General features: G+C 42.7%; 2 protein-coding genes across 4 annotated transcripts; one reads left to right on the forward strand and one right to left on the reverse strand.

Annotated features, from left to right (window-relative positions):
* The first annotated feature begins 2,858 nt into the window (after positions 1–2,858).
* Positions 2,859–7,181, forward strand: LOC147635463 (uncharacterized). Of its 3 annotated transcripts, none has more exons than XM_086802746.1 (2): positions 2,859–3,795; positions 4,749–7,181. In XM_086802746.1, exon 2 carries the CDS (start codon positions 4,942–4,944, stop codon positions 6,700–6,702), a length of 1,761 nt encoding a protein of 586 aa, XP_086658872.1. In that variant the 5' UTR covers positions 2,859–3,795; positions 4,749–4,941; the 3' UTR covers positions 6,703–7,181. The 3 variants fall into 3 exon arrangements, with proteins under 3 accessions (XP_086658872.1, XP_086658871.1, XP_086658870.1); XM_086802745.1 differs by lacking the exon at positions 2,859–3,795 and adding an exon at positions 4,016–4,156; XM_086802744.1 differs by lacking the exon at positions 2,859–3,795 and adding an exon at positions 4,163–4,443.
* A 3,955-nt stretch (positions 7,182–11,136) lies between these two features.
* Positions 11,137–59,216, reverse strand: LOC147635464 (nicotinate phosphoribosyltransferase 1-like). Its single transcript, XM_086802743.1, has 15 exons — positions 58,742–59,216; positions 57,497–57,644; positions 57,285–57,404; positions 57,035–57,169; positions 56,875–56,936; positions 54,123–54,198; positions 53,892–53,993; positions 53,569–53,685; positions 51,601–51,659; positions 45,770–45,944; positions 45,499–45,633; positions 45,314–45,412; positions 11,904–12,012; positions 11,715–11,827; positions 11,137–11,468 (listed from the first exon to the last, which is right to left on the reverse strand). The coding sequence occupies exons 1-15, from the start codon at positions 58,885–58,887 to the stop codon at positions 11,391–11,393; spliced, it is 1,674 nt and encodes a 557-aa protein (XP_086658869.1). The 5' UTR covers positions 58,888–59,216; the 3' UTR covers positions 11,137–11,390.
* Between the last annotated feature and the right edge of the window lie 5,780 nt (positions 59,217–64,996).

Consider the following 64,996-nt stretch of genomic DNA (forward strand, 5'->3'; position numbering starts at 1 on the left):
CCCAGTGTGTGTGTGTGTAGGTAAAGGGTGGATCCACATGCAAGGGGGATACTTGCTACATGATGGTGCCTCAGTGGAATTGTGCTCAGAACACATGGGTTGTGCCCATTTTCATTAAGGATTTATAGTTATGATCCACCAGGTATCAAGTGAATTCTCCCTTATCTTTACACTAGGTTAGCCAAAAATCATAAGATTATTTTCTTGGCCCACTTAGCAATTTTCCCTTCGAGATCTAATTTATGTGGGTTGCAACACTTAGCATCTGCCTACCACTTATGTTCGAAACGTTTGTGAAGGGCACCCTCAAATGTGTTCACAACCTCCATTTGGTTTACTCATAAAAGGACACCTAGGGATGGAGGGGTTTTTTATTTAAGCATCCACCCAAATATATAGTGTGCAATTTCCTCATTTTGAATTAGTCATACAATCTAGATTTCGTTCAAGAAGGCTAGCTCAAAAATGGTTCTTTGTTCAAGTGACATAAAAAATTATGTTTAAATTCAATACATAAGAAGGATTTGGAATGATATGAGGTTTGAAGATAACATTATGTTTAAAAAAGAGTTTTGAAGATAACAATGGCATACCACCTTCTCACCACCTTAAGTGCTACATAGATTTAGTACCCTTCCAACTTGGTTATGACATGAAAAGAATCATCTACCAACTTGGTTATGGCATGAAAAGAATCATCTACCAACTTGGTTATGGCATGAAAAGAATCATCTTTGTATGTGTGTGTGTGTGTGTGTGTGTGTGTGTGTGTGTGTGTGTGCACATGCATGCATATAGCTATGGCGAGGGAACATGGGACCATAGAAGCTAAAGCTGGTAGCAAGTGGAGAATGGGAGATGGGGGTGGTGTTTCAACAACAATTACAAATGTGTGCATGGCATGAGTGATGTACTAGCTATTTCAATTAACAACATATCTTTGAAAGCTTAAGTGAATATGCTCAACTTTGTAAAATGAATGTTGGCTTCTTGAAAGAATATCTTGTGTCAAGTTAATATAGTTCTGGCAAAGAGCTCCCATTTGCAAGGGGGTGATATATATAGATTGGATGGCAAATTTTTGTTGTTTCTTCCATTTTTAGATACCTTTTTTTCTTTTTCCCTTTTGGACATCCTTAATGTATGTGCAATGTCACTTGCTAAATAAGCCACATAGGGGTTGATAGACCAAAATGGGTTCTTGTGCAAAATCAAAACAAGGAACACCTTCTCCTCGACATAGAAGGGGGTCAGAATCAATGAATGATTTTTCCTCCTTGATTAGAAAGCGAACAAAGCATAGCGCATTGCTTCGCACAGCGAGTGTGTTGTTTTGAGGATTAATCTTGGGTTTGCATGTGGAATTTGAGATGGATTTTGTTTTCCTAGGCGATTTTTTCTCGCTTAAAAGCACTAGAGTTACAATGTAAACTCTCTAACTTCGTGAGGCTACAAGAGAATTTTGGTTCATAAATTTTTGGCAACTGATGGTGGTGGTGGGCCGGAAACAAGCTCGTGCGAACAACCCCATGGATGTATGGCTAGACACTTCTATCCCTTGAAAAGAGAAAGGCATACCTTGGATGTTGGGGTGTGAGCTTAATTTCAAAACTCCAAAACAAGTTTCAAAGTCTTTCTTGTATTCATGATCATGTATGTGTGTTGCTTGTCAATTCTTCATATATATATATATATATATTATGTCACAATATTTGTGCATATGCTTGTTCTGTCAAGATGGGAGCTTCCACCTTCCCAAGACTAGTTTAGTTTAGAAGCTACATCTCATATGTTGGGGCTTTGGGACAAGTGGCCAAATTACTTTCCTCGATCCTCACCTTTGTTTTTTTTTTGAAAAGACAGGAATTATATTAGAGAAATGGGAAGATTTTTACAAAAAAGCTTTTTATAAAGAAGCTTAACTTGTTTACAGCTCAACTAGCTCAAGGATAAACTGAATCGTCTTAATATCTCAGATGTTGAGTGCCATAGCTTCTTTCCTATTTGACTCTATCTCCTTGGCCACTTCGATCCTCACCTTTGTCAGATTTCAACTACCTAATGCAAAAAGGGCTTTCTTCACCTTTTAAAATTTCAACTACCTATTGCAAAAAGGGCTTTTTCACATTTAAAAAAAATCTAACTACCCTAATCTTGGGGGCAACTATCTAATTTTTTTAAATTAAAAACCCATGTAATTTGCGCTTTTTTTTTGTGGAATCTTGTGGAAGCAAAATGCATTTGGGGATGACAAAGTTGGCATGGATGATGCAGGTTGGCACGTGTGGAGGGTGCCCATTTGCATGAATGAGATGGGCCACTTCACACGTGTGGTGTGTGCTGTTGTGAGTGTGTGTGTGATGTGATGTGAAAATGCTACAATGAGAACGTTGACCAGAATAGTTTGCCAAAAAATATGCCCTATTTAATTGCTTTATTAAAGTGCTCAATCTCTAAGTTTTGGCTTAATTAATCCTCTACAAAATGTTTTGTGAATGTGCCAAAAGTATAACCAGCTTTCTTGCATTACCATACTAAGCTAGCCCACAAACCTGTTTAAATAAGATGAGATATAATTAAGATTAAGTAGAATTACTAAAATCTCTATAATTAAGATTAAGTAGAATTACTAAAATCTCTATAATTTATATTAGATTCTTAATCCTGATCAAAGTCCAATAAGACCAAAGACACAGTAAAAGCTGCTTTTTTTTTTTTTGCTTTTAATGTGCTCTGTAATGAAAGTTATTGTTTCTTTTAGCTTTCTGGCTGACAGGCCTTTGATTTGGTCCCCTGAGGGCTTGGCTCGCTCTCCACACATGAGCCAAAAATTAAAAATAGATTTTTGAGTGTACCATGATTATTGCATTTCAGCTTTCCAAGGCGAGAGAATCATGAATGATGGATTAATTTAATAAAAGCTTAATTTTTAAAAAAAATCGCTAAATAGATTTTTTTTGGGGGCAGAATTTCTACCCTTGATTTTGTGGACAAGCTTCAAGCTGCCCTGCTTAAAAAATATTTTTTAAAAAAGCTGATATACTGATTAATCTTTTTTTTTAAAAGAAGGAAAATTAACCCTAGCTGTCTTCCATCGTGTTGTAAAGGTTTTTTTCACATGATTCTGTCTGTTTCACCTGCAGCTGGTAACTTTCTATTTTATAAAAAATAGCCAATTTCGCTTGCTTTGAATTAAATTTTTGGTATAATTAAATTTTGCCTTTGGAAATAGGTGAGACTCCTACAGAGCCTTTTTTTAATTTTATTTGGATAATTTTTGCTGATATATATTTGGGCTTTAAAATTGCAAGGAGTATGTTGTAGAATTTGCCTGCATTTTTCAAAATTTAAGAGCTGCTAGAAGCAATTAAACCCTGGTTTTTTTGTTCGTACGCGCCATTAATTATGGTTGCAGAAAATCGCCAAGTTTTTTTTTTTAATGAGTTGAGAGGTGGCACTTTTTTCCCTCAAAAATGGATAATGCAGGGGGTTTTCCCCTATGATCTGAATTTAGATTTTAGGTGTGCATTTTTATTTCTTGAGTTAAACAGTGATTAGGGGTAGATGGGCAGTTTAATGTGTGCTTAGAGGGGGGATCTATCATCTCTCTCTCTCAAAATCTGACAGTATCTTCCATCAACCGTCGCCCCCTTTCCTACCATGGTCCTTGACTTGGCTTTGCTTATCCTACCATTCCCAGAACGCCCAGATCTGCTCTTTTCTGTGCTGTGTCTATATATTGAGTTTTTTTTTTTCTGCACAGTTACCAATTTGCTAGTTTCTGGGCTACCTGAGGTACTCTCCACTGTCATGTTGCACACATTGTGTGGGAGGTGGGTCTGTGTGTGTTTGTTTGGGGGGGGGGGGGGGGGGGGGGGTTTGTTTTACTACTCATTCACATTGTGTGTGTAGTGTACTAGTCCACATCGTGTGTGCTGCACCATATGTTTACATCTCGTGTGTGTGTGTGTGTGTGTCTCTCTCTCTCTCTCTCTCTCTCTCTCTGGGTGGTTGAGTGGCGTGGCTCGTGTGGGGGGGGGGGGACGTGTGTGTTTCCCTTCACCTTTCCCCATTACCTTTCTCTTTGTTCTTCCTTTTTGTTTTTGTTGTTTTTGTTGTGATTAAAGCCTGCCGTTCAGCTACAGTGTTCCTCCTTGTGAGTTCCTTTAAATTTTCTCCTCTCTTTTTTTTTTCTTTTTCCTTTTTTCTTTGGCTGCATTTAAGCCTTTTGTGGATAGCTTCAAATCTTTATTCCATCAGTGTGGGCTTTAGTAGCTCGAACATCACTTCGGCTAATCGTGGGGATTGGTGGGCGATTAGCAAATTAGGGCTTATTTAAGTGATAATTAGGGTGACAAAGCTACACCAGGGTTCTTCCAACTTGTGGTGTATTTTTTTTGGGTGCACGCAGCCCCTGCATTTTTATGGACAAATGTGTAATTGGTAATTTCTTGCTTACGGGTTTAATTGCCTATTTTGGGCACATGTCTTGTTGGTTTAATCGGAATCTGGCTGCGATGGAGATTTGATTCTAATTGCTAATTTTGGGTTTGTCTCACGTGGGTCTGATTGCCTGTTTTGGGCGCCTGTCATGTGGGTTTAATTAGGAATCTGGCCTATTTAACTGGGGATTTTTAAGCATTTTGGGTGGATAACTGTCATATTATTGCATTGTGTAGCCACATTTTTGAGTGCGTTGGTCTAATTTTTCCTCTGAGCTTACCATTGTACCTTTGTGATTTATGCAGTGAGGAAATAAAAACAAAGCAAATCGGTCTTTCAATGTATGCCCCCCACCACCATATTTGCCATCTTAGCTACTTCTCCTGGGATTTTTCCTGCTTGGTTTGCCCATAAATCTGCTCCAGATCACCACAAAACAGTTCAAAGATGCCATAATCTGGCCAAACCCCCGTCATTAATAGCTTTCACTCTGCAGCTATGGAGGTTATAGGCCCCTTTGAAGGCTTTGATGAGGGGGACTGGATCAGCCCAAGGATCTCCTTCTCTCAAGACTTCCGAATGTCAGACAGGTTCTCTCCAGAGAAAGACCTAAAAGGGTCATCAGAAGAAGAATTTTCCTTCAATTTTTGCAACTCAGTAAGCATAGATCTGCTCCCAGATGGCTCCATGCTCTCTGCAGACGAGCTTTTCTTCGACGGCAAGCTGCGCCCATTGCAGAAAACCTCCAAAAACCATCAGAAAAACACAGCATTGATGTCCTCCGATAATAGAAGTGAACAAAAAATTGATGGGTTTGAAGCAGAGAGAAGCTTGGCTACGGCGGCGGCCAGAAGCTTTGAAGATAACCCTCGCTGCTTTTCCATGACCATAGAGAATTCCCGCGGTGATGGACGCAATAGCCGGGCATTCATGAGCTTGAACAATTCACGTTGCTCATCACCGTCTAGGACCAAATCTATGCCATGCACGACGCCGACATCACCCAAAGCCTCATCATCATCATCATCATCATCAACAACAACAATGCCATCATCGTCGTCGTCGTTGTCGTCGTCAGTCAAGTACTCCAGCAAATTCAAGGATTTTTTCAAGTTAAAAAAGTCCACCATGGGCAAGGATGCTCCCCCATCATCATGGCCATCTTCATCTGCCTCTGCTGAGATTGCTAGAGAATGCCCCCACAGTTCTGTGTCTTCCAGCTGCAGGCTCCCCACAACACGGTCTTTCTGGCCCTTCTCCAGAAGCAACTCTGCAGGAGAAAGCAAGACTGCCCCAGCTGTCTCTCCCCCTCCCAGAAGAAGCAACTCTGCAGGTGAAGGCAAGACCACAAGCTCCTCCCTTCTTCCCACCAATAGCCCACCGACAGTGGTTTCTGCCAAGCAGCACAATCAGCAGGCCAAAAAAGTGGGGGTTCCTTTTCCCACAAACTCTAATGTTGGTTTGGCTTCACCATCAAACCCTAATGTGACACTGAAGAATTTTTCTCCACCTGTAAACCCTAATGTGGCTAAGAAGGGCTTGCCTCCTCTCCCAAACCCTACTGTCAAGAAAACCACCTCTTTTCTTGTTCCTGCCCATTGTGTTACTGATTCTGTGGCCCTTTCTTCACAGTCTAGTCCTCCAACTTCATCTATATTGACATGTGATTCATCACATAAAACTGCAGATGTGGCAGTGGGATCAAATTCAATTAGCAGGCAATCAGATTCTATGTTCATATCCACAGATGACTCATCACATGTATCTGCAGATGCTGCGCCAGTCACCGTAAGAGAAAACATTATGCTGCAAGATGCAAGAAACCCAAAAGGAGATCATCAGCCCATCCCTGATGTTGCCCCCATTGCACATAAGGGTAGGGGTACTGCTAGTCCTGGAAGGCCAGTGAGAAGAGGCCCCAATGGCAATCCGGCACGAAACTTCGCCAGAGGCAGTCCTGGAAGGCGCGGTGTTTGGAACAGTCCTGGTAGAGGCAATGGTGGCAGGGTTGCAATAAGGAATTTGGACAGAAGCAATGTTGCCTCTAAAGGCCATGTGAGGCCAAAGGATATGTTGAGTAGAGATGGGGCAAGTGTTAGGATCTCACCAGTGCTTAATGTGCCAGTGCCCTCCCTTAGAGGAACCAAGGCTGCATCCAAGTCCAAAATCTTCAGCTTGGGTAACCTCTTTTCCAAGAAAGAGAAGGCTTCCAGGGCATATTCTGTGCTGTCTCCTACTGATAGCCAAAGTGGAGGTTAAGCCTTGGTCATGTTATTGTTCACTACATACCAAGGAGCTGGCCAGGGGGAGCTTTGCTTTCAGGAAAGACAATATGCAAATGCCTGCATGCATGCACTTTCCAGCAACAACAGCCTATGCTCATCGAGTCTATCTATAGATGGCTTCATGGTGTCGACAATGCTCCGTTTTTCGAAGTACTCTTCTATGCATGCCACATGCTGGTATGGATTCAGGAAAAAACTTTCAGTCCACCATTTGGATGTGGCGAACACATATTTGCACAAAATGGAAGCTGATGGTGTAACTGTCACTGCCAAAAAGTGACAAATGATCAAAATTTTGGTAGTATCATGTGCCTCAACTCAGCTTGATGTGCCTTTTTTTTTCTGGCTTTCTTTTTCAGAAGCACTTGAATATATCTCTTCCTTGTTGAGGGGATCAGATGTGGATCCAACTTTCTTAGTTTTAATTTTGGATTGTTAATTTGCCATGACCTCGTGCTTTGTGGAATATGAGTTAGACTAGGTGCTCTTTTAAAAAATATGTGGTCCTTAAAGATGTTTCAGCATTCTTCTCAAGGTCTAAGATGTGATGGGGAACTTCAACCGATTTGTCGAGAAAGGACACTCTAGGAACCCTTTGAGCAAGTCCTTTCTCTTCGCTACATTCTTGAAATGCTTTTGTGTTTGTCCTTGAGCCACCCAAGTACTCATTTGAGGTGTGATACTAGGTCCCTCTGATTAGATGGGAGCTGGCAGGGGGGAGTGTACGGATATCAAATTTGCACAAGAAGACAAGATTTGAATAACATTGTTTTCATTCTTGAGTGGATTTGCAGCCAGCAGCACGTGGATTGCTCCTTCTATGAAGACTCTCTATGTCAACCACTTTCATCTTTCTTCTCAATAGATCTCTTTCATTGGTGTTCAACACTGTAATAGGCTCATGATTAAGTACAGTCTTATCATTTTCTACTTCTTTGTGAACTAACCATTTGCTTGCTTGTGCTCACCATCTTTGTACCACTATAAAGTTAATTATCTTCATTTCCACACACTAACAAGGATCAACAACAAACACATCGGAAATGAAATTTTGAAATAAAATTTGGGGTTATGATTCATTTCATAAGCATGGAGTGTAAAGTGTTATATCATTAGAGGCTGTCTTTGAAGGACATGCTTAAAATAGATGTACCTTCATGTGATATTATCTTCATTTCCACACACTAACAAGGATCAACAACAAACACATCGGAAATGAAATTTTGAAATAAAATTTGGGGTTATGATTCATTTCATAAGCATGGAGTGTGAAGTGTTATATCATTAGAGGCTGTCTTTGAAGGACATGCTTAAAATAGATGAACCTTCATGTGATACTTTCATGCTATAAGAGCGTTTACATATTCATCACACAAATTTAAGAGGAAGACAATGTGAAACAAAGCGTCTGGTAACCTTTCATGAATGGTCATCTTGGCAAGTTTACAATCCTCAAATGATTGACATGGCATGTAAAATATAGTACTAATCTTGATGATTATGTTCTCTTGAACTCTCTCAATCTTCAAAGACAATTATAATTTTGACTATGTTGTATAGCATTTTGTTGCAAATAAACACTTGTAATGCATGATGAGGAGCATGTGTTGTAAAGTAGAAAAGCATTGCAAACACTTAAATTCATCCAGGCAAAAATATTGTCATTCCAACATCCATATCACTCCAGTACATTCAAGCTTAAAGAGAGAGAGAGAGAGAGAGAGTTCAAAGGACTAAAGGGTCTATGAGACAAAAATTGTTACAATGTGTCCATGAAGAAGTGACGGAAACATGGAAAAAACATGATTAAAAAACCCAACTAGAGCTAAGAGATAAAAACAGTAGCCTTCTAAGTGCCACTATCTAGTCTGGTGTAGTGCTACAATCACACGATGTCAGGGGATCAAAGTGGGTCCTCAATCTCTATGACTGTATAGATAGAGGCTCTCCACATCCACCTCTTGTAGACGGGAGGATCTCTTAGAGATCTTATGGAGGTAGGACACGGACGGCGAAAGAAAGAAAGTTATATTACGTCTATGGAAGACCCCGAGGGCCTATAAGACCAAAAGTAATACAATGGTACCATGGATATACTGAGCCATGGAAAACTGAAAGAAAAAGTAAAATGAAAGCATCTGACAGTACATGTGATCAGCAGATGATCCTGTGCAGAGTGAGATATGATGTGATCAGCTAATGACGATACCCGCCTCGGCCAGAACCGATCTAATGGTGGAGTGAATGTCAGGCCTCTGTGATGGGAACGTGACACGTCAGTGGAGAACGTCACGAATCCATCTGTGTGGTGGAGGGTCCGATGCTCTGGGTCCGGGACGTCTAGCTCGCAGAATGGATCGAGTTCTCTCACTAAGAACTCCTCTGGGGCGTGGAGCTGGAGCGTGGGTACAGGTGGTGGGCTCTGATGTCGTAGTAGAGGAACTGTTGTGGGCAATGGATTTCGATGTGCTGTGGGCAATGGATTTCGATGTGGATGTATGTACCACAAAGAAATCTGTGATGGCTCTCTGTGAGGTGTCCTGTCGGAGCCGGGGCTGTCTCTCAGTATGTTGCCTCAACACTACATCCCTGTGTCGTCTGAGCTCCATCAAGTACTTGCCCAAGCACCTCTGATCCTCAAACTGTATCACCCGTGTGAGTGGTCCGAATCCCTCTCGGAAGAGGCAGTGGAATCTCCCCCATATCTCATAGTAAGCCGGGCATGGGCCTCATCCTCTACTGCTCCTGTGACGCATACTGTGCATGTCCTCTCCTCATGTGGGATATCCTCAGCTCTACCAGTCTCTACTCTGAGGCGGTGGGAGGATACCTTGAGCTAGCCGATCGAGAAATGAAATGTTATATTAACGTCTTCAAAAGGCCAAAGTGACCTATGAGACCAAAGTTACAACCATGTGACATCTGATACATTGTATGGAAAAGAAAAGAGATAGCCCCACAATACATCAGTAGGGGTGAAGCTAATGCTACTAGTCAAAATGGGGTACATGAGTACATGGATACCTGAATAGAGAGAGAGAGAGAGAGAGAGAGAGAGAGAGAGAGAGAGAGAGCAAACAAAGTTGTAATGCGTCCAGGAAAGTACTAATCTATGGGAAAACTGAATACTGAAGATGAAACTAGCTACCTATACTAAGAGCATGTCTCAATGATAAGTGTAGTAGAAGCAACCATGTCGCTAACATAAGGTGCCAATAGGTACGACGAGGTGTGAGAAATGCATACCTCCTCCGATAATGATAGTATCATCCTCCATACTAGAGCGCACATCTGTGATGATGTCCCCAACCGGTGGTGGGTCTCTTCAAGGCACCAAAGTGTGTCTTGGATAATTGACCAGTGGAAGGTTGGGATCCCTAGGGGTGGGGAATCTGGCTCTCAGAAGGGATCACGCCCTCTCTCGTGACTCCAACGGTGTGTGGTTCCGAAGTGTGTGTAGTCGATGACCTGTGTTATCCCTTTGTCCTGTGGGGTGATAGCCTTTGTCATACATCGGTGCAATTTAAAGATGTCTGATGGTGGTCTTAGAAGCATCTCGCTGGCTCTGACTTCTTGTGGATGTTAACTCAACATGACCTCTCGATGGCAATGAAGGTCTGGGAGGTTCTATACCGCATAACCTGTGAGAGGGGACTGAATCCATCTCGAAAAAGACAATGGAATTCCTCGCGAATCTCATTATAGAGTGGACATCTGAACTTCTCTATGCCTCTTGGAAAATGCCCTGTACTACGAAGCTTGATCAGTAAATGGTACTCTCAACTGCCTGATGGCGATCTGCATGGCATGTGACAAATGCCTGTTAAGAATCCATCCTTGGAACTCGTAGAAAGTGCTCTCCTAAGAGCTGGAGTATTGTAGGGATCTCTAGTGGGGACAACCATGTACAGCTCGTGTGAAGTCAAATCAAGACGAATAAAGTGGTTGATCTCTTCTTGAGAGAGATCCAAAAACAAAGGCACGGCAAGTATCATGGAAAAGATTGGGCCAAAAAAGGCCACTCCAAGGTAATGTAAGATAAGACGATCTCCGGCTGGGCTCTGTTGTATAAGACAAACCAACCCACTCTCATTCAATAGGAAGTGTTAAAAGATCATGATCTTGGTTTTGCCATGATTAACCGTGAGGTCTCTCTTGGCACAAAACCTGTGCAATGCATCATGTCTTGCAAGGTGCTCTAGTTGGCAAGGGCTCCCAAGCGTTGGTTGTCCCCTCGAAATATTAGCTGTCATTAGTTGAGAGCCAAACAAATCAATGAGCATAAATTTCTCTCGTGTTTGCTAAATCATGAAGGTCTCAAACTTGGTGGTTTTAATCTCTCTTCCTGAATTTGCTTTTGTTAAGATAAGGTAGTAACATCAAGCATAATGGTGGTAAGACATCTTAGTTTTTAATCCCCTTTATTCATATAGACCTCCAAACTCTTATTAGAATAAAACATTACACCCTCACATCCTTGTTAAAAGAAGTAATGTCTTAAGAGGGCTATGATTAACAAGTGCTTTATTGGACCGCTCAACATATGTTTATTTTTACACACACAGGCTCCCTGCCCTGGTTCACATGCTTATTCGTATGCATTAATGGAAATGTGAGAAATCTCATACAAAAAAGTCCTTAATAGTCATTCTTTCTTCATCATCACCGCAACTCCCCAACAGGTGCTTCATTGAGCCACAGGAAATGAATGAAGTTATACAGCTTCCCGGTTACGCTTACCTGAAAACGAAAACAAGATGTCAAAATTGTTTTCTTATTAAGTACGTATTCATTAAATAGGCACCACATGAGAGTAGGGTGGGGGTCAGTCTAAACCCCTTACCACCAGACTCCACACACGCATGCATGCGTGCATGCACACATGTATGTGTGTACATACATTGTTTATCTGTATGTGTACTAGAATTACACATAGATATATGGAAACACATTAGCAAAATTTTACACATTCAGAGCGATAAGAACCTTATAAGGTGTAGGATTCAAGCCACGAAGATGGTCGGGACGCATTGCTGCCAACTGTTCTTTGCATCGTGTCCTCAATTCTTCCAATGAAGGCAATCGCTCTCGTGGAATCCCTTCAAAACAGATGAACACTCAGGAGTATTAGAAATTATCGTATCAATTTTCCGCCACTGGCACGTCATTAATTACCTGAGTTTCCAGCCCAATAACATTTGTACAGCTTCTCCACTTTTTGAGGAACCACGTGAGCTCTTTTGGATTCACTAAAAGGGTGCCTACATAATAGTCGCTCTTCAACCTGTTCATGGACAGAACCTTGAGACAGAAATTTTTGCAACTCTCATAACGACGACCTGTAGTTTCTCTCTCTCTCTCTCTCTCTCTCTCTCTCTCTCTCTCTCTCTCACACACACACACACACACACACTTTTTTTTAGTAAAACCACTGCTTCATTAATAAAAATAATGTTCATTCATAGCTTTCCCAGAGTGGGACAGCTACAACTTAGATCAGAAACAGTGGGAAAACAAGTCGAGCTGCGGAAAAGAGAGCTCTCCAAAGAATCTCTGAGAGAGTGGTAAAGCGATCTACAGAAAAAGGAAAAAGGGTCGACATGAACAACAGAAAAATACAGCTGATTCCGGAGAGTGCCCAGAATCTCGTCCAATCCAATCCAGAAAGACTGCATAAGCTGACAATGGTGGAGAGTCAACCACAAAGCCAAAACTGCCTCCCAAAAAGTCTGCCTTTGAAATCGTGCCCGTAGATGCCCTAACAATCTGTCCAAGAGGGCTCGAGAGTGGGAGCAGTACCACAGAGGATGGGGCACAGTCTCACTTGGGTGAGAGCATCGCCTACATGAGGCTGAAGCAATGTGTCTACATGCCAAAAGAATCCCCACTGGAGCCCAACCCCCCCTCCCCCCCCCCAACACACACGTGTGTGCCAACACATGCACACCACTACTTTGTCACACGATGGTCTCCCACATGATGATTTTATTTCTATAGGTAGGTAGTTTGTTTCCTTTTTTTCATTGGAACACTTTCGATCTCTTAGACCCTCCCTTTGGTCATTTGTAGACATTAATAAAACTCTCTCTCGCGCCTGAGGGGAGTTACCTCGGACCACGCCTCCCTCCAGCATGCCCGACGCCCCCGGCCCCCGAGACGTCAGCCACAATCCCCTCATCAACTCCAGATCTAGGACATGCTCCACCGCCATTGAGCTACCTTTCCATGTGAAGTAGCTCAGGGAGACCTCTTGGCCATACTCATTAGCGCCATGGTTGATATTTTGGAGAGTGGTATACCATCCACTAAGGGCCGATGCTGCTCTCATGTTTCTATGTTCCTAGTATTCGATGATGAGTTTCCATGGATAGTTTTGTATCACCCCAGTGAGAGAACTATGTTTATGTTTTGTTTCTGTTTTATTTTCCATTCCATGATGAGATATGCCATGGACATTATTGTATCACTTTGGTCTCATAGGCCCATTGGGTCTTTAGTAGACACTTAATATATCTTTCTTTCTTTCTTCTTTTTTTCTTTACACACACCTAGGGAGTCCTCAAGAGAATGCGAGCACAATGCTCCAGACGTCCCCAGTCCGAGCGCGACCTAGACCCTCCATTCGCTCATCAGCATTTAAGTCTTCAAACCGTCTCCAATGAGCTTTCCAAAGCCTTCAACAAGTCTTCAAGACTCTTCAGCATGAACATATGCAGCCCCCACTTCAACAAGACCAGATTTCCAAACATATGTACAGCCTTCAACACGCCCCAAAGAGCTGTACAACTTTATGTAACCCGAGTTCTTCACTTACACCTGGTACCATTAATATAAAATTTTGTACCTTTGATTTGCAAGACACGTTTATCAATTTGCACGTTTACAAAAGGCTTCACATACCTTCAATATCTTCATAAGAGTCTTCAATGGGCTACCAACAAGCGCATAGCCCATTCCAGCTGTGAGGGCTTGTGACTCGGGGAGGGCAGATCCTGAGTCCAAATCTCCGTAGGGCCCCATTATTGGTAATGTGACCGCTTAGCAACCACAAGTTGTAAAACCTTCGGCCGGGGAGACCAAGACACATCTAGGCGAGTACCAAACCTTGGAACTATCTACTCATGGAAAAAATGAGTCTTCAATGGGCTTCAATGAACATCAAAGTGCTTCACTAGGCTTCAAAGAACTCTGCCAAAGCTTCAAACTACTCAAAATGTAATACGTATACTCTGGGCAGCCTCCATAACAGCAATGTAGAAGAAACTGATCAGTAGCGCGTGTGGTACAGATGGTTGTACAGCAGTGTAAAAGAAACTCAGCTGTAGCAAGTGGTACAGTACGGGATCAAGTAAACCACTGGTACAGGAGCAAAAAAAGAACCATACAGCCTTGAACACAGATGGGATAGGACACGTCGTACAGTATGGGGCTGAGAAAACAGTTGGGACAGCAGGAAAAAAAAACCATACAGCCTTGTACACCGATGAGATACCTTGAGGAAGCACCCTATATGTAACAAGCAGTGTATATCCATAATTGTACAACTTTTGGGTGGGAGACCAAGCTGCCTTCGGGTGGGCATTCAAGTTGCTATCACAAAAGAATCTACTCAAGAAAAAAAAAAGACCACACAATCACAAGACCATAAACACTGCACTAGGGGTCAAAGATGGGTTGACCCCCCCCCCCCCCCCCCCCCCCCCCCCCCCCCCCAGCGAAAGAACACGTAGCGCGGAGCACCAAGTGAAATAGAGGTGCAGCACGCAGAAGACGGCCATCAACCGGCCAGGTCCCCCCTGTTGAAATATATGATGTACAAGTGATAAAGGGTGAGAGAAAGAGGTGATGTAGGTGTGAACACACCCCAAATAAAGTGGGCATGTGGGTGGAAAAGGGATTTAGGGTTGGCCCAACCCTAGCCCTTGGTGAACCCTATATAAAGGTCAAGAGGCTTCACTTTTTGTAACACAACACGTGAGGGTGAAGGTTAAGCCAACTTTGGAGTGGCTGATATAGAAGGTAATATAGAAGCTTTCTATACATCTTGTGTTCTTGCTCTCTCTCATATATGTTGCTCTATCTTGCCATTAACTATTGCTTCCGTTGTGCATACTCCCCATTATTTTGACATGGTATCAGAGCTTTGCAAAGGCTAAGTTCCCCTTCAATCCCCTTTTCTTTCTCTCTCACTATCATAAGCCATTCACATCCTCATCAAGAAAGACGGTGGTAGAAGAAGGTGAGAAGCAAAAAGGCGTCAAGAAGGAAGGCAACAAAAGAGCTTCATCAAAGAGGAGATTTTCATCATCAAATTCAAGATCTTCAGCAAAGTGAAGGAAGCCAGCAAATCAAGAAAGTGGCAAGAGAAGAATGGAAAAAAAACGCAAGAAAAATTGGTAAATTTTTGGTTTTTTCCATCAAGATTTCCATCCATTTTTCCCGTCAATTTGGTTCTGTCCACCATCGATTCTGGCCATGAACATCCGTGGGGCTGTTGTGAGTTTTGTGTGTTAAGGGCTTGTTAACCCTTGCCGAACCTCTGCATGAGCTTGCCCTTAAGCTTCACAAGAAGTGACATCGCAAGAATAAGCAAAGAAAAAAAAAACGCAATACGTCAATTTCTGCGTTTTTTTCTGTCGGCCATCCTGCAGTTCCGTCTATCTCTAGTTTTTTCCGTCGGCCATCCAGCGTTTCCAGCGACGGCGACAAGATTGGTCTGTCCACCATCAGCAATGACTGCAGCATTCCCATCTAGTTAGCATCTGTTGGCAATGCCACAACAACTGGTTGCAGCTTCTCACTTATCAACCAGCACATCATTGGCGATCAACGCACAGCAGCAACAAAACGCAGGCACCGTCCGTCAACGTCCATTTCTGTCTATGCCGTCCAGTGGCTCCGTCGTCTGACACTGTAGCACCTTATGTTGTGGTTGCTGTAAACCTACAAGACTGGCAACACAAAGAACAAGCAAGCAACAATTCAATGAACCCAGCCGCGGTGCATCGTAGGCGCATCATCACAGCAATGACAGCAGGCGCGTTTTCAAAAAAAAAAAGGCTATTTTTCAAAGGTTACAAACCTTTGTTTTTTTTTTTTTGAAGGTCTTTCTTAAAGGAAAAAAAACCCCTTCTTCTAAAGGTTCTTTAAACCTTTTTATGAGGTTTTTTCTAAACCTTTTGCTCTAAGCAATTTTCAACGGGTTTTCTCTGAGTCCTTAGAGGTTCCACAAAGGTTTTTTTTCTTATTTCTTTCAAGCTCGAGGCAAGCGGAGGAAGAAATTATTTTTGCCATTCTCGCTTGGGAAGTACAAGGCATGCACAATTTTTGAAACCAAGCAAAATTCGGCACATCAAGCATGAAATCCAATCCCTTTTTTTTTATATGAACTCATATGCATGGAAGTCATCTACTATATTGTAATGGAGTTAGACACTGCCTTTGTGTTGATAAACAAGTGGTAAGACCTCTCCTAAATCAATGTTCACATTGGTGTATGTATTTATGCATCATGATGAAGTGGAAGGTGAAAGCAAGAAGCATATTGAGGAGCACATGCATAAGCTATTGAAACATGGGTGGCAGCCTTGTGTTAGTCTATGTGGCAGCTGGACTAAGGAAGCTAGCATGATTGGAAAGAGACATGTACGCATGAAGCGTGTCTACCATGAGAAAGGATTGGAGAAGCACGAAGATGCCAATGTAATGAAGAATGGTACATCCAAATCCCACTTGAAGATTGTCTTTTGCAAGAAGATGGTTTCATCAAAATGAAGGATCAACAAGGGTGGTGCACGAAACCACTATGGAAGAGATGGTACCAAAGATGTTACTTGGGTTGAGGGGAATTTTGGAAGTTCCTCACATGATAAGAACCTCTTCTAGTTGAGAAGTGAAGCATGTTTACTAGAATTGGGAGTGAACGACATTTCTCTATAACTCATCACTTTTGTAAAAGACTAATTTACAAAGGCTACCTACCTTGTTATCTATCCTATGGTTGAGAGGAGGTCTTTTTGTTCTTGTATGTCCAATGCTCACCTTACTCCATGTTTGGCATTGTCCCATGGTGGCATTGAGAGGGGGTGTTGAAATATATGATGTACAAGTGATAAAGGGTGAGAGAAAGAGGTCATGTAGGTGTGAAAACACCCCAAATAAAGTGGGCATGTGGGTGGAAAAGGATTTAGGGTTGGCCCAACCCTAGCCCTTGGTGAACCCTATATAAAGGGCAGGAGGCTTCACTTTTTGTAACACAACACAAGTGACACAACACTTGAGGGTGAAGTTTAAGCCAACTTTGGAGTGGCTGAAATAGAAGGTAATATAGAAGTTTTCTATAAACCTTGTGTTCTTGCTCTCTCTCTCTCATATATGTTGCTCTATCTTGCCATCAACTATTGCTTCCGTTATGCATACTCCCCATTATTTTGACACCCCCCACCCAAACATCCTATAAGACCACCAATAAAGGTAGGGGATCAAGGGAGACCAAGGGGCATTTTGCCCTATATAGAGGACCCCAACCCCCTATGTGGGATAATAGACTGCCACATGGCAGTGTGAGAAGCGATGGGCAAGAATCCATTCCAACAACCCCCCCCCCCACCCCGACCCCCGTGTGGCCCCCGCCCCCCTTCTTATGGTAAAGAGTCTCACTTGTACAAGCTTGGAATGATCCGGAGTTACCTCCACCGGCTCATTTGCATTATCAGATTACAATTGAGGGATGAAACCATTCAAAGAGTAGTGTGTCAGTGTATTGGGTCATTTGTCACACAAATGATCACACACTCATGAATGGTAAACCCACCAGTGGAGGTGAATACTCACTCTCACAAGGTAATAAGCCTTTCAAGTAGAAAGAAAGAGTACTTCCTCTCTATGTGGGGTGAAGAGAACCATGCCTTCACTCCCTTGTGAAATAGAACAACAAAATATACCATCAAAGAAGAGCGCATATGCATGAACTATAGGCATGTGCTCCTTGTATGCTTCTTTGGAACGTTTGGGAGGTACAGCAATCTCTTTCTCACTTCTCATATTTGTTCCAAGCCAAGATTTCCACAAGAAAAGCTCAAGTCGTATCCTCAATCATAAAGAAAAATTGAAGCTCCATCAATCACTTGGCAAAATACCATCAAAGAAGAGCTCATATGCATGAACTATACGCATGTGCTCCTTATATGCTGCTTTGGAACCTTTGGGAGGTATAGCAATCTCTTTCTTACTTCTCATATTTGTTACAAGCCAAGATTTCCACAAGAAAAGCTCAAGTCGTATCCTCCATCATTAAAGAAAAATTTAAGCTCCATCAACCACTTGGCAAACTTGCCTGACAGTGTAAGCTTCTTAACCATATGCATCGTAATCGATGAGCTAGTCATGAAAGTAAAATGCTTAGGAAGAAGATAATAGCGGAGTGTCCTTATAGCAAAGTTGAGAACCAAACCAAGCTTCTCCACTACCTCTTATAAGTTGGAAGCGACCAATCTAGTAAATCGGCCCACATAAATCCCTTCTCATCCTTTTGCATGAGAACCCAAGGCATCGGTGCTCACACTCAATGAAGCAAAGAATTCTGCTCCCTAATACGGTGCTTCAAGATGGGAGCCTCCATGATGGCCATCTTGGTTGCTTTGATGCTTGTCTTCCCACCAAAACACAGGTGTTTCATCAAACCTATTTCCTACATGTTTCATACCTTTCCTGGGCATTTCAAAAATGTTTAATCAAAAAGAAAGAGGGGGTTACTGGCCCCAAAAATCATATATATGGCTATAAAACATGCTGCATTTACACATAAAAACAATGTTAAGAATCAAGATTCAAGGACCAAGGTGACCACAGACTCCTAACTCTGGTCCTTGGAGCCTGCTACTCAATCCCGACTCCTACAGAGTCCTACCTACTGACTCTTGAATCTGGACTCCCAAGGTCCTAAATTCTAACAAGTTAGAAGTTACACAACCATTTACTTCTCAATGCAACATGCTCACAGGCTACAACTTAAATCATGATTCCAATATCATACATCAATTACCAACATTAAGATCCAATATTGTGTTACTCCTCAAAACTCAAGAAACAATATATAAAAGAGTCAAGAGTCCACTCAAAGTGCTCACTAATCAAAGAAGAGCCAAAAACATTGGCATACTGATACATGATACATCATATCAATATGAAAATGACCAGACTACTCAATATTGTCTATAGAATCTCGATGAATCATGAATCATGATAAGAAAAATGAAGTCTGTAATACAAAATGAAGCATGACGAAATAAAGACCCAAGGAGTGAAAACTCAATCCTCCACCAAATCCTCAACATCCTTGATGTTCTCATCACTAGCCTCCTTAGCTGACTCAACCTCACTCTCAAGAGAGAAGATACATCCAAATGATCTCCCTCACTTGCCCCACACATTGTACTACCACTTGGTGTCATTGCATGTGCTCGTGTGACACAAGCAAATGCCATCATACAACATGGCATATATGTCGCGCTCCTCCTAAGGAAACTCCTACACGTCCTTCACCTTCTCAATGTTGATTTTGTCGACACTCTCGCATAAAAGCAATCTACCTATCAAATGGCTGTTGTCCTATACACCAGCCGCTCATCCTCCAAATGTATCTGGAGGTGCACATACTGAAATACACGCTTCACAGCTTGCCAATGTGACAATCGTGGGCGGTGCATGAATCTGCTCAACTGAGATACGGCATACTGAATATCTGGCCGTGTAGTACACAAATAAATAAGGCACCCAACAGCCTAAGCATATATAGTGGCATCAAATAAAATACTGTCATCTTGTAGTGACAGTTTCATCCCAGGCTCCATAGGAGTGCTGATAGGCTTGCAATCCTGAAATTTGAACTTCTCCAGAAGTTTAGCAACATACCTAGATTGCAACAACCCAATGCCTCTGTTATCCTGCACAAACTATATGCCCAAATAGTAGTGTACAAGCCCCAAATCAGACATGGCAAATGTCTGTTTGCAGTATCTCTTTAAAAGCTGCAATTTTGTCATCATTTGATCCCATGCGCAAAAGATCATCTACATAATGACTGATGACCAGCAAATCTTTCTCTTCTTTCTTTACATACAAAATGGCTTCTGATGGACTGTTCACAAAGCCTTGAGTGAGCAGGAAAGCATCGATCTTTGCATACCAAGCTCGTGGAGCTTGTTTCAAACCATACAAGGCCTTTTTCAGCCTGCATACTTTCCCTTCATGACCATGTTCTGCAAAACCTATGGGCTGATGTACATAAACTTCCTCCTCGAGGTTCCCATGTAGGAAAGCAGTCTTGATGTCCAACTGATGAACAACCCAACCACGATGTGCAGCCAATGCAATGACACTCCTAAGTGTCGACATACGGGATGTAGGAGCAAATGTCTCCTCATAATCAATGCCCTTCTTCTGTGCATGGCCCTTTGCAAGTAGACGGGCTTTGTACCTGTCAATGGATCCATCTGCATGTCTTTTCAACTTATAGACCCACTTAGTACCAATGGCTTTCTTGCCTTTGGGCAGATCAACCAAATCCCATGTTTGATTCCTTTTAATAGAATCAAGTTCATCCTGCATGGCTTTGTTCCAATGCACATTGTCTCGTGCATCCACAAATGAATCACGCTCATCATCATCCTGTAAACTAGCTGCCATAACCATATTTAAATCCATGATGCGTGCATGCTCATTGGTCCGTGTCTCCCTACGAGTACGGCCAGCAAGAGGAGCATCTAGATGGCTGTCCTGTAATGTCCTCAAATACCATCTAGGTATATGTCTGACCTGTGGAGCCTGTTGCCCCATATTTGGCTCAACTTCTGGCTCAATCTCCTACTGAATTTCTGCACCACCTTCATGATTAGCTGGCTGCACTGCACCCTCATGGGTTGGATCACCAACTGTGGAATGAAACTCCATAGGTAGTAGGCCTTCAAACACATCATTTTCAGCCTGATTTGCATCATAACTAGCCATGGATATTTCTGATTTTTCATCAAAAATCACATCCCGACTAGTGAATATCTTCTTGGACAGTGGGTCATATAACCGGTAGCCCTTGCTCTCACGGCTATACCCAACAAAAATACATTTTGTGGCTTTATCATCCAACTTCCTCCTCAACTCTTTGGGTATGTGTGCATATGCAAGACACCCAAAAGTACGAAAGTGTGATACCGAAGGCTTGCGGCCATGCCAAGCCTCAAAAGGAGTAATGGAAACCAATGCCTTTGTGGGACATCGATTCAAAATATGACAAGCACACATAACAGCTTCCACCCAAAAGACATGTGGTAGCTTCTTTGCCTTTAACATACATCTGGCCATCTCCATGAGTGACCGATTCTTCCTTTCTACAACCCCTTACAGTAATGGCATTTGCCCTTCTTCTTGGGCTGTCCATCACCTTTCTTGGTATCCTGAGATGAACCACCATCACCTGAATTCTGATTTGAACTCTTTGGCTGAGACTTGCCTTTCCCTTTTTGACCTGTCACAAATGCTTGTTCAGCACTTGTGTTCATGTTCATGTTCTTCCTGATTTGCTCTTTCCTGTAACAAGAGAGCAACAAGTTCCTGATACTTTAGGGGCTCAATAGCATTCCTCATGCTAAGGTTCAAAGAGGTATGAAAAGCCAAGTAGGATCTTGGCAAAGAGTTTAAGATGGTGGATACAAGCTCTGTCTCAGGAATAATCTCATCCACATTGATGAGTTGCTCTCTCAAATCCTGCAGCTTGTTCAAGTGGCTAGACATATCATCTCCTTCATGCATCTTCTCGTTTTCCAGCTCTCTTTTCAAAAATGAGATTTGTGCCTCATTACGAGCAGCATACATTTGCTCCAAAGTCACCCATGCATTCCGTGAAGAGCCAGCTGAACGAATATGAGGTAAAATAGACCTCTGTACTGACAATGCAAAAGTGATAAGGCTTGTGCATCTTTGGCATCCCATGCCTTCAAGGCATTTGTTCTTTGAACAGGCTGTGGCTGAACCGGTGCCTGTGCCTGTTGTCCCCTTCCACGAGCACCCCCTTGAGGAGGAGTCTCTGGAGCCAATGGACCTGGACGTGGTTCATCACCACTAACAAAATCCCAAAGACCTTTTGCCACGAGCACATTTCTCAGCATGAAACTCCACAAGGAATAATTCATGCCATCCAGCTTGTCTTCCTTAGACAAGTACATGAACACATCACTCTGCTGTTGATTTGCCATGGCCAGTGCACAATGTTGTACCTGTGTATCAAAAAACCCAAAAACAACAACCCTGAAAGCTACTGTACTCCACTGAATACAACTGACCCAAATATGCTTGCACTCTCAATCCTCTGAATGTGCAAAACAATGCACCACTGACTGAGTAGAGCAACAAAAGTGGCTCACACAGTGCCAAAATGCCCAAAAAATGCCCAAAATTTCTGCACCCAAAGCCTTGCAAAAGCCTGTAGAGGTTTCTTTGCAAGAAAACCTCCCTGTATCTGCCAGAAAAACTTTCACAGAGAAAATGCCCAAATTTCAAAACATGTAAAGCTCTAAATTTTTGCCAATGTGATTTTGCAGGTACTGGTCGACAGTTCGACTGTAGGCTGTACGGAACAGCAGCAGGTACTCGTCGGCTGTAGGCTGTAGGGAACAACAGCAGGTACTCGTCGGCTGTAGGCTGTACGGAACAGCAGCAGGTACTCGTCTGCTGTCTGCTGTACAGAGCAGACTGGTCGGCCAGTGTACGGAGCAGTGTACAGAACAGTCGGCGCCTGTATGGACAGACAGCAGGCCTGTACGGAAAAGCTGTATGGCTGTCTGCGCAGGACTGTACGGCTGTCTGCGCTGGACTGTACGGCTGCAGCTAATGGCGACTAACTGTACGGGCAGCTGATGGCGAGTGACTGTACGGGCAGCTGGTGGCGAGGGCCTGTACGGACAGCTAGGCGAACCTGCTCTGATACCAGAATGTAGGATATGGTTGTTAGGGTTAGGGTTTTGGAAGGCACATCAACAGGAGGCGTGAGAGAGAGAGAGAGAGAGGAACACGCTTGCTCATATGATGATAATGATAAAAAGGAGTACAATAGCCACATATAAAAGATGTGACCTAAAGTGTGTTCACATGGTCCGGTCATAAATAGTGCCATGTGGACCAAACCACTTATAAACCTTTATAAGTGAAACTAAGCTAAACTGGGAGGAAAAACCTCCACTAACTGAAGTAAAAAGTGCCCCAGTAACCTACTGATGATCACTAGCACTCCCCTGGGTGCATACACAGCATAAAACCCGAATGTAGGATATGGTTGTTAGGGTTAGGGTTTTGGAAGGCACATCAACAGGAGGCGTGAGAGAGAGAGAGAGAGAGGAACACGCTTGCTCATATGATGATAATGATAAAAAGGAGTACAATAGCCACATATAAAAGATGTGACCTAAAGTGTGTTCACATGCTAGGTCATAAATAGTGCCATGTGGACCAAACCACTTATAAACCTTTATAAGGGAAACTAAGCTAAACTGGGGGAAAAAACCTCCACTAACTGAAGTAAAAAGTGCCCCAGTAACCTACTAATGATCACTAGCACTCCCCTCGGTGCATACACAGCATAAAACCCAACACCCTGCCTGCAATGCCTCGCAACTGAGGCTACATGACCTAGCTATCGCTAGGAGTTATATGCTCAACATAATCATAGGCAATTCCAACCAACCAAATGGTCCACATGCATATAACATTTCACCAAGATCTAATAAGCCCTTTCTACAACCTTACAAACTGAGGATAATCAACAAGAGCAGCAACTCACCCTAGTCAATCAATGACTACTGAAGTGTTCAAAACTTCAAGGGCTAGATCCTAGCGTCCCATACCACTAGGATATGCCCCATATACACTCTACAAATCCATCACACCAGCTTGTGGACTCCCGAATGTTCCATCGAGGTACAATGAAGTTGCTAGCAAGTCCCAACAACATCCAGCACACAAATGGTGTCACCTTGGAAGAATAAATTACCCGAGAAATCAACCAATCTCAACATCAATGATACATGTTCTGAGTATTGATCTCCAAATCCATTGGCTAACTGAATCCAGTACCACGCAGAATTGGCAAAATATAACAATTCCACCATCCTAATGAAGAAACGAACCGTTTCATCCAATCATAGTTGCAATAGCAAGCAACAACCCTCCAATCATTGGCAATCCTTAATCTATTTCTTTCCCCTTCCTTGGAGTTGATTCACAATCAACGTTTCTCACCTTTAATCAATAAACAGCCAACCCGAAGTATAGATGCATCCAGAAACCTACATGCAACATATCATTGTAACATGCGGAAGCCTCAGGGTCAAATTCGTAACTTCAATGCTCAGAATTCCGCAACCTTTCACAACCAAAATAACGCACAAAACTGAAGTAGAGAGAGAGAGAGAGAGAGAGAGAGAGAGGACACAGTATTGGGTCCCAAATACCCTCTGTAGGGCCCAGTGTATTTGCTTTATTAGAATGATGCAAATTAGAAAATAAAGACTGAACTTTGACCTATTTGGCTGAGATAAATCTCTGCCCTTGACCTTCAGCTTTCACCCTTGCGTTAGCTTCTCCCTCCGGGCCCTTGAGATGCTTCAGCACATTGTGAAATATGAGATGAGATAATCGTTTTCTTGGCTGGGTTTATATACCCTCTAAAGCTTCAAGTCAACCAACAAAAATAAGTCGACTAGCAGCAACATTCTCCACGACTTGTGAAAAAAGTCCATTTAATCAAATGCTTTCATACCAAGCCTTGCTGGCTGCTTTGCGCATACTGTCCAGGCTGCTGGGTAGCCCTTATGCACTGGCCGCCTGCAATCCTGGCTGCCCATGGGCTAGCCGATTGGCTAGGCTGGCCTTCAAAGCATGTCAGCTGGCTGGCCTAGCCGACAGGACCACAACATCCTTGGCTGGTGGGAAAAGGCCATGGACCTCTTGGGCCCCTTGGGGTGGCCTAAGGCCTACCCCTTGCCCATTCACGCGATATAATACCCCTTTTTGGAGTAGCCCTATGTTGAAATATATGATGTACAAGTGATAAAGGGTGAGAGAGAGAGATCATGTAGGTGTGAACACACCCCAAATAAAGTGGGCATGTGAGTGGAAAAGGGATCTAGGGTTGGCCCAACCCTAGCCCTTGGTGGACCCTATATAAAGGACAGGAGGCCTCACTTTTTGTAACACAAGTAACACAACACTTCAAGGTGAAGGTTAAGCCAACTTTGGAGTGGCTGAAATAGAAGGTAATATAGAAGCTTTCTATACATCTTGTGTTCTTGCTCTCTCTCATATATGTTGCTCTATCTTGCCATCAACTATTGCTTCCGTTGTGCATACTCCCCATAGTTTTGACATGGTATCAGAGCCTTGCAAAGGCTAAGTTCCCCTTCAATCCCCTTTTCTCTCTCTCACTATCATAAGGCATTTACATCCTCATCAAGAAGGACGGTGGTAGAAGAATGTGAGAAGCAAAAAGGTGTCAAGAAGGAAGGCAACAAAAGAGCTTCATCAAAGAGGAGATTCCGTCATCATCAACAAGTTTTTAAAGCTTGGAAGAAGAAGAAGAAGACGATCCTCATCATCAACGAGAAGAAGAAGATGATCCTCATCATCAACGAGAAGAAGAAGAAGAAAAAGAAGAGGAGAAAGAAGAACAAAACCGAAGCAAAATCAGTAAACTTCTGGTTTTCCGTCAAAACATTCCGTCGAATCTTTCCATCATCATCCTTCTTCAAAGATTTTAAAGGTGCATGGGAGATACTTTGGATCTTTTGAAGTGTGCCGGGTATATTCTTTTATCAATAAGCAACTTTGTCAACAACATCAACAATAGCATCGGCGAATCCAAAAAAAAAAGCAGCCCTGTTTTTTCCGTCTGCCGTCCGTCTCAGAGTTTCCGTCCGTCAGTCTGCAACGTCTGTCCCTTCCAGTTTTTCCCATCTAGTATGGTGGCTAAGCAGGTGCTTTGGCAAGCCTTGCTTATTATAACACAAGCTAAGGAAGGTGACAACAGCGCAGTCATCGAAAGCAGCAATCGGCGCATCATCGCATAGCACTTGAACGCAACAAAAACACAGGTGCATTTTTTTAGTATTAAAAAAAAAGGCAACAATCCTTCGCTTGCCACCTGGTATGGTGGTAAGCCAAGCTTGTCTGTGCTTAAACAGTTTGGCAAGCAACATCTACAGCAGCGTGTCATCACAACACAACAGCGGACAACGCGCATCAAAACGCATAACGTAGCAACGTGCGTTTTTTCAACACAAGAAAAAAAAACATTTTTTCTAAAGGTTTAAAAACCTTTGTTTTTTTCTCATCAAGTGTTTTTTTCTAAAGAAAAAAAAAAACCTTATCTAAGGTCTTTAACCTTTTCTCTAAGAGGTTCTTTAAAACCTTTATTTCCAAGGATTCTTTTAAACCTTTTCTCTAAGGTTTTTCAACCTTTGTTTCTCCAAGGCTCACAAAGCCAAAGGTGATTTTATAAATCCTTGAACCCGCTTCAAGCACATCAATCTTCAAAACTTGAATTAATTTTTACCTTGTAAATGGAGTTAGACACTGCCCTTGTTTTTTGCAAGTGGTAAGACCCCTCCTACCCCTATCAATCATGTCGAAGGAGATTGGAGCCTCGATTGAGAAGTTTGATGGGGAGTTTCCATACTTGGAAAATTCAAGAAAGATATATGCTGAAGGTCAAAGCAAAGGGTGGATCTACATCTACATCGAAAACTCAAGCCTTTGTGATGAAACATGGTACGTTCAAATCCAACTTAAAATGTATCTTTTGCAAGAAGATGGTTTTATCAAAGCGAAGGAGCAACAAGGGTGGTGCACGAAGCCACTATGGAAGAGATGGTACCAAAGATGTTACTAAGGTTGAGGGGAATTATGTAAATTCCTCAAATGTTCTAGATAAGTAACTCTTCTAGTTGAGGAGTGAAGCATGTTTGCTAGAATTGGGAGTGAACCACATTTCTTTATAACTCATCACTTTTGTAAAAGCCTAATTTATAAAGGCTACCTACCTTGTCATCTATCCTATGGTTAAGAGGGGGTCATTTTGTTCTTGTATGTCCAATGCTCACCTTGCTCCATGTTTGGCATTGTCCCATGGTGGCATTGAGAGGGGGTGTTGAAATATATGATGTGCAAGTGATAAAGGGTGAGAGAAAGAGGTCATGTAGGTGTGAACACATCCCAAATAAAGTGGGCAGGTGGGTGGAAAAGGGATCTAGGACCTTCAGCTTTCACCCTTGCATTAGCTTCTCCCTTGGCTGTCCGGGTCCCTGAGACGCCTCAGCACTTTGTGAAATATGAGATGAGATAATCATTTTCTTGGCTGGGTTTATATAGCCTCTAAAGCTTCAGGTCGGCCAGCAGAAAAATTCTCCACGACTTGTGAAAAAATCCATTTAATCAAATGCTTTCACACCAGGCCTTGCTGGCTGCTTTGCGCATACTGTCCAGGCTGCTGGGCAGCCCTTATGCCCTGGCTGCCTACAGTCCTGGCTGCCCCATGGGCTAGCCGACTGGCTGGGCTGGCCTTCAAAGCATGTCGGCTGGCTGGCCAAGTTTTTCTATGGCCTACCCCACAGGGCCACACCATCCTTGGCTGGTGGGAAAAGGCCATGGGCCTCTTGGGCCCCTTGGGGTGGCCTAAGGCCTATCCCTTGCCCATTCACAGGATATAATACCCCTTTCTAGGGTTGCCCCCTTCTACATGCAACCTACATGCTTCCTATACAGCTGCCTGGTGTCCCGCTGCAAACCAAACACTCAGAACATCTGACATCATTCCAGAGGGAGACTCACAGCACGGACTGGCACTGCTTCATGTGCAAGACAATGCACACCTGACCTCGGACGCATAGAGTGGAACCCTGGCTGACTTGTCCTAGACTCGGCTCACATGGGACCAGTTTCCACTCCAGGTCCTACACCTTTCTGTTCAGATATGTCCACGTGGCATCCAAGTGCAGGATGCACGTGATAATCATAGCCCCCCATACCACCAGCATATACTCCATAAAAGACCTCCTTTAGACCCATAAGCCCTGGACCCAGTCTTGACAAAACCAAACTGCTACTTGAATGTCAGCCACTTTCAGGCTAGACCCCACGTCAATCTGCCGAATACAGCATTCCCTACAACCTTCTCTGTCAATCATGTGGCAACCATAAGTGCATAGCACTCAAAAATGACAAACCATATCAGCACCATAAATGACATTGTGCCCGTAGCTACTCACTAGCACAAATCACAGCCACATATCGTTAGCTAGTCTCGGTGTGCCGCTACCACTACATAGGAATCTTGTGAAGAGCATCAGCACTTCCTCATTCAAATCAAAGAACACATGCACAACTATCCAAAAAACAGGAGAAGAATCCTAGGAAATCCCAAATACTACCCAAAACAGAATCATATTGCTTTTGATAAGAGACAATAAATCCCAACACAATGAAGTTCCCAATCATACTCAAAAAACTGACCATCTTTCCACTCTTTGCATCCTCCCACCACAGTATACATGCCCCATCCAAGAGATGTAAAACCCCATGATGATCAGGTCCTATCAAAAGAACCTCTTTGCATACCAAAGCCATAGCATCCCTCGTCTAGAAACACTAAGACGAGACCAAGCAAAGAATGTCCTCTGAGAAGACATACAACAAATGTATTGATCCATCAAGTGAAAGATCATCCAACATCTATTGTAGTTATCAGCATCTCCTGCATATCCATCATGAAGTCTCTAACTGCATAAATCTGAATACCCTAAAGTCGTGCCGTTACTAGGGATCTTAGGAAAACTCGACCATTGGGATGGACATCTCCCAATCAGATGGTCGCCTAGAGATCTATGCACGAAGCATATCTTCCAAAACCTAATTCACGCTCTCTGTTTGCCCATCAAACTGAGGATGATCAGCAAATTACTCCCTATCCGAGAATCATATTATCGGGTATCTTAGCACCCTCATCACGAGTAGCATCAAGACTATGTTCAAAATAGAGAACCTCTGATAAAACATATCAGGCATGTGTTCAAACCAAAACACCATTGATAAAACCCTCTAGTCTAAGCCAATATATGTCAATGCACATCCAAGCAATGACTATACACTAAGTCATCAGCCTCTTACCAAGGCTAACCGCTCCTAGAATCATACCCTCAAGTTCTAAAGTCTCAAGGAAACCGAGGCTACTAGAGCCTGTACTAAAGTTCTAAAACCTCAAGGAAACTGAGGCTGCATGACCTAGCTATCACTAGGAGTTATATGCTCAACATAATCATAGGCAATTCCAACCAACCAAATGGTCCACATGAATATAACATTTCACCAAGATCTGATACGCCCTTTCTCCTACCTGACATACTGAGGATAATCAACAACTCACCCTAGACAATCAATGACTACTGAAGTGTCCAAAACTTCAAGGGGTAGATCCTAGCGTCCCATACCACCAGGATATGCCCCATATACACTCTACAAATCCATCACACCAGTTTGTGGACTCCCGAATGTTGCGTCAAGATACAATGAAGTTGCTAGCAAGTCCCAACAACATCCGGCACACAAACGGTGTCACCTTGGAAGAATAAATTACCCAAGAAATCAACCGATCTCAACATCAATGATACATGTTCTGAGTATTGATCTCCAGATCCATTGGCTAACTAAAACAATGTGCCTATCAATTTCCTCCAATACCACTCAGAATTGGCAAAATATAACAGTTCCACCATCCTAATGAAGAAATGAACCGTTTTATCCAATTATAGATCCAATCATAGTTGCAATAACAAGCAACAACCCTCCAATCATCGGCAATCCGTAATCTATTTCTTTCCCCTTCCCTGGAGTTGATTCACAATCAACGTTTCTCGTCTTTAGTCAATAAACACCCAACCAGAAGTATAGATGCATCCAGAAACCCTACATCTCGCATATCATAGCCCCAACTAGAAGTATAGATGCATCCGGAAACCCTACATCCAGCATATCATAGCCTCCCATACCACCAGGATATACTCCATAAAAGACCTCCTTTAGACCCATAAGCCCTAGACCCAGTCTTGACAAAACCAAACTACTACTTGAATGTCGGCCACTTTCACGTTAGACCCCAAGCACATGACCACATAAGCCCTTTGTAGTAAGGACATTTCTAACTATAAAACTCCATAGGGAGTAATTCGACCCATCCAATTTATCATCTTAAGAAAGGATACCAAACAAATCATTTGGAGAGTTGTTGGCCATTCCTAACTATTGGAGAATTTGAGAAGGAAAGATGCCAAAATAAAGCTTTAACTGATGACACCAGCTGCTATTGAACTCTCTAGAAAGCCGCTAGAAATTATTAGTCACATCACCAATTGGAGTGTCCGATGGGGCGATTGGAGGCTTCGATCAAATGATTGGAGACGAAGAATCGTCGATCGCACACAAGAGAAATCGCCGATTGGAGAAGAACGATCGAACAATTGCAGAAATGAATGATTGGATAGATACGATCGGCCAATTGGAAAATCACTGATCGGACGATTGGAAAACACTGACCGAACGATTGGAAAACACTGATTGGACGATTGGAAAACATCCACCAAACAATTGGAAAACACAAATTGCATGACCAAAAAGTGCAATCGGGCGATTGACCATGACAATCGGAAAAGGATAATCATTGATTGGAAAAGTTAAATCGAACGATTGAAAAAATACAATCGCCAATTAGAAAAGTACAATCAGGGGATTAGAATGGCCGATTGAAGAAGCCGCGATTGAAAAATCACTGTGTGCAGCAATTGGAGAAGCTCGCAATTGGAGAACCTGGTGAAGCGAAAAATCGACAATTGGTGAACCAGTCAATCGGACGCTTGGAAAAACCCGCAGACGCTTGGAAAACCAATACAATCACTGATTGTAACGAGCGATTGCTCTTCAGAACAATTGCATCGGCCAACAATCGGAGATCCACACAATTGGAGAAGCGGACAAATGCATTGTTCGCGATTGCTCACTCAAGCGATCGGAGAACCGGCTAATTTAAGAACTACACGACTGCACCGTCAAGCGATTGAAGAACCACGCGATTGCACAATCGGCTGATTGGACTCATGTTATCTTCCACATGTTAGCAACTCATGAAGCGGTGGAAATGGATGGAGCTGGTTTGACAGATCTGGTCGGCCGTCCGAACGAAGGAGAAAAACATCAATTGATTGGCGTATTGCAGCATCGCTGTAGTCGTCAAATTTGCACTCGTTGACTGTACGATTGGACTGTAGCCTGGCTAGCACGATTGGACTATAGCTGCCACCTACACACAACTGGACCAACTGCAGAGCTGATGTACCCGACTGTTGTGTAGCTGCCGATTGTGTGTGTTGTTTGCACACAAGATGTTCCACACAACAGTTGAAAACTTCAAGGGGAAAAAAAAAAGCCACCTGAGCTGCACATTACAGAGAACTGGAAATCTGTAAGGGAGCAACAAGCTATGGAAAGCTTGAAAAGTTGTGAAGCTTGAAAACCAGAAAACCAAGCAATGGAGAGCTTGGCTCTGATACCACTATTAGCTTTGATGAAAGCAAAGCTGCAAACACTCACTCAATGTTCGTAGATCAAAGAGAACACAAGGGAGAGAGAGAGTGTAGAAGGCTAGTTCACCAGTAGCAAGAAAGGTACAATGAAGTACAAAATGAACAGCAACCCTAAATTGACGATGAGGTTGTTCATATACTAGTTAACCCTAAGGTACCCGTTCACACCTAGATGGCAATGTCACAAAATTCCTTACAGCTTCTATTTTTCTACTGTTCATGTGTGGCATGTGGAGCCTGACATGACATACATGTATGGCTGGTGTAGCTTGACATGGTGTGTAAGTGTAGCATATGGAGCCTGACATGACAGTACATGTATGGCTGGTGTAGCCTAACATGTGTAGCTTGTGGAGCCTGACATGGTGTACATGTATGGCTCATGGAGTCTGACATGATGTAATTCTCTGGGACTAGCTATCTTGGAGATCTTTTGTATTTATGTTCTGGGAAGGTTCTGGAAGGATCATGAGCCTTGGCCATTTTTATCGAATACAACTGAGCAGATGGGTGTTTCTTCTAGTCTAGCTGCACTCATATGCGTGCATGACTTTGATTTTATCTTTGGATGACTTGTATTGTTTGCCTGGACAATGCTTGAGATTTCTGCCTGCGTTGTCCATGGGGCCCGGAACGCCTGGGCACCCTGTGGACGTGTATGTGCACACCTGTTTGTGACTAACAGGTGGTCTACATGTGTTTTGCAAGTGGTAAGTGTACCCAAAAACCCAATTTACAGCTTTATGGTTTCATATACTAATAATTATGGGTGCAGGTTCACACACACTTATAAGTGGCTGGACAACTTATAAGGTATTCACACTGGGCAGGACTATTTTAATACATGTGGCAGCCATAACGTGGGCATAATTCTCTGTGAGAGAAGGTTGGGATTCTGAGGTAGCCCTCGTCTTATTGTCGCTCCTTAAAAGAGGTTACTTTTGGTTTAAGCGCCAGTGAGCGTGTGGAAAGACTTCGTGGCCCTCCTGTCTTTGTAGGGGCACTGTTACACCCTTGCAGTCTATTTGGTATCATACTTGGGGAACTGGTAGAGAGCGATTCCGGGGCACGGAAAATTATTTTCATTCTGAAAAGCTGGAAGATAAATTATGGCCAGCCAGCCAAATCATTCTGTGGAGGACTCTATCACCCGTACTCGGTGCATGCGGGAAGAAGATAGAGACAGGGATCATGTTGGGGTTTTGGCGGATAACGATCCACCGTTGTCTGCCAGGGCTGAGGATCAGCAAGATATTGATGCCTTGATGAATGAGCTTGAAGAGCTTTGTGCTTTGCAAAGGGATCCTGATGTACAAAGGGCCATTGAATCAAAGTCTCATGTCAAGGTTGATGTGGTCACTTTTGATGCAATTGCCCAACAAATGGGAATCGACAAACCTCAAGAGTTGGCTGTTGCTTATTTAAAAAGCCGTGGCGATGTTGTTTCCGATGATGAGGGCAAGTGGGTCTTCACACGGCAGCCTCCCAGGCTATCCAGTGAAGGGAACTTCGATGATGTTGTGAGAGGGCATGCAGCCCGCACCAGTGATGTGAGAGGGCATGCAAACCGAACCAATGATGTAAGAGGGTATGCAGCCCGAGCAGGTGATGTAAGTAGGCATGCAGCCCAAGCAAGTGTTTTTGAGGGGGCTTGCAGCCCATGCAATAGATGTGAGGGGGCATGCAGCCCGAGGAGATGATGTACATCGACATGCAGCTCGAGGGGATGATGAGGGGTTTTCAGCCGATTTGAGAGATGCAAAAGATCTTCATGCATTGTCAGTGGTGTCTCCACCTTCTAGGTATGTTCTTGCTCCTAAAGTTCCATCCAGAGTGGAAGGTGTTACATGGGAAATCAGCCCTAGATCTGGGCACCGTCGCCATCGTAGACATGACGAGGACGATGATGTATTAGAGCATCGGGATGCTCGTCATAGCAAGAAGGCCAAAGAGTTCAAGTCAGGGGACAAGGACATCAAATTCGAGAGCTATAATGGGGAAAGTTGGATACTACCAAGACACGTGCTTTCATAAGGCAATTTAAAATAGCCTTCTGCATTGAGGAATTTACCGAGAAATCTATGCTCAAGCATGTGGGTATGCATCTTAAAGAGACTGCATGTAAACCCGCCTTCAAGAAATCTGACGGGCGGTGAAACAAACACTCGCACATAAAACACTTCAACGCCATTGAGGACCTAGAAAAGGAAAACAAACAGGGGGAGCTAGAGTGCTCCTGCAAACAGTACACGGACACTGATTGGCCCCAAAACGCAGTGGCGCCCCTTGCGGTATTTCTTTAATTGATTATAAGAGCTTGGATTACAATAAGGCTGGGAACTCAACCATCATAGTAGAACTCCTGAAGCCTGCAAATACCCTGCATCATGGCTTCATATCCACTCGGCATCCACAAACAAGTCCAGCCATTGTTCACCTCAAAAAACTCTCACACATTGAGTCCTGCATACAGAAGTCTTCTCCCATGATCAGGGCTGCCACAACCATCCATAGCCTCTCACCCTATGAACAGCATCACACCCTGACACATCCAGTGCTTCTGCATCACAACACAGACTCCCAAATTGTCTCTCAAAAGAGAACTCGCATCACAACACAATATACCATACAGTCGACACACCTGTACCAACCCTCTCTACCTTCCAAGGGTACTATCCATCTCTGTCATGGATTTCCTGTCCCCTACCCAATCAGTAGCAAGGCTGTACCAAACATGTGTCCATTCTTGTACCTTCTGCCTGCATGTGACCTATCTCCTGGAGAAACCCAAAAACATGTTTCCTCGAGAAACCTACGACCTGTTTCCACATGAAACCCTTAGGCCTGTTTCCCTTTGAAACTTTGTCCTGTTTCCATACAGAACCATTCATGGCACCATTCAACAACAGTGCCAACAACGGCATACATCTAGTTACCTGTTCCCTCATGAAACATCTGGAAACATAGAGATGCCCATAACTGTAGGTCCCTCTGTTCCTTTCTAGGAGGAAGAAAACAATCTGTTCCATGAGCATGCAGCCATGCGAGCTTGCTTCACTCCCATGCCAAGAAACACATTCAAGTGACCTGTACGTGCATCCGGAAATCCATGTACACAGTGTACTTGCAACCAAGCAAAACAACCCATAAACAGTCTCAAAACATCCCTGTTGCAAGGAGGATCAGCACACTTGTGCACCCCTGTCCAGCAGCCACCCATGAGTGAAAGGAGCTAAACACTACTACAGTCCAACTGGAGTCTCCTATGCACTACCAAAGGCCTGCATGGTCTTCTGCAGTGTTATCCTCCTGTGGACCAGCCCTATGACCATCTGCGCAAGCAGTTCAACTCGCCAGCAACTGTAAGCACTTGCACAAGACCTTGTGCGCTGCGCAGCCCGCCTTCCACCAGAGAGAGGGAGAGCGCTGCCTTGCCTTCCGCTTCTTGCCAAGGGACCCTGCCCGCCTTGCTTTTTATCAAAAGAGAAAATCTCTTTCTACAGCCGCTAGCCCCTCCTGTAGCGTGTGAAGGTCCACGATATCCTCTCTCCTTTTCACTAGTAGGGAGACGCCTCCCAAAAAGCATGAGAGAGAAAGAGGCGTGCCCCCCTCCCCCAAAAGTAGAGTAGCCTCTATAAATTACCTAGGGGCCTCCCAAGGTTTTAAAACCTTTTTAACTTTAATTTTTGGCCACCAAAGGTTATAGACCCTTTTTAAATTTTAAATCTCTGTCCCCTTCACACTTGGGGTTGTCCACACATGGGTTTCATTTTCAACTCCAAACTGATGCCATTCACACTGTCCTCCATGTCCCCGTGCACACCTGCATCGTCGTGACATACCCCCCTCTTGAAAAATAGCAAGCGTCCTCGATTGCACTCAATGGCACAGTAAGGCATCTTATGAGCAAACACGCCCCATATGGCAAAAACCATGGCCCTCCAATGCATCTGGGTGATAAAACAATCATCCTGCACAAGAGGCCACACTGTCACATGAAAGTGACAAACAACTCTTGCGCAAGAAACCACTCTTGCTTGTTCCTTCAGAACCTGCAGCAAAAGTCTAAAATCAAGTGTAAACACGTTAACTGTGTTAGCCAAAAACAAAACCATGCATCATTCTACATATGACACACATATGCATGACACATATATGCATTCGCAAACAATATGCTCCTCAAGATGCTCTACCTACTCTAAAGTAACAGTCTAAGGGCTGCTCGCAAGCCTTATGCCCATGGACATCCCGTAGGACCCACGACTGATAGTACAACTTGAGCATATGAAAGCACTCAATGCATCCAAAGAATACATCCACTAAGTACTTCCCACATATGTCTCATGGCCATCCCGCAGGAGTCACACCCAGTGGTGCATCCATGAACATAATAAAGCACTTGATGTATCATACCAATAGACATGCAGCACACGACACAATCCAGAGTATTACCCAATGTATTCTCAATGGTACCATGATCCAATGGCACCAGAATACAATAATACCACAAAAAGTGTATGCATACATGCACAAATAGAGTTCAATCCATATATGAACCAACTCTAGGACTGCTCGCAAGACTTATGCCCTCCATAGAGTTATCCATAGTTGCAGTTATAGTTCAAGGTGCGCGCGACTGTGAACCATACTCAACCATCATCTCATGTGTCTAGAACACAAGATCATAGAAGTCCCATAAGCAGATGTACTGTCAGCCTCCAGTACCTTCGGGTGAATTCCAAGATGTCACCAAGCGACTCCTAGATAACAAATGAGCCTGTCTGTAACAAGGGAGCGGAGGTGCTACCCCCCTCTTGAGCATCAGGCAATGCTCCAGACCTATGCTCTGCTGAACCTGAATGAGCCGTAACAAGAGTCGACTCCAACTCAAAGGCATCAAGATAAAGCTGCAAATCCTGAGGTGAATCTGCTAAGTCACCCTCCTCCATCCACTTCGCATCCATCAGTGAACAGTTCTTGAACTTCACAAGATAGCGACGGGAAACTTTACCTTGTACCTTTCTTTCCTTATGTGCCAGTATCTGCTCGGAAATAAGAACCTCGTCAAGTTCCTCCGCTTCCGTCTGAGCCTCATCTAATACATCCTCAGGCACCCAAAACCTGCTCAGTGCTTGCACTCCACCCAAGTGGTAAGCACAAGTCCTCGATGAAGCATAGTAGATCACCACTGCTAAACATAGAAAGAAACTGTCTTCCAAACCCATGAAGCCTCTATGAAGATACGACCGGTGACAAACTGTCGAATGTTTTGCACCATAACACTTCAACTACTTCTTGTTCTCCTGGCTGACTACTTCTTGTCCTTGGTGTCTTTTCTCCTGAGCTTCATCTTCAGCTCTTGCTCTTCACCTCATATAGGCAAAGACACACAATCTTGCACTGCCTCCTGCACTTCCCTTTCACTTTCCACATGTTGAAGCTTTTGATGTGACTCTCATGAGACAACCACGAGCTCGCCCCCTTAGGAAAGTTGGCGATTGTCCCGACCAAAGTAACCATGGACTCGCCTCCTTGAGAAAGTCGACGATGTGTCCCGGCAACGGAACCTTGTAAACCAGCCTTCAAGAAATCTGATGGGCAGTGAAACAAACACTCGCACATAAAACACTTCAACACCATTGAGGACCTAGAAAAGGAAAACAAACAGGGGAAGCTAGAGTGCTCCTGCAAACAATACACGGACACTGATTGGCCCCAAAACGCAGTGGCGCCCCTTGCGGTATTTCTTTAGTTGATAATAAGAGCTTTGATTACAATAAGGCTGGGAACTCAGCCGTCATAGTAGAACTCTTGAAGCCTGCAAATACCCTGCATCATGGCTTCATATCCACTCGGCATCCACAAACAAGTCCAGCCATTGTTCACCTCAAAAGACTCTCACACATTGAGTCCTGCATACAGAAGTCTTCTCCCATGATCAGGGCTGCCACAACCATCCATAGCCTCTCACCCTATGAACAGCATCACACCCTGACACATCCAGTGCTTCTGCATCACAACACAGACTCCCAAATTGTCTCTCAAAAGAGAACTCGCATCACAGCACAACATACCATACAGTTGACACACCTGTACCAACCCTCTCTACCTTCCAAGGGTACTATCCATCTCTGTCATGGATTTCCTATCCCCTGCCCAATCAGTAGCAAGGCTGTACCAAACATGTGTCCATTCCTGTACCTTCTGCCTGCATGTGATCTATCTCTTGGAGAAACCCAAAAACATGTTTCCTCGAGAAACCTACGACCTGTTTCCACATGAAACCCTTAGGCCTGTTTCCCTTTGAAACTTCTGTCCTGTTTCCATACAGAACCATTCATGGCACCATTCAACAACAGTGCCAACAACGGCATACATCTAGTTACCTGTTCCCTCATGAAACATCTGGAAACCTAGAGATGCCCATAACTATAGGTCCCTCTGTTCCTTTCTAGCAGGAAGAAAACAATCTGCTCCATGAGCATGCAGCCATGCGAGCTTGCTTCACTCCCATGCCAAGAAACACATTCAAGTGACCTGTACGTGCAGCCGGAAATCCATGTACACAGTGTACTTGCAACCAAGCAAAACAACCCATAAACAGTCTCAAAACATCCCTGTTGCAAGGAGGATCAGCACACTTGTGCACCTCTGTCCAGCAGCCACCCATGAGTGAAAGGAGCTGAACACTACTACAGTCCAACTGGAGTCTCCTATGCACTGCCAAAGGCCTGCATGGTCTTCTGCAGTGTTATCCTCCTGCGGCCCAGCCCTATGACCATCTGCGCAAGCGGTTCAACTCGCCAGCAGCTGTAAGCACTTGCACAAGACCTTGTGCGCTGCGCTGCACTGACAACCCAAGTTTGCCTTCAAGAAGCTGCGTGTACCTCTGCAGTCCTGTCCGCCTGAGAGTCCAAGGAAATCAGCCTCTCCTTTCCGCAAAAACATGCCGCCCTCCAAAAAGCACACCTGGCCGCCTGTGTGTCCAGAGAAACCAGCCTGTAAGCTGCAGCCTGACTCCGTGCAAAAGAGCACGTGTTTCAGCCCTATGCGCTTGCAGTCCAGTCAGCCGGTGTCTTGCCAAAAACGGGAGAGAGAGGGATATTTGGTCTGCACTTGCTGATATAGCAGAGCAGCAGCCGGCCAACCTGTATGTACAGCAGCGCAGAAACCAACCAACCTTCCCTCCCCAAAAAGCAAGCATGTCCAAGATATTCAGCTGCGCCTGAGTATGTTCCAGCGCAGCCCTGTGTGCCTGCAGTCCAGCCCTCCTGTAGCGCCAAGCGAGAGATAGAGAGAGAAAGGAGCATGTGCCCTTCCAGCCCGCCTTCCACCAGAGAGAGGGAGAGCGCTGCCCTGCCTTCCGCTTCTTGCCAAGGGACCCTGCCCGCCTTGCTTTTTATCAAAAGAGAAAATCTCTTTCTACAGCCGCCAGCCCCTCCTGTAGCGTGTGAAGGTCCACGATATCCTCTCTCCTCTTCACCAGTAGGGAGACGCCTCCCAAAAAGCATGAGAGAGAAAGAGGCATGCCCCCTTCCCCCAAAAGTAGAGTAGCCTCTATAAATTACCTAGGGGCCTCCCAAGGTTTTAAAACCTTTTTAACTTTAATTTTTGGCCACCAAAGGTTATAGAACCTTTTTTATTTTAAATCTCTATCCCCTTCACACTTGGGGTTGTCCACACACGGGTTTCATTTTCAACTCCAAACTGATGCCATTCACACTGTCCTCCATGTCCCCGTGCACACCTGCATCCTGTCCAGAGAAAAACACAGGGTCGTGACACTACAAGTGATTGGTGGATGGCAAAGCTTTTGCATAGGACAGCTACACATACATGGAGTGCTTTCAAAGAGCAATTTTATGATCAGTTCCTTCCTCCTCACTTTGAGAAGGATGTGCGAAAGGAATGGGATTGGCTAACACAAGATGAAGGCGAATCCGTTTCCTCTTATGTTTCAAAGTTTTGGCGGATTCTTCTCAAAGTCACACCTTTCATGACGATTAGTGAGGACGAGAAGAAAAGAAAGTTTTGAGTCAGGACTGCAACGAATCATTCAAAAGAGCCTTGCAGTGTATCCCCACAGCACCTTACAGGAGCTCATATACTCGGCCACTATTTCTGAGGAGTTGCATGGTAAGGGAGCGTCAAAAAGACAAGAATTCAGCTCATACAAGGGAAAATTCAGAGCTCAAAATGAGCAGAAAAAGGGTGGATAGCCACCTAAGTTTATGCCTAATGAGTCCAAGGATGCAAAAGAGGGCTCTGAAAAGAAGCCGGGGGATAAAAAGGATGATTCTAAGCTGTCCAGGCAGCATATTTTTGATTGCATAAGAGAGGGGAAGTGCTTCACATGTGGGAGCAAAGATCACATGAAAGCTCAATGTCCCCAAAATCTCAAAAAGAATAATGTGCAGGATGCCAAACCGAGTGTGAATGTTATACCCGATGTTCAAGGTAACACTGCACAAGAACCAAAGAGTAGAATCTTATGTAAAGCTTAGGGCAAGTTAAAGGACCAAACAGCTTTATTCCTTTTTGATAATGCCTCAACAAATAACTTCATATCCATATAGATGGTTGCTGCTCCTGGGTTAAAGCCCGAGGAACTGGGCATGGACTTTCATGCAGATGCTGCCTTTGAGGGCAAGGAAGTTAAGGTCACTCCCATCATTAAGAAGCTTCGCATACAGATACAGGGATATTTGGATCATGAAGACTTCCTCGTGGCACAACTTACGGGATGTGATGTGATACTTGGGATGCCTTGGCATTATCGTTTGGATCCCAAGATTTTGCACAAAGAAAAGGAAGTTATGTTTACTCATAGGGGTAGGGAAGTTTGTATTGATGCGGGTACTACTGGGAGTACCATACCCATTGTAAGCCATATATCTATTTCAAAGGCAATAAAGAAATCAGCTTGTTCTTACTTGGTCTTTGTACATGATAATGTTGAGCATGATGCTGTAACTTCCGTAGATCAAGATAAGATTGATTTCTTAAGTGAATATACTGATTGTTATACTGATTCACTACCAGGACAGTTACCCCCAGAGAGGCAAGAGGATCATTGTATTGACATAATCCCTAGGAGCTCTCCTCCTAACCGACCTCCTTATAGAGTGAGTGCTGCCCAACAGGAGGAAATCATGACTCAAGTAAATGATTTACTTGAGAAGGGGTTGATAAGGCTAAGTTCTTCACCTTATTGTTCTCCAGTTTTACTTGTGCAGAAAAAGGATAGGACATACAGAATGTGTGTTGATTATAGGATCCTTAACAAGATTACTATCAAGAACAGGTTTCCGATTCCTCGAATCGATGATATTCTTGATAAACTTGAGGGAGCTACTTGTTTCAGTCGCATTGATCTTAAGAGTGGTTTACCATCAGATTCGAGTGGTACCTCAAGATGTGCACAAAACAGCTTTTCGAACATCGTTTGGATTATATGAGTATTTGGTTGTGCCATTTGGACTTACAAATGCTCCCGCCACTTTCAATAGAATGATGGACAGAATTTTTAGACCTCACCGCAAGTTCACAGGAACTTTCTTTGATGATATTATCATTTTTTCAAAGAGTGAGGCTGAACAAAAAGAGCATCTTGCCATTGTTTTTGAAGAGCTAAGGAATTATAAGCTTTTCATCAATGGGAAGAAGAGTGAATTCTTCTTGTCAGAAAGTCACTTTTTAGGGCATATTGTTTCCAAAGATGGAGTACGCATGGATCCCGCAAAGATTCAAGCCATCAAGGATTGGCCAGAACCACAGAATGTGCATCAAGTTAGGTCAACCCATCTTCTGGCCCCTAGTGTGGTGTACTGTGCAAATTTGTCATCTCTTTTTGTCTAGCGTGCTCAGATATATTTTCAGTTTTCATGATTGATAAGATTTTCTGTGTACAGTTTTCATGATTGATAAGATTCTCCATGTACAGTTGCCCTTCCGTTTACAGGCAATGGGGACAAACCCAGTGGGACAGAAGTGTCCATGGCACCATCTTCTCGCCCCTAGTGTGGTGTACTGTGCAGATTTGTCATCTCTTTTTGTCTGGCATGCTCATATGTATTTTTAGTTTTCATGATTGATAAGATTTTCCGTGTACAGTTGCCCTTCTGTTTACAGGCAATGGGGACAAACCCAGTGGGCAGAAGTGTCTGGCATAAGTGCATGACCTCACAAGTAGTACTACCAAATATCTAACATGAGAAACAAGTGCTCTTGTGATGCATCATGACTGCAAACCAAAAAACCCCAATCATCCTATGCATAGTTAGCTGAATCCTCATCTTTGCCTGTAGGAGCCTTAGAAGAGTCCATTGCCAAATCAAATTCTTGCTTCTTCTCCTTGGCCTAACTCTTCCAGCACTCACAGATGTAGTGCCTTGGCTTTTTGCAATAATGACACTTGCCCTTCTTGGGCTGATCTGCATCACTCTTTGCTTTGCTTGATGGTTGTCCAGAATCAGCCTTAGACTAATAGTATCCACCCTTTGCCTTGTCTTTCCTTTGTGATTGGCAGCAAAGGCTTGCTGGCCACAGCCACGCACGATAGAAGATTTATTTTTCATAGTTTGCTCCTCATATGATAACAAACCCACCAACTCAAACTGTAGAGGTTTTAGGTTACCTCTCAAAGACAAAGTAAGAGAAGTGTGGAAATTCAAGGACGTCCTAGATACAAGTTCTACTTCTCAAGCAAGGAAATCTCTACAAACTCATTCTCCTTGTCCAAATGCCCTTTTTAGGGCGCGCTGGTACTTGTCCAAAGCCCTTTCACACTCGGAAATGTCGAGGCTGGTGACAACCATCAAGCATATACAAGTATTCTTCTTTTTCTCTTGCAAAGATACAGAAGCGGAAAGCATGCTAGCATTGGGTACCCTCCTTATGAGATACCCCTCTTATACTTCCAAACTCAATCCAAAATGATTGGCTTCCTCGGAAGATGAATCATATGTGCTTAAATTACCCGTTGAGTTGGAGTCATATTCATCACTCTCTTTTGAATGCCGAATTCCTCCACTTGCTCACTTCCAATGTTGTACTTTACTCAGTGACTCCATGCTCCATAATGAAATCACCAGTTTCCCATCATTGAAAAGCTTTAACCTAACAAAGCCATAGTCTCCCCAACATGATTGGGTAGGCCACTTGATCCACTTTGGTATGAATCACTTGGAAGTCCAAACGTACTTCGATGCCACATACAATCACCGTAAGTATTTGAAGGCAACCCAAAGCTTTGACCCATAAATTATTGGCCAACTTGATGAGAGAAGGTGATGAAGTTTGGCATTGAAGGCCAAGTTGCTCCATAGTGCTTTGACTCAACATTGACGGCAGCACTGCCATCAATGTAATCCCATTGAACAAAAAAAATGCCTTTGATCAACACATCCACATTTGGATATCATCATGCAAAGGAATATTAACATCATGTACCTCTTGATCAGAATGATCTTTGCTTTCAGTGCCTAGATGGTCAAGTGTTAATCGCCTTCGTCAATTGTTTCTTCATCTTTGGGCAAAGAGCCCCAAAAGCCATGTCCACCTTTCTATGTCAAAGAGATCTTCAATGAGGTCATACTCCTCAAGATTGTATCCCAACTCAAAATCTTATAGCAATCTTCCTCCTTGAGGTTCGCTGCTGCTTCTTTCGCAGTCTTCCCTCTCCATCTTCCACTTAGCAACAATTCCCCTTTCCGGCCAAGACCACCTTGGCCTCCTCTTTCTTTGCAAGGTCTTTAATAGAAACTCCAAGAACAGGGGTTGGAGGCTGGAGCTGTAGACGTAGATCCTATCTAATGACAATTAAAACATTCAACAGAGACTACCCCCCTTCACGAGATGATGATGCTTATAGGGCCCCTTGCACTTGTGGAACTTAAGTTGGAGAATTGGAAGAACATACAGTGAAGCAGACCTTATCTTCATCCGATACAAAACCACATCATCGAAGCTTAATGGATTTCGACCTTGACCTTGAGACAGAGAACCAGTTCCAATGATGCAATAAAATGATTCAATTTAATGAAAGCACTCTCTGGGGTTGCCCCTTGAGGTTGAGCCAGTTCTTGTTGACCAGATTGAGCCGTGGCTTGGGTCACCACACACTCCCATTGTGAATACACCTCGGACGTTCCCACAACAGCACTCACCAATTCCAGTTTCCAATTTGAAGAGGTTCTCCAATTCATTCCACACCATAGCTGGTTTCTTTCCAAATCACATGCAAAAAGCTTAAGAAAGCAAATCCCAATCTTGCCTTATGTTGTTGGGAAAGGTATGGTACTAAAAAAGTGCATCCTCAGTTAACAAATACTCAATATTTTGCACCTTTGCCACGCTGTTCCATCCTCCCAGAGAGCACACACGTGAGTAAATCTGTAAGTACTCATGGGCACTGTATAGAAACTTCAAATGAAAAGTTTGAATTTCAAAGAAAGACATGGTGAAAATGCTTCTGCACACACCAAAGAATCAAGCCATGCAAGGCCACCAAAAACGTGAGGTAATTTGTAAATCCGGAATTGTACCCACTACATAGAAGTCTGGTGTGCAAGAGCGATACTTGATGTGTGTTGAACTGTCAAGAGCTTTACACCGATTACCTTCAAATACAGGATCCACTACAATATGTTTTTCTTGTTTTCCAAGAAACAACCGCCTTCTTGTTAATTTTCTCAAATAAAATTAAGGGAAATAAACAAAATATACATCCGAAGATTAAATGGCCCTGTTAATGTTCCTGCTCGGCCAGCCCGGCCCACCGGCCCAGCCGTTTGTATTTATCACATTGCTCTCGGATGGACACCGTCATAGACATGGAAGACACCCCACTAAGAGAGCGAGCCCGACCACAAGCCATAGCCAAGCACAAGTTCCAAAGGCCCAATGTCAAACCAAGTGTGTATTACACTTTTGGATATAGATATCAGAACAGCGCTGCAAGCGAGAATGGAACACACAACCTCAAGCCTCCAGACACAAGCTCTAATCACTAAGCTTTGTGATGCTCACTGCCATGAGAGATGCATGAGAGCCTTATAACCCGGTTCTACAAAGAATCCCAGTCATATTAGCGCCGGTCTCTCAATCACGTAGCTCCCGAAAACTCAGCAGCAACAGCGGTTCTTTGAGCTCTTAAGCTACCCACGACACCTTATGCTCTACTCAATGGACTTCACAAAAGATGTGCCACATCGCAAGATGATGAGAGAAAATAAACTGAATACATTGCTTAGACTTTGATAAGGCTTACAAAATTACAAGTTATTTATACTTAAGAAAAAAGACTTGCTTTCTTAAGACTTTGTAATTTATACTCGTAATTCTGTAAGACTTTGATAAGTCTTACAAAATTACAAGTATTTAGATCTTAAGAAAAAAGATTTGCTTAGCTTTCTAAAACCCAAGCTTAAGCATCCATGCATTCTTAAGGTATTCATACCTTAAGAAAAAAGATTTTCTTAGCTTTCTAAAACCCAAGTTAAAACATCCACCCTTTCTTTCAAAAGGAAAACATTAAATAACAATCCACGCTTTGTTTGGAGAGTGAGTGGAAAAAAAACGAAAATAAAATATCCCTTGCTCATACATGGGCGCCTTTAATCAAATTTGACCTCACACACACTAAGGAGATGAGCAAAGAGATGAAGTCCTAAAAATATGGCTTCCTCAACATACTATAGGAGACAGCTGAAAGACTCATACTAGAACTAATCAAAACCCGGAACTTCTAAGTCTTGCCAAAACCCAGGATCATGAAAAATTCTAAACTACCAAAATACCAAGTGTATTGTGGTTATTAAAACCTTTTCTTTCATAGAATGTGTGCATTTTCCTTCCTTTCCATGTATGGATGTATGCCCTTATGAGTGAAAAAGGTCTTAGAGTAAAACAAACCTTCGGTGAAGGCTCATCTTCTCCTTTCATGATGTCAACCAGAGCATAACCTTCAACTCCATAGAGCCTGTAAGCTTCTTTCTTGCATGGAATTGTTACCTGTCATCATAGCAAAATAGAAGATTGTAACCGGCAGACATATACTTGGAGTGTGTAAAAGATGGTAATTCACAAGAGAATCTAACCTTCTCAATATCTTGAGACAGTTTCATCCGGGGCTGCTTATTGATCTCAACAAGTTTGTAGACACAACCCAGAGCTGGCTGTGTCGAGCACGTCACAAGATGTGTCCCTATTCCAAAAGCATCAATCTCATGGCCCTGTTTGTTATTATTATCAGTCAGTTTCGGATTTGATTACTCAAAACAGAACACATCTTTGCACACACATCCTCATACACCAAAAAGCAGATATATGAATGGATTGCCCACCATGTCAGCACAAGAAAAAATGTACCTGTTTATTCAATGCTTCGAGTGTCTCTTCATTTATGTCATTGCTTGCCGTGATGACAAGGTGTCCAAAAACTACAGCACTGAATTCTTTTTCCACAATTAAAAAGACTTTACGAGCTTCTTTTGAGAGGTATGCCAGATCACCAGAGTCCAATCTGATGCCTAGTGCCTTGTACCTGCACCATAGATTACCATTTAAGGCCATACTGCACCATAGATTGGTAAATTACTACTAAATAGCATGGAAAGATTGTTATATTGCAGTCAAATTGGGTGCTATATAGGAGTCAAATGGTAGACATGAGTGCTATACGGCAGACAAAAAGCAGCAAATACTGCCATTTGATTGCTATAAAGCAATCAAATAGGAGTCAAACTGGGTGCTATATAGGAGTCAAATGGTAGACATGAGTGCTATACTGCAGACAAAAAACAGAAAATACTGCCATTTGATTGCTGTAAAGCACCATAAAGCATGAATAAGACAGACTCTTACATTGCAATCAAATCGGGTGTTATATAGGAGTCAAATAGTAGGCATGAGTGCTATATAACAGACAAAAAGCAGGCAAAGTCTGTTATTTAGCTGCTATAAAGCAGTCATAAAGCATGCGTAAGACTGTTGAAATGACTACTATAATGGTCCAAGCACGCAAGAGACTACTATAAAGCACAAAATAAAGTATGGATAAGACTGATATGTTACTGCTATATAACACATTCATAAAGCATGCATGATTGCTACAAAAGCCAAAGTAGTCAAGAGGCTGCTATTTATTACAACAGTCACAAAGAAAACATGACTACTATAAAAGCTATATAATGCAGTCACAAAGAAAACATGACTACTATAAAAGCTATATAATGCAGTTATATAGCAGCATGAGAGCTACAAAAGTCACAGTACGTAAGTGACTACTATTTAACTGCTATAAAGTAATCCTAGAGCATACATATGGCTGCTATTTTACTGTAATTTAACAGTCATGCAGCAGGCATGACAACTATAAACTAGAAGTGACTACTTATTAGTAATCATAAAGCAGACATGATTGTTATAAACCAGGCGTGAATGCTTAATAGCAGGCATAATTACTATAAACCAGTCATAAAAAGCAATGAAAACATTGCTATTTAACAACTATATAGTAGTTATAAGGCTGCTATAATATATTGGACAGTTGCATAGCAGTTATATAGCAGCATGGCTGCTTCAAACCCTAATTCAAGATGCAAACCATATCTAGGACTACCCTAGGCTCTGATACCAATAATGTAACATGCTACTTATGCAGAAGCTAATTGATGAAGATTAACACTAAGCTACAGAGATAAATGCTAACCACTTGCACAATGATGACATAGAGAAGTAGAGAAAAGGAGAATATGACAGCAGGCCCTTGTTCTTGGCTCTCTTGCACTTGGCCTTGGCTTTGCAACCTCTGTCTTTGAATGCCTACAACTGACCCATGACCTGCCTTTATATAGGGATCTTGATAGCAAGACGTATTCAGGTCGGCCAGCCCTTCTAAGTCCATAAAAAGTTGTCAAGAATGTCATAAAATGTGTTCATATTGTGCCCAATACTTGTCCCAATTGTTGGTGCACGTCACGGGCCAAGGAATAATCATCTCTGCATGCTTGGTCTTGGCTCTGCAACCTCTGTCTTTGAATGCCTACAAACGACTGCCTTTATATAGGAATCTTGATAGCAAGTCGTATTTAGGTCAGCCAGCTCTTCTCCGACCATACAAAGTCATCAAGAATGTCATTAAACATGTTCATATTGTGCCCAATACTTGTCCCAATCATTGGTGCATGTCCTGGGCACCTATAGCATAGTCATAGGAAACAGGGGAAACAGTGCCCCGAAACAAGGAAACGCCGTTTCCCCACGTCGAGTTCACCTAAACGGCTAGAAACGGGTAAGACTTGGTCGTGCTGCCTACGTGGCATATTTTAATTTAAAATAAACGATGGATCAACACCTTTGCTATGTGCTAAATGGGCCACCTTGGTCATGCGCCTACGTGGCATATTTTAATTTTAAAAAAACGATGGATCAACGCCTTCGCTATGCACTGCCCACGTGGCATTAAATAAAAAATAAATAAACGTTGGCTGGCTGCCCGTTGAGAAAAAACGATCACCGCCTCTGCCCGTTGCTTCCTTCCCATTGCTCTCCTTGCAACTTGTCTCAACACCACACCATATAATCTCTAGTACGAAGCTTGTTTTGTACAGTGTACTTGTCTTGTACACAAGACTTGTTTCCTGTGACTGACACACGTCCCAAAGCTCCAACACGGTCCTTTCTCCCCTTCTTTCTCTCTTTCCCTCCCTTTCTCCCCTTCTGGAGCAAGGCTAAAGTCGGAGCAAGGCACTTCTCAACTGGGTCCTCCACAATCAATAACTTTTGATCAATAAGTGTTTTTTTTATTTTAAATTTGTAAATGAACCTTGTTTTTTTTAATGATCATTTACTATTTAAAAAATAGATGGGAAGCTTCTTAATTAAATTGCACCTTTTTTAGTAATAGAACAAGTCCTTTTTCAATTAATCCCTCTCCTCTTCTTATTGTGCTGTATTCAATAGTTTGCACTAATGGCATTCTATGAGCAGCGTTGTGGTTGTCGTTCATGCGTGGCTGAGCGACAATACATCGAGACAGCTCATTGTTGATGCCCTTTGCCTCTTCAAGAGAGCCTGACATTGCAAGAGGAAATCTCTAAGAGAGCTCAACGATGTCATTGCCCTCCCATGTGGTTTTGGGATGATGAAGATTGCTTGCTATTGCAAATGGTCCTAAGACACACTCGAAGACGAGCCCCCATATGGCGAAACCTACAGCTTGTAGAAGAACCTGTTGTGGTTCTAGTGATGCTGAGGCACCTACCAGTCATGAGGATCAAGACAATAAAGCCCATGTAGAAAGTCACCTGTTGTAACTATTGCTAATGTTGAATGAATAAAGAATTTTATTTTCCTCCAAACTTTGTCGGCTCTATTGTGTACTTTATTTTTTTAGAATCTCCTAGCACCTTGTCCTTATTGTCCATTGCAATGACCCTTGTTCCTCGGTCCTTCTTTGCAGTCTTTGCATCCATGGCCTCCATGGATCATTCCACCTCAAAGAAGTCTAAATCTACAGAGTGGTCTTGGTGGGATGAGGTCCTGGCGGAGGGTGCCTACAAAACAGGAGGCGTGAAAAAGTGGACATGCAAATATTGCCTCCTTACGAAGTCAGGTAGTGCAACTTGTATTCGCGCACACCTGCTCCAACAGCATGGACAAGACATTGCATTCTATACCAACATCACTAGTGAAGCACGAGAGAAGCTTCGTCAGAAAGACGAAGCGGTATCTTCATCAGCTCAAAGAGCAGGGGTGGGAGTAGATCCTTCCACATATGTGGGCACTTCAGGACAAACCTCTGGAACCACTAGGTCTTCATATGGTGGAATGCCTTCATTTTTTGGACCCACTGCAAGTCTGGTGCACCACCACCAACAGTGGGCGTGAGGGATACTCTTCGATCCAGGCAGAGTACACTTCAGAGTAGATGGGACCCAAAGAAGGAGGAGGTGGATGGTAGTGTTGCGCGGTTCTTCTACCATGATGCCATCGCCTTTCAGGCTGCTCGGTCCTCCTACTTCAAGGACATGGTGCGCAAGATTGCAGAGTATGGATCCACCTACACTCCTCCATCATCAGAGGCATTGAGAACCACCTTACTAGCGAAGGAGAAGGGCACAGTTGCTGCAGCAACAGAGATTGTTAGGTCCTCTTGGGACAAGAATGGCATCACACTTATTGCAAATGGCTAGAGCAACACTCGGTCCAGATCCATTCATGGTGTCATTGCCTATTCCAGAGGGCAATCTTACTTTATCTCATCGCATGATGCATCCAAGACAGGGAAAAGTGCAAAAGCACTCTTCCTAGAGTGGTCAGCAGCCGTACAAGCGGTGGGTGAAGAGAAAGTAATGATCCACTTTGTAACTGATGGAGAGAATGCGAACAAGGCATCCGGCAGATTGTTGTGTGACAGGTTTCCTCATATCACATTTTCTGTATGCATGGCACACTACCTCAACAATCTTCTCAAGGACATCAGGAAGTTGGATTGGGTTGCTCCCATCATAGAGCAAGCCACCCAGATTGTATCCTTCATTTACAGGCACACTTTCTTGTTGGCTGAGTTCAGGAAGAAGTCATCTAGAGATTTGCGCAAGTATTCAGACACTCGCTTCGGATACAACTTCCTCATGTTGGGGTCTCTTAACAAGTGTTCTAGTGCCCTAAAGCAGTTGATGATGAGTGATGAGTATGAGAGGCATGCATTGTCTGGAACCGTTGTAGGGAAGGCATGTGCGTCAAAAATTGGGAACCCTCTTTGGTGGGAGCAGGTGAGACGCATCAAAGCTTTGGGGAAGCTGATCATCCACTTGTTGAGGATGACAGATTCACTTCAGCCATGCATTGGAAAGATTTACGAGGGGATGAACAAGATGGTGGAAAAGTTGGAGCACATTGAGCAAGATGAACAGAAATACCAGGTTTTAAGGAAGTTATGCTAAGATAGATGGGATACGTACCATTCACCAATGCATGCAGCAGGTTTCATGGTTGATCCCCAGTTTCAAGCAGGCAATCAATACACAGATTCAGAGGTGGCAGATGGATGGGACATGATTTTGGAGAGACTTGAGCCTGACATTGCAAAGTAGAGAACTATCAAGGATCAACTGGCAGATTACAAGGCTTGCAAGAAGAGGTTTGGAAGAGCCAATGCTTTGGCAGATCGCTTCACCACTCATCCATGTGTTTGGTGGGAGGACTATGGGGCAGACACTCCAAAGTTGCAACAATTGGCCATCAAGATTCTGAGCCAGGCGGTCAGTTCGTCTTGTTTGGAGCAACTATGGAACTCATTTAGCCATATCGCTTCAAAGAAGCAGAACCGGCTTGGCACTCAAAAGACCGATGATCTAATTTTTGTGAGTGCCAATTTGCGTCTTCTTGAGCGAAATGAGAACCCCCAATCTTGGAAGCATTGGTCAGAGGAGGATGAGAAGGGTTCAGAGGCAAAGGAGCATGCCAGTTTACCGCCTATGCCGATAGCTACTTTGGGCGAAGCAGGGGATAGCGGCTCCAACTACTTTCTAGATTATGATGATTTGGGCTCAGACGATGTGCATCTCTCGCAAGTTTGAGTCTACTCATGAGTTCCAAACTTGGCTGATATATTTGCATTGTACTTTCTATTCTTAATTCAACAAGAAATTGACTTCATCTTGAGGTGTCCTTTATGCAAATTTGAAGAGAGTCTCGCTGTTGAGTTTGTAATTACTAATTTTCGGTTCTATAGTTTAATTTATCAAGTATATGTGCCGTTTCCTAGCCGTTCCCATTTCCCGCAGTTGCCGTTTCCGTTTCCGAGGGGGGTGCCGTTTCTGTTTCCGTTTCCCGTTTCTGTTTCTGTTTCCTGTTTCCGTTTACCGTTTCTGGTGACTATGACCTATAGGGCTGTCTAAAGTGCTCCAAACTCCCCATGTACAGCCTCTAACTTTGAGCTACAAAGGAATAATCATGTCTACATGGCACCCAATTATGGTGTGCACGTGACACAAATATAGCTGCTGCCTCCACTGAGGCAAGACAAGCAATTAGTCATGATGTCATGACTCAATGAGAGCTAGTCAGACCATTCCTTCTGCCAGTGGTAGTGGTAGGAATGGCCATCCCGGCACACCAATTTCATCATGGTTATGGAGTCTTTTTTATATGCTACAGGGGGAAAAAAAAAGCATTAATATGAACAGTCTTACCCAAGTTCATTCAGCGCAAGAGCAACAGCACAAAAATTTGGAACCCCACTCCTCATGACCTGGAAAAATGAATAAATCAATTATGCCATCAATTTGAGAAAAAAGGCAGCTTGTCAAGAAAAAAATTTGCAATTTCTCTTATAAAATTTTATTCTGCTCTTTAAAGACATTATTAATGCTCTACGCACATCCCATGTCTAATACTACGGTTAAGTGACATGTTCATAGTTTGCTTCTTGAGGCATATGGCAAGAATAGCATCGGCCGATAGATGATGATGATAATGATGACAAGTCCTTTCACGTCATACCAAGCTAGCAGACCCCCTATAATCCATATGATGGCACTGAAGTACACCCAATGGACCCAGGATCTCAAGTGGGAGTCTGACGTGTAAAGTTTTAACCACTACAACAGAAATCGAGAGAGAAGGATGAGAAGAAGATAGAAGCAATGAATGGGAAAATGCTGTAGGTGGCAGCAAGGGGGAACGAAGCATGCAATGGAGCATGGAAGCATGGGTGCATGACAGGAGTGTTTCTAGAAAATCAGGTTAGCAAATCTTCTGGAAATTGGAGAACACTTCCTCAGCAAGCAAGCAGCTCGCAAAAAGGGCTAGAGTAGAAAATTACTATATGGCTCAAAACCTTTTTACAAATTGAATACCTGCTCCAAAATTATCATCTGATAGTAAGGCAGTGGCAGATGAAGCTAATATAAGAGACTGAAAGGGATATACATTGTATGAGACTGCTGGTAGAAGAGCAGATAAGAATGAGATATAGAGATAAACATCGCAGAGTTAGGAACCAAAGTCACCGATAAGCCCGTCTCAAGTTTAAAGCCATATTTTGAAATGTATCCATGCACTTAGACAGCCCTGGAAGTGTATGACAATGAACACACAGAAAAACACCAAGTGTTAGGGACCAAAGTCACCTAACAATAAGCCCATCCCAAGCTTAAATCCATATTTTGAAGAATATTACTATATCTTTCGATTTAAAATGGCTCAAAACCTTTTTGCCCATTGAACACCCACTCCAAAATTATCATCTGATATTAAGTAAGGCAGATTGTTTCAGGCTGAAGCCAATATAAAAAGACTGAGAAGGATACATTGTATGTGAGTGCTGGTAGAAGAGCAGATGAAAATGAGACACAGATAAAAACACCAGAGAGTTAGGAACCAACTATAAGCCTGAAGTGTATCCATGCATCTAGATGGGCCCTGAAGTTGGTTAAAAAGTATATTAAACTCGGGGGTAATACCAGCCCATACATGCTTGTAAATCATAGGGTCTATTAGTTAGCCTAGATTACTTGAGACATAAAAAATTTCCCATATAATGATTTACTGTCAAATCCTTGAACAAAATTTCTGAAGCAAGTTGTGTGAAGAAAACAAAGCATTGAATGTTTTTTTCAAAAATGCCCTTCCAGAGCTTACACAGACATTAAAATCCGATTAAACCCAATCCTTGAATTTTCATATTTAGGTTTGCCTTATTGCAGTCCTCCAAGACAAGAAAATGTGTCCGCTCACTAAAACCATCCCCAAGGTATTGTGTACTTGGCTTTTCGTCGAGAACAGAGCCCACATACATTTGAAATCCAGTTGAACTCGATGACATTGAGAACCTTTCTTTAGGCCCACTTTATCTCAAGCATGAAAAAAAGGCTCATCTACGCCCTCTCGTAAAATACACCATAAAAATGATTGGCTTATGAAAGAATTAATAGAAACCTCTAATCTTCTAAACATTTCTTAGAAAAAATTAGATAAAAAGAAGAATGCAGATAAAAAAGCACCGATTTCACCAGATTTCTCTTCTTCATTTCCAGAAATATGGCCTGAAATCTAACTCTAAATCTGGAATTCTATAAGTGGAGTGCAATGGATGCATCAAACAAAGTCAACAAAACAAACTGCAAAAATATCAGTTTATAGAACAAATGGAAGCTTACATCAAAAGTATCTACAAGGGCTTGAAATTTTGTTGGAAAAGATAATGCATAGGATATAAAAGCTCCTAGTTCGCTATGATTAGTCTCTGAAAAAAGGCCCCGAAGGGATTCTGTTGCCTGCAAAATCAAATGAAAGACAAGATGAGAAAGTGCGTGTGCGTGTGCGTGTGCGTGTGCGTGTGCGTGTGCGTGCGCAAAAAAGTAAAACAAGATGAAGCTGCAATTTCTTCATTTCAAAAGAGGCATGACAGGACAACAACATAATAACCTCTTTTCAAAAAATGGTGGGTTTTGATAAACTGGAGAAAGGCAGACTTTTTTACTTGCAATTTGCTAAGCCATCGTTGTGCTAGACCGACAAAATCATCACATATGCGATCTCCATTGCTATATGGAAGAGACCTCTCTGTTATTTCTTCGATACCCTACATGAATCAAAGTAAAAATTATTTCATTCATATGTGAATACACATGTGCCATGACATATCCTAGTACCTCAGGTAGTTTCTCTAAAATTTGAAAACTTTCATCCTGTCTTGGAAGGAAAGATTTACCATGAATGAGCTCACAAAAGCATGTGAATGTGTCCCACGAACTGGTATCTGAAACCTTCGACCTGCATCAACATTGCTGTACCTCAAAACATTTAATGCTTTTTTAGTGAAACACAGTGGTCAATCTAAGATTAAATAGAGTCTGATCAAGCAAATGCCTCATTAAACAAAACAAAATTTAACATTATGTAAATACCTAGATGAATCCAAGAACATGCCCAAATTCACCTTTTAGGATAGTGCATGTTATGTACTCATGGTAGTCAACCCACAAGACTATATAACTATCAACTCCATTATGCACAGTATAGACTAGATACTACGACATCCCCACTAACGTCATCAGTGCCCAATAGTGGGTGTAGAACTCTGTATCAAGATATGCTCTCACACACGCACTCCACACACACACACACACACACACACACACACATAAGAGCATATATTCACACAAAGCCCTTCGTACTGAGTTTCTGTCAAACCTCCAGAGATACAAGGCAAACTCAGCCATAATGAAGCCTAGCACTAAGGGAAGTAGCAAATAGAAGGAATTAGTACAGCAAACATTATGTCAACAAGCACAGCAATGCTCAAAGTGAGATGATAAACATATTGCATGTTAAATGAGCTTACTAAAAGCACATATAGAAGATAAATATGTAGGGCGTTATGAACTTTTCTGCTACCACAAGCTACTTGGTGGCACTACCATGCTAGGACACACATTCTAGGTGGGTGGGTGTGGGAACCAGGGTGGAGGCCTCCAAGCAGGTAACAGTTCAAGCGAGGAGCTAGAGGTACACTTTAGAAAAGGAAAGGCAAGGGACAGCAGCCTAGGGGCCCTCTTGGAGGAGTGAAGACCAAAGGGAGCCAACACTCGCCGAAATAGCTACAACAACATGATCGTTGAAACTTGACAGATAGGGGAAGGGAGGGGAAGGGTGCACAAAGGAGAGGCAAAAGTAAAAAAGGGCGGAAGGGAGATGGAGGCCAGGCGGAGGGAAAAAAAAAAAAAAAAAAGAGAAGCTACGGAAAAGGGCCTGGCGTAGAGAGGCGGTTGACAAAAAAAGAGAGTTGGAGGGAGGGCGGGTGGCAGTCGGGCGGGCAATGAAGCGGCATGCAGGAGGACGATGGTTGGTGGAGGAGCAGCAAGAGAATTGAACCTATTTTTAAATAGGCAATTATTAAAAGAGCTAATAAAAGTGCTTTTTCCACTGTTTTTGGGAGAAGAAAAAAGTATGCATTTAAAAAAATTAGCTCTCTTTTATAAAACTTATTTCTCAGGGATGCATGAGAAAAGCATATGCTTTTCTTTGGAGATGCACAAGAAAAGCATGAGTGTTTTTTTAAAACACTTTATTGAAAAAGCATATACAAGACTAAATATAGCTCTTGGAAAAAACTATTCCTCTATTTTATGAGAGAAAGCATGCATAAGAATTTGGGCAGATACGCTTTTTTGGAAAGCATGTGAGACACATGCAATTATGCTTGAAAAGCATAAAAAATCACTGCTTGAGATTTTCATGAGTGCTTTTATGAAAAAGCATCCATTTGGAAAAAAACAGACTTTTTCTCTATTTTTAGAGGGAAACAACCTGCTTTTGAAAAATCATGGTGTGAGTTGATATTAGCGAATTGAAAAGCATGCTTATGAAAAGCATAGAACGAGTGCTATTATTACCTTTCGTGAAAAGAATATTGGTGCTCTCGGGCCAAACTGGTATTTTTTGGCTTTTTTGGGCTTAAAATTGACAATGCAGGTGAAAAGAAAAGTTGCTTTTCATGTGCTTTCCTTTCGCTTCAGGCCAGAATCCTTTTCTTTCGCATTGATTTTGAAGATTAGATGCTTTGGTAGTTGAACCATTCCTCTATTTCATGCTTTTAATTTCTGTTTTCTAAAGGCGGGATTTTTGCGAGATTATCTTATTGATTCCGCTCTTTACCTTCGTCGATGATTGCATGGACCTACAGGACCATTGGGATTATGAGGAATTTGAATTGAGTATGTCTGTGGGAGCTATGTTTTCACCAGCTTCCAGAGTGGAGATGCCGTGACTGCGAGAACAAGTTTAACTTCAGTAACATGCTATCCTGAGTCCCCAGTAAAAGAAACTTGGATCTGCATTTCTCCTTTTATCCCTAATATGAATAGGGATCATTAAAAGACAGAAGACCCAGGAGTGTTTTACGTCTTGGTTGAATAGGCGATTTTTCATCTTTTCCATGATTACTGGCAGATCTCGACAATAGAAACCCATGACTTAGACAAACTTTAAGAGCCTTCTCAGGCTACATTTGTCCAGACTCCACAATATTGATGAGTTTGGTGTTTGTAGCCAACTCTTTTGAATTGGACATTAAGAATGTGCCTTTGGACACTTATCTGCAGAAACTCCATGGTGAAACCACACATTAGTGTCGACTCTTTGTTTGTAGGCTACCTGGGATTGATAGTACGAGAGTGGCTGTTGTTATACATTTTGCTATGATCAGCGTTTGACCAGCAGTCTGACCTTTACATCACTATTGGGACATAGTGATGGTGTCGCATGCTTAATCCCAATCATAAATCTTGATTGAAAATCAAACGCCCACCAAAATACACATCACAACTGAAAATATTTTATGCCGATATGTTGCAAAACCTGACAAAACTCTTCCACGAAATGAATCAAAGAGACATTTTGAGATGAGGATAATTATGAGCACCAATACAATCAAATGATCCATGAGAATGCTAACCGTTCACCTTGTTCCATCAAATCCTCCCATGTAACAGTATTTGGAGGCACTGATGCCTCCATCAGGGCCCTGTATGCAATAAAATTAATTAAGCAGATTAACCACCCAAAATAAGGTTTACAAGATTTAAGCACAATTGCAGTACCAAGTTGAGCCTTGACACACACCTGTGCCCGACGCAGACCGAACTCCAAAAGCACTTTGTTGCTCCCAGCCACTTGTCTATGCCTGGCAGCATTTGTAGCCACCAACGATGCATAATTCACAAGATTCAGGAATGCAGTCTCCAACAGTTGGGCAATCTAAGGACAGAATCGCGTTTAGCTCTTTAATTTTTGCTTCTTGCTTCTTTGCTCTTGCAATATCAAGCATAAAAAAGCAGAAGGAAACACAATATCACATTATCACTAGACTCACCAACAATGGGCCCTCTACCCTGATGAGAGGAATTCGTGGGAAAACAATCGAGCCTTCAGGTATAGCATAAATTTCTATATCTGAGCAATCTATGGATTTCAAATACTGGAAGAAAGCATCCTGCAAGCCAGAATGGAAAGCTAAAGCTTTGCTTCTCATGTATTGTCAAGGGTAGCATCAACTTAGCCATATGTGCTTTGTGATTCCCACACCTCACATGTTGGCGGCATGATTGAACGCAGATAATCTATTTCTGATTCCTCAAAATGGAAGTTGGCAGTGAATCGGATGCATTCTTCAAGGCCTGCAAAGATGGTGTATTCACCACGAAAAGGATTTTTCCGAAATAGAAGATCAAACCTGCTCAAAAACAGCAATCTCCACTTATAGGTCTTTGTTTTGTAAAATGCTAGGACATGTGAAAAGATACATTCACATTAGCCTGTTTTGGACAAATCAAGTAGACAATTACTGATTGGGTAGGCATGTGCTACTCATAGCCATCCTTTTCTTCTTCTCCAAAAGGAAACTCACACTCAAGGCAGCAGGACCAGTCCTACGAGTGCACCATTTTGGGCCTCCACTGTTGTTGAAAGATCCCCGCATAAGAGCAGAGGTGTGATATTTAATGCCCATAACAGCTCATGTCCCTAAAGCCAGATTGCATGTTGCAGTCGACCACCGGCCATGGGTGCAATGACGACCACCATGCCCACTGGCATGGACACAAAATGACCACGTAAAGTCCATCACCATCTGATCATTCCTTTGGATACTCTTGTTGGCCTAATTTTCCCCTTCACCTCTCTCTCTCTCTCTCTCTCTCTCTCTCTCTCTCTCTCTAAAAACAACAAAAAACAAAAACAAAAACTCCTCTCCCTCCCTCCCTCCCTTACAATCCCTTGGAAATAATAGATGGATACTGATTTTGACATACACTAGGGTGAGGGGATAAGCATCATAGGCAACCCTTATTGGATGGCACTTATTGGATGGACATGAAGTCCACTTTCCTCAATGGACACCTTGAGGAGATAGGTATGTATAGAGCAGCCAGGGTTCGTTCAAATGCAGACTAAACCATACGGCTCCTCGGATAATAAATTCTATTCATCATGCCTAGTGATGTAGATCCAATATTTTGGAGCAAAAGCAAAGACTGACATAAACCCAGGTAAAAAGTCTCAAATCATGGATGTAATCCCTTTTTTTAATTGAAAATTAAAATATTTTCACTAAGCAAAGACTGACAAAACCCCATGGTAAATAAAGAGGTATCCATTGCTATGAGTTTTCCATTTCAGGAAAACCCAAATAAAAGGAAGCAAAAAACCCACTGTGAACAGGTTATGTTCCCTTTAAGGAAGCCCATTGAAAGCATCATACATGGATGGCACCCCCTAGTACACTAATGGTAAACCTAAACCCAATAAAAAGAGGCCTTAGATGATGCTTACACTGCACGGTCCAGATGCTTATCAGCTTTCCAGTAGGCATAGGCCATGGTGAACTGGTACATGTCAGATAGGAGGGCTGTGACCATGGGGTTTGTTGGCTTGCCCACCTCAACGTTCCTTGCCTGCCCATTTGGAAGGGTTGCCATTTTAATGCAATTAGGGCTGTCAGCAAACCCAACTCGATTCTTCAGCAATTATCTCCTATTGAAGGCTTTAATCCCAGGACCCAGCAGCGAAATTGCCCTAGTTTAGAGAAATCCGGTTCCTTGCTTTGCAGATAATCAGATGATAAAAACCTTCTTATTGTGCCCAATTGAGGAGGTCTACGCATCCAGAATCTCGAGTTACTGTTTGCGCATCGGCTTCTCAGTATCGTCCTGCGGCCGCCGGCCTACCTTTGCTTTTCATTAATTTCATATCTTTAACCAATCCCCTAATAAAGTCTTTTATAACATAGCTTTTCTCCCCATCATGTTTCTAAATTATGTATATATACCCTAATAAATTATTATATAACATAGCTTTTCTTTCTAAATTATATATATATCCGCACCAAAATGTTCCTTGCATTTCCATTAAATATATTCCTTGAGATTTTCAAGAATAAGAGTGTTTTTCTAAGTTTTCATATTGAAAAAGTCAATGAAATGATGCCTCCAATGTCCTCTCTATTTGAGTCAATCACATGATGACCCTCCATGTGCTATGGGGGTCAGTACCAAAGTGAGTAGAAATATATTCATTAATTAAATTAATCAAAGGAACAAGGTTGACATTGGGGAGCACCACAATAAACCTTACATATATACGAAACAAGAGAGGGATTTTTTGATTAAAAAATAAAAAACTACAAAAAAAAGAGTGTTGTTCAAGCATCGTTTTGAGCAATACGATTAACACAAAGCAGATTGGAAAACTAGAAAGAGAAGCTTCTTGTATTTTTTACATTGTAACCAAGTTGTTTATGATGAAAGATATGCAATCCTTGAAAAGCCCCAACCCTTAACATGCCCTCGTTCCCTACACTTGTGGCGAAGAGAGACAAGTCCATATATGCATGTGTCAACCAAAAAGTCGCCTCAACCACACACGGCCGCCATGGAAAGCATGTACTACTTGCCATCCCCCTTGGCCTCTATGTATACATGCATCCCCACTTTCGATTAAAGAGAAACGTGTCTCTCATTTTATTCATCATCAATCATATGCAGTAATAAGAAGGAGAAAGAACAAAGTCATATTAACGTCTTCAAAAGACTCAAAGGGTCTATGAGACCAAAATGATGTATACATAGTGTTGTAGGAGGGTTGTGGTCCTCATGCACAAATTCAACGGGCAAAGCTCACTCTACCTCTCTCAAAACACCATAGCTTATTGAGAAATAAACTTGCATGAACATGAAAGAAGAGAAGATGCATGACACACACATTGGGTACAATCTCCCCCCACTTGCTTGATGGCTCACGCTTTCAAGTGTATTTAGATGTATTATTTTAAGAGCCAAAAATGACTTTTACACTGCACTTTAGACCTTGCCCCTAAACTTTAAGAAAGTGTCATGTTGTGGATTGTACATGCCTAATCTGATGTGACTCCCATGGGTTTGCTGTTAGTGGGGGGGGAGGGGGGGCACTATGGTATAGGCTCCCGTATCCATTGTGATGGGCTCTAGTGCCTTCCTATCCTCCCTATCCTCTCTAGGCTAGAAAAAACTAATGATGGTGGTAAGTTGAGAGGAGGGTTGTTGGGGGCAAGGATCTCTGAGTAGTGACTCTCTGTGTTAGTTCTCTATGTCAGTGGTGGCAGTGGGCTAAGCTCTAGTAGAAAGAGTCCAAGGCACCTCTTATGTGGGTACTCCATGGTCCAGGATAAGGGTCCAAAGCCTTGTATGAATAGATAGTCAAATCTCCCACTAATCTCATATAGTAGACTGGGCATTGACAAACGTAGTGCTTCTCCAACTCAACCCAGAGTCTACATGTCATGTCCTCTCTAGGTATCCACTCAACTGTGCCAATCTCTATCCTTAGTCTATGGGATGATACCCTAAGCTAGTCATTGGCTATCCTCATAGCATGGGACATGACATCGAGATAACTTGGTCTCTGTATGAAACCATATGTTACCCTGCTCTGGTGGTGAATCTCAAGAAATGATCTATGTAGTACTGCACTTGGTAGGCAATGGGCCTACTGGTGTGATCCATGTGTTACGTGTGTATAGCCCCACTAGATTGTTTCAGATCACCCGATTCCTATCCTCATGTGTAGGCCTAATGTATGGAGAATCTGGATCATACTAAATGGAGATATGTAATCCATATGCTTGAAACCAAGTGAGTACTATAACATACCAAGATGAATGTTCTCCTCTAGCCATTGTAATGACTGTAGTGCAAGTTAGAGGAATCAAAGTGCATCCATCTCCCTCACCTCGTGTATATAAGTGATTGTCTAGGAGCCGTAGAAAACTTTGCATGGATGATCTAGTGGGGAATAGATGGCCTACGTATCATTCGTGAGATAACGTCATGATCTAACGATGCTCTATGCATTGCCAATCTACTAGGGATAAATCTGGTGCCCTAGAAAGGAGCTGCATACATAAGCATTGGGGATAAATCTGGTGCCCTAGAAAGGAGCTGCATACATAAGCATTGGGGATAAATCTGGTGCCCTAGAAAGGAGTTGCATACATAAGCATTGGGGATAAAGCTGGTGCCCTAGAAAGGAGCTGCATACATAAGCATTGGGGATAAATCTGACTATAGTGCAAGTTGGAGGAGTTGAAGTGCATCGATCTCCCTCACCATATGTATATAAGTGATTGTTTAGAAAAGATAGGAGCCGTAGCAAACTCTCCATGGATGATATGGTGGGGAATAGATGGCCTACATTTCATTCATGATAACATCATGAATGCATGGATGATTTGGTGGGGAATAGATGGCCCACGTATCATTCATGATAAAATCATGATCTGACGATGCTCTATGCGTTGCCAATCTATGAGGGATAAATCTAGTGCCCAAAAGGGAGCTACATTTTGTTGCATGTCTCATAGAGAAGTGTGGACTATTGAAGGTAGCCCTAAGATAGACATATGAGTGCACCCCCTCAATCCTGCTACTCGTGTTTTCCCAAGGTTGATTGAAATCCCCCTCTGTGTGCAAAAAATCATGTAAAGTATCATCCATGTGCTTCTGTAGCCCCTCCTCAGAATCTGCAACAATGAGTACAATATCATCAGCATAAATGCATAGTAGAAAAGCTCCTTCCCTCTAGCTCTGTCAATGAAATCTGAGATCTCATCTATGTAGAGGGTTGGAGATAGTGGGCACCCTTGTTTCGCTTTGATAATGCTAGAGACCTCCTTAGAGAGTCCTCCCAAGCATCTCACCCTGTTAATAACTAACTCATATAAGGCAATGATAGCTCAAATTAGATGGGACCTCGAGATGATGTAAGCACTATAGGAGACGGGCTCGAAGCACTGTATCAAAAGCTTTGCAAAAGTCCACAAAGCAGCAGTATAGTCAACAGCCATCTTCCTTTTGTCCTCTACTTCGATGATAACCTAAAGCATTAATATGTGATCTAATGTGGAGAAGGTCCTCTTGAATCCTGCCTACCATGGTGCCTATCTATATCCCTCTCAAGATGTTGTAAGCACTATAGGAGACAGGCTCGAAGCACTGTATCAAAAGCTTTGCAGAAGTCCACAAAGCAGCAGTATAGTCAACAGACATCTTCCTTTTGGCCTCTGCTCGATGATAACCTGAAGCATGAATATGTGATCTAATGTGGAGATGGTCCTCTTGAATCATGCCTACTACTCCTCTTGATCCCCTCACCTCTCCTAAGCTAACTCCCATTGGTATCCCGATACATGTGGTAGTCCCCTCTCCTGGCTCTGGTGTATATTTGTGTAGAAGATGATGTCCTATTCTATGAAAGTCTCCTTGAATCCCCCAATGTCTAACCACAAAGTTCCAAATTTCCATCCTCTCTGTGTGGTCCCGTAGACACTGGGTCTCTATTTGGGATAACCTTACCATCTCTATAAACTGCCCACTTCCCCGCCCTACGGGCTTTAAGCACCTGTGACATGCTCATTCTCCTATGCTCCACCTATGTGGGAGTGGGGTTATCTCGCCAATATAAATTTTCTCACCTTTGAGGGCTACTCTATGATCTAACATGTGGTGGTGTCCTTCTGGGTGGGCATGTGTAATGTTCTCACCTGCTCTCCATGCATCCCTATATGGTGTGCCTTTTATGCCCATTTTCTGACATAGTATGGTGGCATCTGTCTTGGCAAACTCCCCTTCTTAAAATCTAACCACATGCACATGTAATGCCCAAAACTCCCTTCTTTTATTATCCTCAATAGTGTTACGGATAATATCGGGCATGTGTGGTCTCATGTGTGGGCGTGTGTGGTCTCTTGTCTCTCTTAGTGACCTATACCTTGGCAAACTCCCCTTCTTGAAATCCAACCACACGCACTAACTCCCTTCTTTTATAATCCTCAATAATGTCGTGAATAATAGTGGGCGTGTGTGGTCTCATGTGTCTCTTAGTGACCTCTGACTACTCCTTCTCAACTTCTTTCTACACTATTGTAGCCCACCTTGTTCAATCTCCCTTTTGCTCTCCACAATGTGCTCCTGAAGCTTCACCCCTTGAGGTCTACAACTTTAAAGAGGATGCAAGGACTTCTTCCTTCTTGCAGTCCTATATTTCTCCATTTAGCATGGCAATCTCTTTCTCCATTCCATCTAACTATCTAGCATGTTGTTCCTTCATTTTAGCCATCTCCTCTTGTATTTCTATCGTCTGTCCTTAGTGGTGATTTTTTGGATAGTCAAAGTTTCATTTAGTAGTCGTAAGCATGTCGTGTCCATTTGGTTATGTAATTGGAATGACATAGGCATTAATCTTCTTGAGCACTTTTTTAAATTCCCCTTGCAATCCATCCCACTTGCTTGATCTGGTCATTTTGGCTTGGGAACTACGCAGGGGATGATAGAGGTAGGCAGAAGTGGAGGGCAAGACGACAGAGGCGTTGGGAGCAAAGAGCGAAGGTGGGATGGCAGAGGCAGTGGGTAAAAGTAGGAGCACAAGGTGAAGGCAGGGAGAGAGAGAGAGAGAGAGAGAGAGGGGAGGGGGCATAACCTCAAAAAAGAGAGATCAAGAGAGAGAAAGAGCATCACCTCGCAGCACGAGGGAGAAAGAGCACATCGTCTTGATTTTATCTGGTAGATGTCAAGCATGAAAAAGCATTACAAATTTCCCAAAAAGGATAATTAAAAACCTTTGACATCATTTAACATTTCTTCTTATGCTCCATATTCTAGCATTAATTAAAGAGAAACTACCTTTCTCTTTCTCTCTCAGCTTGTGCCAATGGATTATCCAGAGTCTCTCTCTCTCTCTCTCTCTCTCTCTCTCTCTCTCATGTGTACGCGTGATATATATATATATATATATATATATATCACACACACACACACACACACACAAATATAAAGAGAGCGGTTCCAAATAGCAAGAGAGCATACATAGGTTCATAGTTCAAAAATAAATTCTTCCACCATAGATTTTTTACAAACATTTTTTAGATGGAGCCAGGGAGATGTAGTGCACGAGACACAAGTACAACAATTTTGAATCCATATGAGTTTTTCATAATTTTAAAAAAATATGTATGGGGGCAAATTTCTCATAGTTGTATAGGTATTTTGGGAGATAAGAATTTTATAAGATTGTAGAGCCATTAGAGAACCATAATGTAATAATAAAATGTGTAGTAAATTTTCCAAAATTGCCAAGCTATAACCTTAAATTCCAAACAAAATACTTAAGATTTTTTTAAGTATGTACTTTATTTTATACTATTCATAACTATAGATAAGATTGTAGAGCCATTAGAGAACCATAACATAATAATAAAATGTGTAGTAAATTTTCCCAAATTGCCAAGCTGTAACCTTAAATTCCAAACAAAATACTTAAGATTTTTTTAAGTATGTACTTTATTTTATACTATTCATAACTATAGATATGAACTACTAGTAGCAAAACCATGTTTAAAACCATTTTCAGACCTACACACCAGGACCTTTGATGCAAACTTGATTTGGACTAATTGTTGGAAACAATAAGACAACTGATTTTGCACATTAAACCACACGTCTTCAAACCCACCAAGCCTTTGATCCCAATAAACGACCACCAACTCAGCAGAGTGCT

Source organism: Cibotium barometz, chromosome 9 (genome assembly GCF_041138505.1).
Source record: "Cibotium barometz isolate CiBa-2024 chromosome 9, ASM4113850v1, whole genome shotgun sequence".
Lineage (NCBI taxonomy): Eukaryota > Viridiplantae > Streptophyta > Polypodiopsida > Cyatheales > Cibotiaceae > Cibotium > Cibotium barometz.

Bases quoted from the DNA above. Each gene is read 5' to 3' on its own strand.
- LOC147635463 (XM_086802746.1), top strand. From the start codon at position 4,942: ATGGAGGTTATAGGCCCCTTTGAAGGCTTTGATGAGGGGGACTGGATC.
- LOC147635464 (XM_086802743.1), bottom strand. From the start codon at position 58,887: ATGGCAACCCTTCCAAATGGGCAGGCAAGGAACGTTGAGGTGGGCAAG. The intron at 57,405-57,496 runs GTGTGGGAATCA...TCTGGCTTGCAG, and splicing joins TCATGCCGCCAACATGTGAG to GATGCTTTCTTCCAGTATTT. The intron at 51,660-53,568 runs GTAAGCTTCCAT...TCATTTTTCCAG, and splicing joins CCCTTGTAGATACTTTTGAT to GTCATGAGGAGTGGGGTTCC.